This window comes from Physeter macrocephalus, chromosome 20, assembly GCF_002837175.3.
Source record: "Physeter macrocephalus isolate SW-GA chromosome 20, ASM283717v5, whole genome shotgun sequence".
NCBI classification, from domain to species: Eukaryota; Metazoa; Chordata; class Mammalia; order Artiodactyla; family Physeteridae; genus Physeter; species Physeter macrocephalus.
The window spans coordinates 114,686,600-114,746,335 of NC_041233.1; the positions used below are offsets into that span (position 1 = coordinate 114,686,600).

Genomic DNA, 59,736 nt, shown 5'->3' on the forward strand with positions numbered 1-59,736 from the left:
AGGGTTAGGGTTAGGGGTTAGGGTTAGGCTTAGGCTTAGGTTTAGAGTTAGGGTTAGGGTTAAGGGTTAGGGTTAGCCTTAGGGTTAGCCTTAGGGTTTGCCTCAGGGAGAGCTCGAGGATGGGGGCAGCCTCAGGGGCTGAGCTGGACTTGGAGACGCAGCAGGGAAGGGAGAAAATATGGCCCGAGGAGGCAGCAGGGCCGGGGAAGGGTTCGAAGCAATATTTCTTTGTGTGCACACTCAGGTGTGTTTCGAGTCTTAGCAGAAGAATCTAGAGCGAGAGGTGGTGAGGATAACTCATGGAGGGAGGTCGGGGGAAGCAGGAAGGGATGGAGGTGCCAGGGTGGGAGGCAGGACCTTATAAGGAGGAGGAGAGGAGATAGAAGAGAGGGTGCGTGAATCTCCCAACCCTTTTCCAGGGGCAAACACGGGAAGTTAAGCAGGCTCCCCTCGATGGGGTCCATCTTCCCAGCTCGGTTAGAGTGAAGCACAGAGGAGGGTGTCAGTGTCAGTGCCGTGGGTGACATCGCGGGGAAGAAGGGGAGGTGGATCAAGCCTTTCCGAAGAAGAAGCACAGAGAGCCCCTCTCAGAGTGAAGACGGGGATTTATAGTGAAGCTGCTTTCCTGCTTTGCGGGTTTTCTCCCAGAGCCCAGATAACGGCTATCAGTGTTGGAGGGTGAGTTCAAGTTGCCATCAAATCTCTCGAACTTCTGGGCCGCGGTCTGGCCTGTGGGGACCAGGGGAAGGTGGGGAGGGGCTCGGGTCCCTCAGCAGCTGCACATGCATCCTCTGGAGAGGGGAGCACAGGGGACCCCTCAACAGCTGCTGATGAGGGCCTTCCCTCCTCAGGCTCTGGAGATGACCCTCACTCCAGACTCACCACGCCAAAGAGGACCAGCTGGGGCCTCCTTGCTATTTCACTGCACAAGACATCGAAAAGTCATTTATTCAATAAATGCATATTGAGTACTTAAGGTATCAGACCCAGGCAGGGTCCTAAGCCCTGGGGTGCAGTGCGGAGCGAAGCCACCCCGGGCCCACGTCTGATGGGAGAGATCAGAGGCCACGGTCGCCACCTGTGCAGGGAAACAGCTCACAGGAAGGAGAACCTCCAGCGGATCTTCCTCACCATCCCCGCGCCCCGGCCCTGCACCGAGAGCTGGTTACCGTTCCGGGTGGAGCAGGTACAGATTCCAGGAGGCCAGCGGGCTCTCCCTCGCTCATCGGCTGGGCTCTGGCCAGCCTCTGCTCTCACTCCAGACGAGCGTCCCGGTGCGGCGGCTTTGACCTGCGTCCTGCTTTCAGCTCAGCCTTGTAGGTGAGGACGACAGGCGGGTGGTGGGTCACAGCTGTTGGACAGACGCGCCACCGAGGGTGTCAACACCTTCCCTTGAAGAAAGGGGACCATTGCCCAGCCCCGGTGCCTTTGCTTGGGCGGAGAGCCTTTCCAAATGTTGGGGAACTCTCTGGAGGAGGAAAGAGAGGAAGACACCAGGCACCCCCATCAATAACCGCTGACAGGGCAATTGGTTAAAAGCAGGAGACAGTGGACAGGGGCTCACCTTCCCGCCCAGACCGGAGCAGGGCCTTGGGGACCGGCCGCAGCGAGGGCACCAGCGGGAGCCGGTTGGGAGTCTCAGCTGTGATGCCCGAGACCCCTTTGTCCACGCAGGTGCGTCGCCATCCAAGCGGGGGGCGGGGACATGGGGTAGGCTGGGGCCCCGGCCTGGCCGCTTGGGCTTATCATGTTTTCCTCTAAGCCCGCTGTGGTCCCCACCCCCGGAAGCCTCTAATCTGGAGGCTGTGCTCTCTGGAGCAGCTCCCAGGAGACCGAGCTTTCTCCCAGGGCTGGAAGACTTTCCTCTGTGTGTGACGCTGGTAACATCCCAACTGAGGCGGGAGGAGTCCCCCCCAGGGCCCGTTTGTCCTTCCTTGCAGACCCGTGGAGAGTGTGGTCCCTCGATACCTGCCACCCGGACCCTCAGGCCTCCGAGGAAGGAGGGAGGAGAGACCATCTGCAGTGCTGGCTGAGAACAAAGCGTTTCCTGTGCGCTTTGCTGGGCATGTTCTGTGAGACTGGTTTGTATTCAGTGGGTATTTTCCTTGGCTCGTCTCCAAAACACAGCTTGCCTGGAGGTGGAAGAAACCAATTTGTTAACAATTCTCAGAAAAAAAGAGGCCAGGGCAGATAGCGGAGGAATCTAGAGGCAAAATCCCAGGGCAAAGACCACAGCCAGACGAGTGAGAGGCCCTGGTCCAGGCCCGGCTTTTGCCTCCTATCCAGCCATGGGCCCTCGTGCCCTGCAAGGCCTCCTCCACCAGGAAGGCTTCCTGCCAGTCTCCATCTTGTGACCAACACTCTTTGCCCTGCAGGATGCGTCCTCCACAGCAACGAGCCGATTACTCATTTCGATTTGCTTTTACGCTTGTTAAGATGGTGCAACCCCGCTTCAAGGTGCCTGCTCTCGGGCCACTGGGGTCGACGTTCCCTGAGTCCAGGGCACCTTTGATCATTTGTTTTGTTTTTCTTAATAGTCTTTATTTTTTGAGAGCAGTTTTAAGTTCACAGCAAAATTGAGTGGAAGGTGCAGAGATTCCCCATAGATCCCCTGTCCCCTCCACACACAGCCTTTCTCACCAGCCATATCCTAAACCAGGTGCTACACTTGTTTCAATCAATGAACCTCCACTGACAGATAGACGACCATCACCCAGAGTCCTCAGTTTACATTAGGCTTCACTCTCGGGGCTGTACATCCTATAGGTTTGGACAAATAGATAACGATGCGTATCCACCGCTATAGCATCCTACAGAGTATTTTTTTCATTACCCTAAAAACCCTCTATGTTTCACTCCTTCATCCTTTCCAACCCCCAACCTGTGAGGACCACTGATCTTTACCATCTCTATAGTTTGGCCTTTTCCAGAATGTCATAGAGGTGGAATCATACAGTATCAACCCTTTTCAGATTGGCTGCTTTCACTTTGTCCTATGCATTTAAGGTTCCCCATGCCTTTTCATGGCTTGACAGCTCATTTCTTTTTATCACTAAATAATATCCCATTGTCTGGATGGACCACGGCTTATTTATCCATTCACATACTGAGAGACACCTTGGTTGCTTCCAAGTTTTGGCAACTATGAATAAAGCTGATACAAACATCTACGTGCAGATTTTTGGGTGGATGTAAGTTTTCAGCTCCTTTGGGTAGATACCAAGGAGTGTGATTGCTGGATCACGTGGTAAGGGTGTGTTTAGTTTGTAAGAAAGTGCCAGAGTGGCTGCACCATTTTGCACACCCACCAGCAATGAATGAGAGTTCCTGTTGCTTCACATCCCCATCAGCATTTGGTGATGTCAGTTCTGGATCTGGCCATTTTCACAGGTGTGTGGGGTAGCTCACTGCTGTTTTAATTTGCACTTCCCATATGATGTGCAGAGCATCTTCTTTCATGTGCTTATTTGCCATCAGAGCATCGTTTCTCCCACACAATGACAGCATCGTACTGGGCAGTCATTGGGATCTGAGCACTGGCCTCGGTCTCATGTTCCTTATTCCTGAAATTAGGAAGAGAGCTTACTGAGGGCAGAGTCTACGTCTCCTAGGTCGGAGCTCGGTCCCGAAGAGTCTGGGCACCTCAGGGCGAGTAAGAGCATGTCTGCTTGTGTGATCACGGAGAAGCTACTTCACCCACCTGAGCCTGGGAGAAGCCTAGGACCTTCTTTTCTTTCCTTTTTTTTTTTTTGCCGCGTTGGGTCTTTGTTGCTGCGTGTGGGCTTTCTCTAGTTGCGGCGAGCGGGGGCTACTCTTCGTTGCGGTGGGCGGGCTCCTCGTTGCGGTGGCTTCTCTTGTTGCGGAGCACGGGCTCTAGGCACACGGGCTTCAGTAGTTGTGGCACACGGGCTTCAGTAGTTGCGGCTCGCGGGCTCTAGAGCGCAGGCTCAGTAGTTGTGGCGCACGGGTTTAGCTGCTCCGCGGCATGTGGGATCTTCCCGGACCAGGGCTCGAACCTGTGGCCCCTGCATTGGCAGGCGGATTCTTAACCACTGCGCCACCAGGGAAACCCCTAGGACCTTCTTTAGAGGGTTGTTTTCAGTGGTAAACCTGCTGACGTACATAGCGTAGCTCAGAGCCTGTCACATGGGCGACCCTAGGGAAGATTAGCGGATGGTGATGAGGATTGTTCAGTTTGCATTTGGGAGGAATGACCAGATTCCATTAGTCCAAACAATAGCTGAGCTGCAATAAGCGAGCTGAAATCATTTTCCAGGAAATCTGAAGCCAGCAGCCAGGGTGCCTTCTTGTGTTGTTTCATGATGAATATTTTGTTCTAAAATGGGTGCCTAGGAGTTTGGGGGTCATGAGCAGACAGAAAAGGTTAAGACAAAGCAACTATGCCATGGCCACAGCTCAGTAAACTCCAACTCCTGAAGCACATATTTGGATGGAAAAACACAGTTATGACTTGAGAGTTAAATCTAGAGATTAAGAGAAATTACCTATCGGGGACTTCACCAGGATACAAGCTCAGATATCAGCAAAGGGGCTAAGAGAAGGGGTTAATAGCTGGTTAATAGAAGACTAGTTCCCGCATCCCTCGCTCACTTTCTCGACTCCAGCCAAGGCCAGTCCTGGCCTGGCGTCTTTCCTCACACCATCAACACACAATTAATGAAATGCTGGAACAGGCCCAGACAAAAACTTGTTTAGAACACTTCCTCCCCACTTCACCAGTACAAACATCTATTCTGGGTTTGGGCTATTTTCCAAGTTAGGTTACATGATAATAAACAAGTTTTTTTTTTTTTTTTTTGGTGAGTGAAACTTTAACTGGGTACTTTGCAAAACACAATTTAAAACATTATTTGGAGAAACTATTAAGTGGAAAAGTTTGAGACGTAAAGAATTGCGTGCAGTTATAAAAATGTTTTTCTCTAAGCTCTGTTTATTCCTTGGCATTTGGAAAGACCTGCTTGGACGTATTTCTGACCAGAAATATGTGTTTCCCCATAGATGCTGGGACTTTCTTATATAGGCCATCAATAATTACCTATCTTATTTTAAGGATGAAAATGGGAATTGGAAAGTTCAAGAAATCAACGAGCTGGCTTAAAGTTGCTGAAAAGTTCAGAATTCATGACTGAAGTTTACAAAGTAAATCAACACACTGTAAAGAAGTAAATTAACCCAGAATGACAAAATGAAAGGATGGTTCCCATGTAACCTCATAAATTTCCTGCTTGATGCATTTCAAGTCTCTGATTTCTAATAAAATTCTCATGAGAACATAGTATTGCTCCATAAAAACTCCTGAACTCTCCCCATGAGAACCGGCTGGTTTATAAGGGCACATGGGTTCAAGCCTGTGGTTTATTTATTAAAAATTTCTCAGTAAATATATCATGGTCCACTGGAGAGCACACCACGGTTATGGGGCGGCCGTGTGTCATTTCTGCTGTCCCCAAGTATGAAGAAAAACAAGAAGAAGCACGTCAAAAACTCTGAACCATGAAAAAATTGTAATCTTTCTTTTCCCCCTAAAGAAAGTTCTACCCCTGGCCTTTATCTTTGGCCCAAAAGACCTTGTAGGAGTTTCACCTTTGCCTTATGAGAGTCTGCATGGTTGACAGCGAGCCCGCAAGGCACAGGGTGGAGTCTTGGTGTCCTTTCCCTACCATGGGGCATCCCTCGTGGGCCACCCCTCCGGGGCACCCCTCCTGGAAGCACGCGGCAGACAAAGTCTGCCAAGTGGGTATATTGCACATTTCTAGGGATTTCAAACGTCTCAGAGAAAAGATGTAGTTTTAAATGTAGGCAAGAAAATAATGAGTTCATGGCTTACTCAGCTCTCCCCACATGCCTACCACCTGGGAAAGTAATCTTTAATAACCTTGTGTATTTCATCTGTGCCAAATACTTGGCCAGAAGCTTTATGGGTCTTACCCCACTCGATTCTACACACGATCCTTTAACACGGGCTGTTACCATCACCCGTGTTTCAGAGCGAGGGAAACTTCACACAGAAAGGTTAAGTTGCAGGGATCACACGCTCTCTGGGATGGAGCAGAGACTAGAACCCAGCTAGGCTGACTGCAACGCTGACCGCTAACCACCAGACTGGACTTGGAGGGTATGCCCACCAAGGAGATGCCATATGACTCCTGAGAGACTTGCCAGGTTTTATCCTACTCGCCCCAAGATCCTCTTTAAACAAACGGGCAGGTTTTCAGATCTAACATTTGCAAAGCATCCGGAATCGGTTAAAAACTTTGCTGACCTATCCATGGGTGGGCTGCGTCTGACGCTCCCAGCCAGCAAAGGAGACAAGCCATCTGCCTTTTCTGTGACCCTCTTCGCCTGACTCCAGTACTCGAGCACTGGACCTCGTGTTTCCAGCACTTGGTGGAGGGCCTGGCGCATACAGGTACTTGACAAAACGTTTGGAGAGATAAAAATAGGCTCTGCTTCATGGCTGAGAAGAGAGAATAATTAAGAATGTTTAAAATATAGACTTCGAGAGATGGACTGGGAGGTTGGGGTCCGCAGATGTAAGCTTTTATATATGGAAGGGATAAACAACAAGGTCCTACTGTAGAGCACAGGGCACTGTATTCAATATCCTATGATAAACCATCATGGAAAAGAATGTAAAGAAAGAATGTCTATGTATGTATAACTGAATCACTTTGCTGTACAGTAGAAATTAATGCAACATTGTAAATCAACTTTTGTAGATAAAAAATATTAAAACTGAAAAAGATAGACTTCTTTTAAAGAGCAGGTTTAGATTCACTACAAAATTGAGGAGAAGGTGTAGAGAGTTCCAGTTTAACTGCGGCCCCCGCCCAGGTACAGCCCCCCCTGTTATCCACATCCCCACCAGATGGTACGTTTGTTACAACTGATGAACCTACATGGGCACATCATAATCAGCCAAAGTCGATAGTTTCCACTAGGGTTCACTCTTGGTCTTGTATATTCTATGGGTTTGGACCAATGTATAGAGATGTGTATCCATCATTATGACGTCATGCAGAATAGTTTCACTGCCCTAAAAATCCTCTGTGCTCCACCTATTTATCCTGCCCTCTGTCCCCATCCGCTGGCAACCGCTGATCTCCATAGTTTTACTGTCTCCATAGTTTTGCCTTTTCGAGAATGTCACGTAGTTGGAATCACACAGTATGTACTCTTCTCAGGTTGGCTTCTTTCACTTAGTCATACGCATTTAAGGTTCCTCCACGTCTTTTCATGGCCTGATAGCTCATTTCTTTTTAGTGCTGAATAGTATTCCTTTGCCTGAGAAAAGCATACTTTTCACTGCATAGAAATGAAAAGCCCTTTCTAGGTCCGTGGGATTTAGCCTGAACCTGGGAGCTGGGGACACCACAGAACCGATGGCACATCACAGAAGTCACTGTCCCTGAAGAGACACAGAAATGACTCTTTTTCCTTAATGACCGTAGCAATGGGAGCTTGACTCGTGGGTCCCCATGATAAAAAAAATCACCCCTTGGACCCTGTTATATGAAATGCGGGTGAGGAATTGGGTACGTCTGTCCCGTGAATGAACTCCATGAATAAGTCATTTCATAAGTGCTGACTTCTAAGTTAAGGGCACTTGCTATTGACAATGGACATTTACTGTACTCCTTCTATGGGAAATGGCTCTGCTCTTAACACTTAATTATCTCAATAAACCCTCAAGCCTACAACTTACAAGGGCAGGGGCTCAGCCGGCTGGGAAATGCAAAGGTCCTGCATAGCCTTTTAGAGCTGCTGGTACCATCCACGCGGGGCGTTTGTGTGCCTGACTGAAAGCAATGGATTAAAAAATCAACCAACTAAACTTAGACTTAAGGGATGAAAGATGGAGCATTAAGCAGAACAGGGTCTCCGGGCCAGGATGCGGGCTGATGGAGGGGCAAGGGCGCCACCTACTGAGCCCACGCTGCCCTGCAGGTGCGGGGAGCCAGCCTGCAGCTGCAGTTAACGAGTCCTATGTCCGCTGCCCCTTCTACCCAGGGTTGAGGATCATGCGAGATTTCAAGAGCGTTCACTCTTAAAACAGAACGTGGATGTACAGTATGCTGAAATCCATAACATACACCTATTGAAACAGCCCGGCACAGCACGTGCTCCTTGCAAAAGTCAGTAAGATCTATGGCCGCTTAATGCATTAACATGTCATGGGAGGTTGATCTCTGCATAGAAAGGGCTTTTTGCAACTTAGAATTATGGCTAAGCCTTGTCATGAATTAAGTGAGAGAAGAAGGCGGTTGGCCATTTATTTCAAACCCAAGTCAAAACTAAGCCAAATTAAGCTTTTTAGCTGATAGTTATTTAAAATAAATGACCCAAATCCTGAAAGTTTTTATAACCTTACAAAAGGCAACTTGGACCTCTGTCCACCTAACTCCGTTACTCAGATTAATCACATTGCTTCCTGACTGCTGGGGAAAAAAAATATTGACCTCCAAATTCTTCAGACGTTTGAGAAAGGAAGGTAGGGTCTGAATATCTAAGGAAAACTTTATCATTCACTTTGCAATGGCTGTGATTTAAAGCAAACACAGGATTGGCAGCCAGAATCAATCTCTTTCCCTCCAGTATTCCTAGAAGTTCTGAGGTTATAAGAGGGGAAGGCTGGGACCTAACATTTTGGGAATTCCTGTTTTGTTTGTTAGTCGTTTCCTAAGGGCCATTTTATCATTGGTCCTGACGATAACCTTATGAGCCTACAAGGCCTGAGAAGGGTCTCGGCCCCCGCCCAGCAGGACTCTGTGGGGGAAATTTTTGCCCTTCGTGCCTTGCAAGGTCACAAAACTGTGGCAAGATGCCCTGAGAAGAGTTTATGGCTTTGGAGCAAGTACTGCAAACCTTTTTAGTAAAAACAAGCTTAAGTCTCCATCAGGATCCAGGATGCATTGGCTCTGGGGTAACTCAGTATCCCAGGGGTGGTGGTGTCTCCCTCCTTCCATGGTCTGAGGGACAGAGGACCTCCACCCACACAGGGTGACTCAGGCTCCACTCTCTCTGCAGGGTGGCTGGGACACTCGGCTTGGGAAATGGGACAAGCAAACAGAAGGACCCTGTCCCTTGGGTAAGAGAGTTCGTCTCCCATTGGCTTTGAGGCCATACACAAGAGCTCTGTAAGTTAGCCAGACCAACAGACAGTGTTCCCGATTTACAGAAAAGGAACCTGAGCCTCAGAACGATGAACTGATTTCCGTACAGTCAGAGAGTTAGCTGGAAAGAGAGCCGGAAGAGGACCCAGGTCTCATGCCCCACACCATCTCCCCAGCTCAATGCTTCCCTCAAAGGCACAGGTGGTCAAAGCTCGTCTCTTGGGCGACTGACCAAACTTCAGGTATAAGAAAAAAAAAAAGCAAATCTCTATTCTCTTATCGAGTGCTCCATCTTTTAAAGTGAATTAAAGACAAAATGTCACCTTGAAATCCAGAATTTTCAGATCTGGATGACATCCTCAGTTGACACTGGTTGGTTATTTTCTGGTTGGTCTCTGTTCTCCTAGTTTCAGCTTAAAGGACACACCAAGAACAAAAATCCATATTCCTTATTCTGTTCCACTCTCTCCCTTCCCCCATCCCCAGCCAATTTGTAAACAAATCAGAAAAATCCCCAATGGGCTGGAAACCTGTCCACGGTTTGCTCCAGCTAGAATGAATTGCTTTCCACCAAGATTTAGACCCCATTTATGATGGAAACTCTGATGGGCAGTGTTGTAATTATAGTCTTGCCATAATGAAGTGGTCAAAGTCATGGATTTTTCCATAGTATTTTTCCACTGGAGATTTCCTTCCTGAGAGATGTTAAATTAAAATCTGGATTATAGCTTTGACTTCAGAGCAGGACCTCTCCTGGCATTGGTAGAGATTAAAGTTGACCATTATGTTGGCTTTGGTAATCATGATTAGCAAGGGGGACAGCAGTCAAATTGATTTTTGCAAGATTGATGGGGGTGTGGGTTTGGGGTTTGGTGCTGGAGGACCTTATTTCGGGAAACTTGCATTGTCGCCCACATTTTTAACCAGGGAATGTTTTCTCTGCTCTCTGGGTGGCTACATAAAATAGAAAAAGTGACTAGGGTGAACAGGTATCAGGGTGACCAGCTGTCCTGATCAGCCTGGGACTATTGGGTTGTAGCCCTAAAATCTCAGATCCCAGGAAACCCCCAGTCTTAGGGAAACCAAGGATGGTTGCTCATCTTAAAAAGTATGGAAAATTGAATCAAACTCTGGAGGACACAAAAGTTAACAGTCTATTTTATTTTTTAACTTTTTTATTTTTTAACCGCGCCGCGCAGCATGTGGGACCTTAGTCCTCCAACCCAGGAACGAACCCTCACCCCCTGCAGTGGAAGGGTGGAGTTTTAACCACTGGACAGTCAGGGAAGTCCCTATAGTCTATTTTAAAGAGAAGAACCAGACTGAGTTTTAAAGTAAAATCCTTTCTTGGTGCTTAAAAGAACTTAACCACCTAGAGGGCTGGGATAGGGAGGGCGGGAGGGAGACACAAAAGGGAGGGGATATGGGGATATATGTATACGTATAGCTGATTCACTTTGTTATACAGCAGAAACGAACACACCATTGTAAAGCAATTATACTCCAATAAAGATGATTAAAAAAACAAAAGTATAAACCATTAAAAAAAAAACAAACTTCAGTGTCATCAGCCTTTAGCTTGAGAACTGATTCAGGGCAGGTCTCAGAAAGAATGTAGAAGTCTCACGCTTGGCATAGCAGGGTGTAATATGAAAAACCAAAGACACTGCTGCTCTGCCTAGCAATTTCTTATGCTAGTCTATCCTCGGGTCTCTGGAGGCATGAACAGAACAAGGCAGTTCTTGGTGTGCAGACCTTCCCAGGAGCTGCTGCCAGGGCCCCTCTCCTCCAAGCCTGTCCTGCAGGCCCTCGACTGCTTGGCAAACACCCTTCTCTCTGCTGGAAGACAAAAAGGATGCAGGAGAGAAGGAGCGCAGGGGCCAAGATGTGAGCTGGGGTGACACTGCCCTGCCCCAGAGGGTGGCTTTCTAGGTCTTCTCTTAGGTCACTCTGATGGCCACCAGAGCGGAAACCTCTGACTGGTAGGAACTGGTAGGCTGACTGCGGTAGGAAGAAAGGAAGGAGTATGGAATCAAAACGAAGGCAAAAATGGCCAACACAAAACCCCCAAACATTAGACACTTCTGCACAGGGGCGAGAGGAAATGTGCGCCAGAGCTCTTTTTGGACCTGTGAAAACAGCTGTCTCAGGGCACGAATATTAAATCCATCTTTGGAGTTATAAATGCCGAGACTTCTATGAATAGAAGCTGTTTCTGGATTTATAATTTCAGAGCCTTTGGTAGGTGTGTGTTAACTCTTTCTGCTGTTACAGCTTCTGTAGCTATGAGGTCCAGGATCGTGAGATGGAGAAACGGGACAGGAGATTAGGGAGGATTCTGACTACTGGGGAGATGGCTACTCAACCCTCACCCCACAGAACCTGGGCTTGGCCGTGTGGCCTGTTGAGGTCCTGCCCCTCTGGGAGGTCCTGGCTGGTGTGCCCACTGCCTCCAAAGCCCAGGGTGTGGAGCACACGTGACCTTGACCTGCAGCCTGAAGAGGGGACCCATAGATGACCCACACACCTGAGTGAAAGATAAGTGCTTGTTGTTTTATGCCACTGAGATGTTATGCTGTTTGCTTAGCATCCAAAGCTGACGAATACACCTGCTTTTAAAGAAGCTGTTGCCTCATTACGTCACGTCTGATCCTCTTCCCCTTGGACCAGTCCATGTGTGTCAGGTCTTCAAAGGTGTCTTCATTCTAGGGTCTCTTCTAACGTCAGAGGTGGCAGGAGACATAAAGCTTCCATTCTCATTTTTCTGCTTCTGTTTTTTTTATTGAGGTATAATTGACATATAACATTACATTAGTTTCAGGTGTACAACGTAATGATTCGCTGTTTGTACATATTGCAAGATGATCGCTGCAATGACACCACCCATCACCGTACACAGTTCCACATCTTTCTCTTCCTTTTTCTACTTATTAACAGAAGAACTTGCAATGAACTTTGTCACTGTGCCTGCAAAGGCCAAAGAAAGATATTAACCAGCAACCCAGAATCTAAGTAAACTAGGCATATAAAAATAAATTGTTTTATTTTCCTTTTGCATGAGGAGTGAGGAAAAGAGCGAAAAGCAGACGCACGTTTAAAACGGCCACGTCACAGCTCGGGGGTGCTGGGTTTAGAGGCAGGTGCTCTACAGCTTGTGAAAGAAGCTGAGGGCATTGCCGTGGGCAATCGGGCGGTTATGGTCGGTCCCCCGCAAGGCTGGCCTCCCTCGCTGCCGGGCTAGGGGCGCCCACTTTTAGAGACTGCACGGAGAGTCCGAGTCCTCTGCCTGCCCGGTGGGTCCGGCTCTGGCAGTGCCAGTGGAGAGTGCGGACGGGGCCTTTGTCCCTTTGGCCTCCTCCTGCCCGGTCACTGTGGGTTGGCATTGGTCCTCACCCACAGCACGGCAGACCCAGGACCCCGCTGCGGCTACAGGTCCCCCCTGGATCTGGTGGCAGCCCCCCCTTGCCCGAGGGGCAGCCACAACCAGCTGGGGCGCCCTGCAACCCCTCCTTGGTTCCTGGAACTCCACCCACAAGGCTGACAACAGTCCCCTTGTCAGACTGTCAATCACCCTGTGAGCGGGACACAGAGGCACTCAGGTTCTGAGATCTCAGAGACCTCTGCTAAAAAGGCAGGCACGTGCAATTGTTTCACAAAGACCCACTCCCCAAATGGTTATTCAGATGCTTTGCTTATGAGAGGTAAAATCCCTAGTCATTCAGAAAAATCTAGAATTGCAATTCCACTTACGCGTGTTTACTGAGCGTTTGCTGTGAGCTGTCCGTCAGCCAGGCCTCACCAGGCAAACAGCTGAAGAAAATAGGCTGCCGCAACGGCGAAAAATCATTATAGAAACATTCATGGAAACCAACCCTAATTTCCTGCAGGTTCTGGCTAGCCGGCTTTCCCTCTTTTGTGTCAACGGCCGGGAGGGGACGTGCGGACAGTCTGTATCTGTAGCACTGAAGGATATTAGGAGTCCTTTCGTTGCTTCCTATGTAGCCTCATGGGAGAAGAAGGGAGTGAGGTAGCCGTAAAAAAAAATTAAGAAAAGCAGGTGTGACAGCAAATATAAGCTAAACGCCCGTAGAGTAAGTACCATGGGGGTAGCAGACACTTTTGAAGTTCTGGGTGAAGGCCACTTACTGAAGCATCAATCCTAACATCAATAGGATAGATCTGACATAATGACACCTAGCCTAACAAACAGCTATTCAGCTACTACTAATATTCTGAGGGAGAAAAGAGCAGCCCCTGACCTCTGGGAACTCATCTGATGCTCCCAGCCAGGCCATGTGCTCTGCCGGACACAGAGGCTCTCGCAGAATATCAGCCTCAGAAGAGGCCACGTGGAATCGGTGATAGAGACAAAAGCAAGGTCACCTCGCATCCCACACCCGCTTCCACCCAAGGGGGCAATGGCTGCTGCTGTTACCAAACAGGGCTTCCTTCCCACTCTGGCCCGCCCTCTCTGCAGGTGAGGATGATTGTAACGCTGAGTCACAGAATTGCACCCAATCCAGAGCGAGCCCCGGCTTCCCGAGGTCCTCTCCAGATTCACCCCCCGCTGTCCCCATCCTCGGTCCTTCCTCGCAGCCTCGTCCTGAGACGCCCCGCGGGGGCATTCTCCCTCGCTGTGATGTCATAAACCCAACTGGTTCAAGTTCAGCGGGCTCCCGGTGGTCACCGGCTCTGCCATCTCCAAAGGTCACAATTGTGCTCCGAGGGTCCCGGCCATGGAGATTCAGACAAGGGGGAGTAATGTAAATACTTCACCCGATAACCATTTTCCCAAGGTTGCAGTGAGCATGCAGCTCCTGGTGAGCCTTTGGCGTCGGGGGGAAAGGCCAGACGTCCTGGTCAGACAAGGCTCTTCTCCTGCCCTGGTCAGAGCCACCGATGCTGTTCGCCACGTCCTCCTGACAGATCCTCTCCTTGACCGAACCCTGCTCAGGCTCTCTTGAACTTTTCAACCAAGTCTACTTCCACATTCCTCCCTGCATTGTCCAATCATTTTAACCAGAAGCCCTCACCCTCGATATCTGACCAGGTTCCTCACCCCTTTCCACCCCGCAGGTGATGTCTGACCTCCCCGGCGCGCCTTCAGCAAGAATCTGTTAGGTCAGTTTAGCCAGAATCCCCCTTGACCCCGAGCCTTCCTCTTAGTAATCTCCATCCACTGAGCTCCACCTGCTTCTTGGCTATAAACGCCCACTTGTCCACAATGAGTTCAGAGTTGTGCTGGTTTTATACTGAGGTCTCTTTCTCTATTGCGATAGCTCCTGAATAAAATCTGTTTTCACCACTTTAACTCTGTCCAGCTCTGGTTTTTCTCTGACTCTCCTTCCACTGGGCAGAGGCCTGAGATGTCCTGAAGTTTACCAAGAAATTTCATAAAATAATGCAGTTAAAATACATTTAAAAAAACTTGATTAATAACCAGTGTCAGGGGCTAGCTGCATCATGAAAACCCAGAACAAAATAGGACTCTGGGTTTTACCTTTGAGTTTCCTAGGAACCACAGTGGGGGACAAAAAAGGATCATAGAGTTTGTAAATGGAAGCAGTCCATTTTGATTGGAAGCCTTATCTCTACCACCTTCTACACTGTGTTAGAGAATGACTCCTACGTCTATGTGTGGCATGTGGTGTTTGCAGGGGATCTTATCTAATCTCATCCGGTTCTCTCATTCTCTAGCTGTGTGGACAGAGGTCCAGAGGGGATGTGATGTACGCAAGGGTGTAGGTGTCAGAAGTGGAATGCCTCCTATCCCGACACCAATGGCCAGCTTGATTCGCTGGCCTGTTGCTTTATCTCACAGTGACTGTGGTCAGATGAAGAAACTGGTCTCGGTCTTCAGCCTTTCCCTCCAGCTGCCGTCCGTGGGGGTGGACTCAGACTTGGGGGTGGACGTGAGGCAGGGCGCAGCAGCGGGCCTTGGGCTCACCTTCGGCCATGACATCTGTGTGCCAGCGGTGGCCGGAGGGTTCCGGTCCCTCGCGGATTCCTGCTGTTCCCCGTGCCCTGAGCCACCCAGGGCTCTGCCACTAGGGTGGAAGCTTCTACCTGGGCCGGGGCCTAAGATCGGGCTGATGTTGGCCATGGTGGCGGGAAAGGGCTTGGTGGCCGGCAGAGGTGAGGCAGGCCGGGCAGGGCTGCCCTCCCCCGATCTCCTCCCAGAGAGGGACATCGTCAGAGTTGCCCTCCCACCTTCTTGGTGTGAGGACATGGCCCCTTCAGTGGTGGCACTGAAGTAGAGTGTGGAGCTCTCCCGTCCTTCCCCTCCACCCAGCCACCCACCTGCGCCCCTCCCCTGCACCCCAGAAGCAGCCCCGTCTCCCTCCTTTGGGCTGCCCTCCTGCTGCATAGCTGACGGTTTCTGGGCAGGAGTTTTGTCATGATCATCGCTGGCAAAAGAGACGTAACTTGAAGTTTCGTCAGCCTCTGCTCTGGGGACACCTCGAAGCTCAGAGCCTTCCTCTGAGGTTAGGGGGCTGTGGGGTGACGGTGGGGGCTCTTGCTGGGAGGATGGGGGCTGCCTCTCCTGCTTGCAGTGCTGGCTCAGCCCCCATGGAGGGGAACAAAAGAAGCCAGGATTGTCTTCTCCAAAGAGTGCGTTGATCTTTGACACATTTCCCGTTTTCAGGGCAAGCTTCACCAATAGCCAGTGGTGATGGCTGAGGAAAGAGGCCTCCCCAGCCATCTGGCTTTCCATCCCAGCCTGTGGGGGACCCCACTGTGGGCTGGGGGGCTTCCCCAAGCTTGTTAGCACATCACTTTCCTCTTGGCAGGTCCCCAGGCTCTCCGGCCCCTCCCCAGCTGGACCCGAGGCCCAGGGAGGAGAGTCTCCCTCTGCTTTGTCACCCTCTGCAACGCCACAGGACTTCCTTACAAAGCCCTGCCAGATGTCTGTGGATTTAGGATGTAGCAGGCTGTAATAAATGACCAGCGAGACACTGCCTGAAAAAGAAGAAGAAAAAGAGCACAAGGTTATCTTCTTTGAAGTCCTGCGTCTTCACTGTGGTTTGCAGAATTCCAGGTTCTGGAATTTTGAGTGGAGCAATACAATTTGGGATCCAAAACAGGGCTCATTGGAGCATCAGAACTGGATATTTGGGGGGAATTTAAGTCCTCTCCAGCTCCCATAAGCTGCAAATTGTGTCTACACTTGAAAATCTAAGAACAAAGTTTAAGTCCTGTGGATTCTATGACTTCTTCCTTGAGGGACGTGCTCCAACTGAGTCCTCTAGTCGTGTGTGTGTACGTGTGAGAGAGAGACAGAGAGAGGTGTGGTAGAAATGATCATTTTACTTTCAGAAAACTGGGTCAGATACTCAGAATTCAACCGTCTACTCACCGGTTGATGGATTCCAAAGCGAGGGGAGGGGGAGGTAAGGAATCATTTCAAAAACAAGGCCCAAGCAGAGGTTAAACATACGCATCAAAAACCTCGTATCAAGGAGTTTCCACGAGCAGCAACTTCCTTTGTGCATAAACATCTTAATCACATTGTTGTCAGGTTCGTTTATTTTGATCAGAAGTGTTGGCTACGGCAATAATTCATTTAACAGAGCTTTCCAGTAATCCTCCCACGTTATTTCCAGCTTCCTGTTGTACTGGACCAAGCGCCTGGTTTCAGGGCGCTCTGCATAAACAGCATGAAACCCGACATAGGCGGGGGAGGAGGGGGGAGAGCATCGGAGGAGCCGGGAAATCGCAGCAGGGGTGCAGCTAGAAGGAACCTGACAGAAGCCCCCTTGCACGAGGGCCCAGAAGAATTGCCAGGGAACCGTGCTCAGTGAATCAAACCAGAGTATCTTGGGGGGAATGGAGACAGAATTCCCACGGGATGCGACCCGGTGTTGTTTCTGCAGGGGGCACGGCTCCGGCCGTTTCTATACATTGTTCCGAGTTCTCACGGTCAGCGTGAGGGAGGTACTGTCACCCTCCTTCTACAGTGAGCCACCGAGGCCAAGAAATGGGAGCTGACCCCCTTCCCCTCCATCCTGCAAGTCCCAGGTACATGTGTTCAGCGAAGGCAGACTGTCCTTGAGGCTGCGTGTTTCACCGGGCTCTTGGTGGCGGCCCCAGGCTGGCATGCAGTAGGTACTCAATAAGCCCTTATCAAGGGAGCTCAGGATGGCAGCCAGAGCCGCTGCTTTAAAGCCTGTGCTCCATGTCCCCACTGAGGACTCCCTCCAGCACCACAGGGGAATCAGGAGCTCAGGCTGCCCCAGGAAGCCGGGGAGAAGGGCCGGCAGGTCTGGCTCTGTCTGAGCCCCTCAGGCCTTCTGAGCCCCGGGTGTCGAGCCTCGGACCTGGCTCCCGCTCCCGTGCCCTGGGTCAACACCCAGAGAATGCAAACATCTTCTCCTTGGAGCAACACCGGGTGGGTACCCAGCATGGCAGCTCCCAGGAGCCCCACACGTTTTAGGAATGGTGTCAGACGCCTCTCTTCCAACTGGAGCGCAAAGCAGATTGGGCGGGGGGACCTTTGTACTTCCGACCCCGCTGTGCTCACAGGACTCGGTGAGAGCCGGGAAGTCCGAATGAGTGGTTGGCTTCACCGTCCCTTCATCCCAAATGTCACGGAGCCCACGGCCCCAGGAAGGATTGCTTGAGCGGTGCCGCGAGCGCCAGACCCAGTGCCATGTGAGAGAGCCCGGCCGCTTCAGGCCTGGGCACCCTGGGCGCCTACCTGCACCCTAGCGCCTGGCATATATATTGTTATTTTAAAAAGGACCAACCAGCCGTCCTACAATAGGCCAAAGGCAGGCGCACTGAGCTTTATCCACACCACGGAGCAGCCCTCAGCAGCAGAGGAAGGGATACTGACACACACGAGGGCCCCGAAGAATTGCCAGGGAACCGTGCTCAGTGCACCAAGCCAAGGCCCAGAGCCACACATCGTACAATTCCAGTTGCATAACGTCGTGGCAGTGACCAAATTATAGAAATGGAGGACAGGTTAGCGGTCGCCGGGGGTTACAGTGGAGGTAGAGATAAGAGGAAGTGGATATGGGTTGTGTTTGTTTTTTTTTTTTTTAATAAATTAATTTATTTATTTTTGGCTGTGTCGGGTCCTCGTTTCTGTGCGAGGGCTTTCTCCAGTTGCGGCGAGTGGGGGGGCCCCTCTTCATCGCGGTGCGCGGGTCTCTCACTGTCGCGGCCTCTCCCGTTGCGGAGCACAGGCTCCGGACGCGCAGGAAGATATTTTTACATAACTGGTATAACTTGTTGCTTTAATTAAATATTACCTCACCTCATTTTATTTTATTTATTTTTTTTTTGGCTGTGTCGGGTCCTCGTTTCTGTGCGAGGTCTTTCTCCAGTTGCGGCGAGTGGGGGGGCCCCTCTTCATCGCGGTGCGCGGGCCTCTCACTGTCGCGGCCTCTCCCGTTGCGGGGCACAGGCTCCGGACGCGCAGGCTCAGCGGCCAAGGCTCACGGGCCCAGCCGCTCCGCGGCACGTGGGATCCTCCCGGACCGGGGCGCGAACCCGCGTCCCCCGCATCGGCAGGCGGACTCGCAACCACTGCGCCACCAGGGAAGCCCGTGGATGTGGTTTTAAAAGAGTAACAGAAGGGTCCTTATGGCCACGGAAAAGTTCTCTCTGCATCCTGTGTCACGTCAACGGTCTGATGTTCTGCTTGTAGTTTTGCGGGAAGCCACCGCTGGGGGGACGGGGGACGGATGCAGGGGTCCCTCTGCGTTCCTTCTTTCCCCTCCCTCCCTCCCTGCTACCCCTCCTTTCTTCCTTCTTTCCTTCTACTCTTTACTCTCTCTTTCAAACTCTCTCTTTCATGCACAATTTTGAAAATTTTCCCTGTTCTTTACCATAATACCTTCCATGCATCCTCCCAGATCCGACTCTCAAGTTATCTTCTCGGTGAACTATTTTCACGCACCTCCAGTCACATTAGCCATCCTTGCGTCATTTCTCACTTTACACTCTTTAAAATGTTTTTAAAAAAACATTTATTGATGTGGAGATCTCTGTATTATTTCTGAAAACTTCAATCATCTCAAAGGTAAAAGTTTAATTTGAAAAAGAAGGGCTGACTTGGCCACGGGCATCTCTAACGAGCCTTGGTTCCTGACAACGGAGGGGGTCGAGCTTAAAGGCCACCGCTGGTCCGCGGCCCTCGAATACTTGTTTTATGGCCACGTTTATGAATCTGCTCCGTCCCTGGAAGAGTCTCTTCATGTCTCCAAACGCTGGAAGCTCCGGGGCGTTTCCTCTCCCTGGTCAGCGCTACCCCGACGGGCCAGTCCAAGCCCCGGCTGCTGGCCAGTAAAGGACCCCACTCCCCGCCCCCCGTCCTGCTGCGTCAGGGCTCGGGGCTGCCCAGGGCTGCCTCGGCTCCCACGCACCCCCCCCCACGCGGGACGTGGGTGGCCGGAGGCAAGGCCTTGGGGCGCGCGCGGGAGCTCGGGCCCCGAGATGTTGCAAACAGCAGGAGGAGCCTCTGCCCTGGACCGTGTTTCAGAAGCGCAAGGACCCGCGTGGAACATTCGGCTGCCGTCCTGGAGGCTCTGGCAAAGGCTGCAGAATGAGGGCGCCGCCATCGCCGGGCCAGCGGCTGCTGGGGGAGGATTGAGGGGAGGAGGCCGACAGCAGGGGTGCGTCTTCTGTTATTTGCCAAGCGCAGGAGAGGAGCTCACAGCCGATCTGCTAAGCCGGGTCAGCGTGGTGGGCACAGCGTGGACCTTGGAGCCGTTCCCTCATCACCGGACGTAACCGATCATCTTAAACCGCCAGGCCCTGTGGCTCTGCCACTCCCGGACCGCCTGACCCCCGGGCCGGGGGCAGCTCAGCCCCCCTCCTGGGGTTCTAGTCGAGAGACCGCACGTGTGTGGGGTCAGGAGGGTTCCTGCTCTGCGCCCTCCGCACCCAGGGCCTCGATGCTGGGCAAAGAGCTTACGTCCTTGACCCCTGCCGGCGGGCCGGAGACGGTCCCACCCCGAGGCAGCCCCTGCCTCACCAGCAGTGCTTCTGAGCACAGCCAGGCAAGGCAGACGGAGGCCGATCCGGTTTCGCAGCCCCGACGGGAGCGGGAGCGGCCTTGCCGCCCGCAGGGCAGGGAGCTTCCCTGGCCTCCGCCCAGCCGCTTCTGAGCACCTTTCCTACCCCTGGAGGGAGCTTTTACTGCAAACAAGCAAGCCGGGGTAGGGAGGGAGGGGCTAGGACGGAGACGTGGGCCCTTACCGATCAGAAATGCAGACAAGACTCCGGCTACAGTCCACAGGCTGGTCCAGGACGCTCCCTGGAGAAAATCCGTGGCCAGCAACACGAGGATGATGTTCTCGAGCAGCATGACCTAGGGCACCAGAAGGAGAGTCGGACGCTGGGTCGGGCGCAGGCGGCCTCGGGACGCTCCCGTCCCGCGATCTGCTGCGGCTCCCTTCGGGGGGGGTGGGGGGCTCTGTCCTCGTGCCCACGGGGGGCTCCCTGCCGACCGGGCCCTCCTGGAAGCAGGGTCAGGGCCCAGCGAGCCTCTCTGGCAACGGGGGGTTCTCCCTGTGCTCAGTGCAGCGCATTAAAATGCCTGCCGAATCATACACGCACAGGAGATGTCAGGGCACAGCTCACAAGGCTGGGGGGTTCCCTCTGGTGAGTCAGGTGGGGCTGACAGAGACTTTTATTTCCTACTTCGTATGTTCCATATTCTCATGTTAACTGTATGCGCCTGTTGGCTTTACCATGGCAATAATTAAAAGTATCTGCAGAGCTCACAGTGACGCTGAATTCCAGTAAGCCAGTCAACACACTTTCGTAACAACTTCAGAATTGTGTTTTCGAATATCTACCTCTTTAAAGGTAAGTCTGGCCCCTGGCCACCAGGTGGCAGCAGGGGAGGTACTCTTGCTGGCTGAACAGGGAGCCTTCCTCGCTGGCCTGAAATAAGGGCGGCTCTTACAGGAGGCTCTCTGTACCTCCCGTCCAGGCGGGCTTATTAGCTAAGGTTTCCAAAGCTGATAATTTTAAATATAAATATAAATTAATATAAAAATATTTTAATATAAAATATATCAATATACTACAAAATATATTTCTGAAAATAAATAGTAAATAAATGGAAAGTAATTCAAAGATGATGTGTTTAAACACTGTGTAGGAGACATTTTTTAAAAACCCTGAATTGTAATACTATTATGCTAAAAGTCTTCCAAGGTTTGCCATAGCCATTCACTGGCATCATTTTAACTCTAGAAAGGTCAAATAAGGAGAGAATAAAAAATGATATTAGGGGCTGCTTAAAAATCCTAAGAACACCCACCTCCCCATGCCTTAGGCTCTGGGCAGCTGTGTTTCAAGGGTCCAGCAGGTGTTATTTCGGTTCTAAACGGCACTGCCCGGCAGCCCAGCCTGCAAATCTCGGAGGTGCTCTCTCTCTACTCCTTAAACCCACCACATCTCATCAGCTGTCTGGCCCTCCGGACATATACAAACTCTTAAGTTTGTATATGTCAAAACAAGACAAAACAAAAAAACTGCTAGTGCAGGCTGTGAAAAAAAAAAAATCCACCTCCTTTTTCCTGTCCTTCCTGCCATTTCACAGTTCTGAACTTGCTACTTCCTGTGAGGGTTCTACTGCAATCTCTCCTCCCCATCATTGTCGGGGAGACCCGTTCCACCTGCAGATCAGGCCTCGTCATCCTCCCTAACACACCCGGAAACAGCCCCACCTCCACCCAGGGTCGAGGGTCCACTCCTTGACAACGCAGCGGTCCTCCTGACAGTGTGTCCTGACTCTCCGGTCCAGGGTCGTCTTCCTACAGGCTGCCCCGAAAAGGACTGTGACTGCTGATGTTATGTGTCTACTTGACTGGGTCAAGGGATGCTCAGATGCTGGTAACACGTTACTTCTGGGTGTATCCCGCGAGGGTGTTTCGGGAAGAGATTAGCATTTGAATCAGTAGTCTGAGTAAAGATCGCCTTCACCCATGCAGGTGGGCTCTGTCCGATCTGTTGAGGGTCCGAATAGAACAAAAAACAGGAAGAGGGAGTTCTCCTTCTCTTCTTGAGCTGAGACCTCCGTCTTCTCCTGTCCTCGGACACCGACGTCCTGGTTCTTGGTCTTCTGGACTTGGACTAAAATACCACGGGCTTCCCTGGTTCTCCTGCTTGCGGATGGCAGACCGTGGGACTTCTCAGCTTCATAATTGCATGAGCGAATTCCTACAATAAATCTGCTCTTACGCATCCATACATACCCCATTGGTTCTGTCTGTCTGTTTGAGAACGCTGACAAATGCAACGACTCTCCACCGACAAAGACCCTCTTCTTGACCAAACGACTCAGACAGGCTCCCCTAAGCCCTCTTCTGGACGAGGCCTCGGCCTTGGCCTATAAAAACTGCAGACTCGTAGCGGAAACGATTTTGCCCACCTCTGCACATTAAGAGACCTGAACCAACACTACCATAGTTTCTAACAGCTCAAGGCTGCACCCCTAGCAAGATGACCCCAGCCGCAATTAAGTCCCTGCCTAAGAAAGCAGGAGAATCCACCGTTCACTCCAGCCAAAATCTGGTAACAGGCAGATAGGCCCTGAACCTCCTCTTAGGGGGCGCTACCTTAGAAAGTCTGCGATCATAAATCCTTTCTCTGTCCCTTTGAAATGTACATCTCTTGCCACCCAGAGCTGTCTTCTCCAGGACCTGAGGACCATCTCTCTGAAATGCACACATCCCAGGAGGCGACTGTCCCAGCCCGTGAGCTCCTTGCTCTAAGGTGTGTGAACACTGCCTCCTGTCGCGAGGAGACGGGAAGTGCAGCTAACAGCCCAGATGGTGAGGTCACACTGACCACGCCCCTTCCCTCCCCGCCTCTGCGCGAGCCCACGCTGTCCCACGCCATTCTCCCTTTAAAATACGCAGTCGCCTCTGCACAAATTGAGGTCGGGGTCAGTCCACGCTGGACCCCTTTCCTTGCTGCAACCGACTTAATGGAATCTGTGTTCATCGCTGTCAACTGGCGTCCGGGTGTGTTTACCTCGGAACCGTCCACACCGGCTTTCGCATGGCCTCCCCCGCACCCCGTGGCCTTCACCGTGCTTCTGCATCTTTGCTCCTCCACCCTCGAAGCTTCCGTAGCGTCTAAGTTCTGTCTTTTCCTATTCAATCACTCTGAACTCAGTGGTCCGGTGACTAAGACAGCTGCAAAGAATTAAGCCTTTGTTTCCCTTCCTCATGGAACAGCCCCTAGAACTCCTGGGACAAGGGTGTGAACGTGACCAAAACAAAGACAGAAAAGCAGCAACTGTGAAACGTCTCCTCACGTAGCCCTGCTTCTCAGGGCGCCCGTGGGCATCGGCACGTGAACACGCTGCTCCGGCAAACGGACGATGGAAAAGTGACCCTCAGTTTTCTTCACGGTGCGTGCGGGCGGGGCCCTGCCACACGCTCAGCCCTCACCCCCCGCAGTGAGATGGGCCTTGTTACTCCCGGTTTCCAGATGCGGAAACTGAGGCTTGGTGGGGCTCTGTGACTCGTTCAACATCACAGGTCCTCTTTGGTCTGTGGGCCCCGTGGCCTAGGGGGTCACCAAGCTCTGCGGCGCTCTCCTAAAGCCAGGAGGCGACCAACGCCGCCCACCTGCTGCTGGACAGGAGCTGCACCTCCGGGCTCTTCTCTTCGTTCCCCCCTCCATCCTGGAGCGCCTGCACCCCTGAAAGTCTCTTCAGCTTTTTGTATTAGTAACGGCCACTATCTGTTGGTTATTTCAGCCCAAGTTGTTTATTATTTAATCTTCCCAGGGACCCGGAAAAGCAGGTAGGTCTTACAACACTGTCACAGGGACACCGAGAGGTGGGTGGCTGTGTCCTGAGGTGCTGATGAAAAAATAGGTCCAGAGAGTTTAAATTCTTGGCCACGTCATTCGGGGACGGTTAATGGCACAGCCAGGGTCCCACGTGAGCCCGTCTGGTTCCAAAGCCTGTGCTCTGAAGCGCGGCTGGTCCTCTCTCCTTTGCCGTTTGCAACGCGGTTCAACTTCCCCCCTTCTCATCGGAAGTGTCCCTGGTCATCCCAGTGGGAAGTGACGCTCCTGTGAGATTCAGACGCTGCTTTCCCTGCCAGCATCGGTCCACATTCTGCCTCTTTTGAAAAATTGTTTGGGTAGAAGCTTATCTCCTCCACGGGACCAGAAGCAGCCTGCAGACAGGCCTTACCTCATCTCTGTGTTTTTCACACTGTCTAGGAGCACAGCTGTAACTCGGTGATGGAGCCGATTAACAAGGGCATCGCGTGTATGACACAGAACAGAACTGTGATTGTATTTATCAGATGGGCTGACGCAGAGAGTGGCTGAGAAACATCGCCAGAGGCGCCACAATCCTTGCCACGGTAGCCACGTGGAAACGACTGGACGTCAGGTTGCTATTTTCAGAGCCCATCATCTCTGTTCGAGACTATAATCCCTTTTAGAATCTGTCCTAAAATTAAGCTATTCCTTCTTAATAGACGTGTGTGTACAAGCGCACACACGCACACACGCACACACACGCACGCACACGTTCTGCGTATACAGTCAAAGCTGCGATTAAACAAAACCGTCATCACCACTTGCCGTGTAGAACGTGGCCATCCGGCTTCGGGAGGGGCCGTCCCAGAAGTTGAGGTAGCAGAGGATGTACATGGCGCCCATGAGCAGGTTGAACAGCCTCCAGTGGCAGGTGCTGTCCACGATGTCACTCTGCCAAGCCGCGAGCCAGAACGTCATCACCAGCCAGTGGGCCCCTGCGGAGAGCAGCCTCAGAAGTCAGGGTCCGGGGGTGGGGGGCGCTGAGGGAGGAGACGGGGAGGGCGCAGGGCAGGAACTCGGACACCAGGGCCTGTGGCGCTCCTCTCTGTTCTGGCTGCATCTGACTCGGCACCCAAGAAAACAAATGAAAACCCAGAAGAGATTCAAGGGGCACAGAAAACCCACCCTTTTTATTTTTGCAAGTATTATCTCACTTGACCCTCATAAAGGGTAGCTGACCTAACGTGGGGAAGGGCAAACAAACACGAGCTGCAGTGAACACTCACTAAATACCGCGTACTTAGGCCTTTTCCGTGCCAGAAAGTGTTTAAAGAGCCAGTGACAAAACGGCTCACTGTTTTTTAATCCCGGCTTGAAGGGCTAGAAACCCGCACATCCAAAGGAAAGATCTGCACGCAGTCCAGCTGTGATGTTTGTTCCTACGGTTTAGGAGGAATAATGTCATACTGGAGCTTGAACTGAAATTTTTTGAAAAAACGAATTAAAAAAAGCTAATGTCCCTTCAGGAACACAATTTCTTTCAGAGATTTCTGCTTTCTGCCAATAAACGTATCCGTGCTCGTTCTAGGCTCAAGTCTAAATATCTCTCAGTGCTTCTTGTTCCTTCTTGTAGAGGGCGTTCCCTGGTGACGGGAAGAGACTCCTCTCTGGGCAGGGACACACAGGCCCCCTGCAGGCATCCTGCATCTCAGGCAGACTCCCTGTCGTCACTGGTCAAATCAGGTGCGGCTAGACTGAGGGCTGAGGGGGGCTTTGGATTCAGTGGAGCTGTCCTGTTTGAAACAGAGAAGATGGCTGAAACTCAGCATCTGAATAAGGCGGAGGGCTTTTGGAGGCTGTGACCAACGGCACAGCATGTACTGCACATTTCTGTGTTGTGTCAGCGCACGTGGGACCCTGTGCCTCCCTCCTGCGTAAGTGTCAGTTTTACTGAGGATTTTCAGCCCACGGCACAGAATGTGGAGCCCTCGCAGCAGCGGAAGGCGCGCTCTGGGGCTGGCTGGTCCTCTGAGGGCTGGGCTCTCTGAGCTGTGGGCGCGTTCCTCCAAGGAGACCCCCCATGCGTGCCTCCTCTCCCTGGACACTCGTGGGCTGAATCTACTCCTCCACGTTCTTTTTGGTTTTTTTTGCGGTCCGCGGGCCTCTCACCGTTGCGGCCTCTCCCGCTGCGGGGCGCAGGCTCCGGACGCGCAGGCCCGGCGGCCACGGCGCACGGGCCCGGCCGCGGATGGGATCCTCCCGGACCGGGGCGCGAACCCGCGTCCCCCGCATCGGCAGGCGGACTCCCAGCCACCGCGCCACCGGGGAAGCCCCCTCCGCATTCTTGAACTTGGGCTGGCCGAGGCCGCTGTGCCAGGCAGAGCACGGCCGCAGCCCCGCTCGCGACCCCGCGCCCCCCGCATCGGCAGGCGGACTCCCAGCCACCGCGCCACCGGGGAAGCCCCCTCCGCATTCTTGAACTTGGGCTGGCCGAGGCCGCTGTGCCAGGCAGAGCACGGCCGCAGCCCCGCTGACCCAGCTCCGGGCCAGTCTGAAGAGCAGCGGCAGTTTGCACCCCGTTTCTCCTGGAATGCTCAGCTGGCATGTCCGAATCCAGACGACTCTGCCGAAGCGAAGGGGTGGAGGAGCCCCGGGTGCCTGGCGTCTGTACAGCCGGCCCGGGGGAGCCTCCCTATGAATCCAGACACCCGCTAACCTACCGCGATGGTGTGAGGACGCCCTGCCCCGGGCAAGAACCCCCAGCGGAGCCCAGCCGGCCCTCAGAACCGGGGCTGTCGATCGGGCATGGTTCTTTTAAGGCACCAAGCTCGGGGTGGCTTGTCAGGCAGCAGCGGGAACGTACGCTCAACTCACCTGCAACAGCCAGAACCCAGACGCGGTGAACTTGGAAGAAGAGAACGAGGCTCAGGACGCGGGCCCCCACCATGCCCATCCTCCAGAGCAGCTGGCAGCCGAGGGCCGTCCACGGCATGGAGAGGTGACCCGGCTTCACGGAGCCCATGGCCCGAGCGTAGCACACCAGGGCCCAGGACAGCACGGACCAGGAGCACAGAGCGCTCATCCCTGGAAGCGAAGCGGACAGGACAACGTAGCATTTACGGGCCGTCTGACCCCTTAACAAAATCTGCCTCCTCAGGGGGCATCCCCGTGCCAACACGCACGGCCTTCTCCGCTCTCAGGAAATGAGCGCCTGCAGGGGCGCGTTCCTCTGCTTGACGCGTGGGTGCCCGTCCCCTCGGGCGGGCCGGGCTCTCCGCGCGCTAACCTTTAAGAAAAGCATCCTAGTCTCGCGTCCTCAGGCACCTGGGGTTTATGACGAAGCCGATGCTAATGGCCCTGAACGTGGTAGTTCATCCCCAAGTGCACGGTGCCGTTCAATCCATATAAAGGAGGTTTCATCAGAGAGATGAGACCGGGACATCAAACGGTTCCAGGCCCATAGGAGAGGGCCCGCGCCCTGGAGTGAGAGCCAGCAGGACATGCACGCTCGCGGGGGCCTGAGCCGCTCCGTCTCCGCGGCTCTCAAGGCGCGAGGCTCAGGCTGCGGTTAGTCCCGTGAGAGACAGACACCCTGATTCCACGAGAGGCAGCACGTGGCACCCTCCCGAGGTGCCCTCAGGGTCGTCTGGCTCGCTGCAATTCCTGTCCCGTGGGCTGAGCCCCACGCAGGAAGCCGACCCCCGGGAACTCATCGCCCCCAGCAAAAGCCAGTATCAACCATTCCCTTGGGCTGCCCTAATTCCCCCAAACAGGAACTCTTAGGTTGCCGGGTTTTGCTAAATAAGGCGTTTCCTTCTGTCCCCCTTGAGAAGTCGGACGGTCCGAGGTCAGTGGCAGGAGACACTCACCCGGCACGACACCAGTGAAGTCCGAGGCGAGAAAGACGTATGTTTGAAGCAGCAGGTGGGGCCCGACCTGCAGCAGGGCTTCCAGGAGGCGCAGGGCCGACAGGTCGGCCTCCTGCATCCGCAGCTGGCCCCAGGGGCAGGGCCCCCCTTCCTTCCGGAGAGCAGGGGCCACGGCGTCCCAGTGCCTGAGGAGGAGGAGAGCCCAGGACTCAGAACCACACCGTGATAGCTTAAGCAGGAGCCCCCTTCTCTGGCTTATCCTGTAGAGGCCGATAGCTTTCCAGCGGCTGAGCGATCGCATCTCCACCCCAAGTCCCTGAGCTCTGACTCCAGAGTGAAGGTGGCACGTCTGACCCACGTGCTGCAGCAGGTGACCTTGCCCAGCGAGGCCCGGCCAGCAGAACACGCTCTGCCCACACGTGGAAGGGGTGCTAGGCCGGGAGCCTGGACCACACAGCTTTGCTGCGGGCTCTCTCTGAGCCCTGCAAAGTTTAGAGGTAACCCTGAACTACCTCCCCGGCCCCAGGGCCCCTGGGGATGGGAGTTAATCCACTTCCGCTGGACAGCAGGAAGGGCAGGGCGCCATCGTGGGGTGTGCAAGGACGGGCTGCCCTGGCTGCAGGGACACACGTCCAGGAAAGGGAGTCAGCGCAACAGAAGAAAAAGGAGGAAACGCGCCTGTTTCACTCTACTTCCCCCACAACCCGCCCTAGAAACCTTTCTGGCGCTTCCATCTTATGAAAGCCGTCTGGGGGTGCCATGGGTCGCTGTCCCGCGCCCCCAGGAGGGTCGTGCCGCGTAAAAACGACACCGTTCCCCGGGCTCTGGGGACTTCGCGTTTTCACAGCAGTTTCCCACGCACGTGCCCTGAAGCCGGGACGCTGATCCCTTCACCTGCCTGCAGCAGGGGCAGGCGTGCCCGCCAAGTCCGCGTGCAATCGCGAACTTCTGTCCTGTCCAAGTTCAGAAAGACTGGGAATCATTTTAATTTACCGACTCCTGAAAGAGAGCCCCGGTGCGCCTTTCAAGCTACCCCGAACGCCCCCTCTCTCCGATCTCCGGCCAGCATTTCTACGGCCAGAGCAGAAGAGGGTCCCCTTTGAAATGGCTTTATTCAGGATACACAGGGCCCGGGAAGGACACTTAAGAAAGACAGCTTTCCTCTTTCATGATCTGGATCCTGGAGTGAACTGATTTCTTACTGAGTCTCTGAAGCCTTGATCTCTGACCCAAATATAATGTTAAGAAAAAGCCTATGGGGCTTCCCTGGTGGCGCAGTGGTTAAGAGTCCGCCTGCCAAGGCAGGGGACACGGGTTCGAGCCCTGGTCCGGGAGGATCCCACGTGCCGCGGAGCAGCTAAGCCCGTGCGCCACAACGACTGACCCTGAGCTCTAGAGCCCGTGAGCCACAACTACTGAGCCCGCACGCCACAACCGCCGAAGCCCGTGCGCCTAGAGCCCGTGCTCCGCAACAAGAGAAGCCACCGCAAGGAGAAGCCCGCGCGCGGCAACGAAGAGTAGCCCCCGCTCGCCGCAACTAGAGAAAGCCCGCGCGCAGCAACGAAGACCCGACGCAGCCAAAAATAAATAAATTTATTTTTTTAAAAAAAAGCATATGAAGCTGACTACGGTAGCTTCCCTTTCAGTCCCGAATCCTCCACTCTGGGGACGTGCCTGTCTCCCTTCCTACCCCCCCCCAGCCGCCTCCATCCACTCCATGTGCATCCGTGCTGGCCTGCTCCCACCTGCTGGAGACTGCAGAGGGTGCAGACGAAACTGAAGACCTTCTCCGGAAGCCCAAGATTCAGTTGTGGAAAGAAAGCCACACACACGCGAAAAGTTTTAAGCAGGAAGAAAGACGTGTGGAGATGAGAGGGACGGAAGGGGTCCCGGGGAGAGAGGAAGACGTGTTCAGGGAAAGGAGGGACGGCCATACTCAGGACAGGGCAAAGCCTGGGGGAGCACGGTGGCGTCGGGGGGGCGGGAGAAGGGCCACCGAAACGGCGGTCCATCCTGGGGCCGGACAGCGGAGGCCTCTTCTGGCCCGGCTGAGGGGCTGGCTGTCCCTTCTGGACCAGTGGGAATGCGATTCACCTGGTTTTCTGAGTCGCGTTTCTGGAACCTGCTGCAGGGGGAGGGACTCAGGCTGAGATCACTGGTTCGGGGGGGTCGGGGTCCCAGGTGAAAGCGGAGGTACGGGGCGGGGAGGCGGGGGAGGAGGGCGGAGGTGGGAATGGATGCTCCCCTTCCAGGTCCTCACCCGCTCCTGCCCGGATTTCTGGCCGCCTGCCTGGCCCTTGGACTCCCCCTTGTCAGTTCCTTTCCTGTGCTGTCTCTAAGGGCCTTATCTGACCGGGTTATTCCTTTCCTTCAACCTTTCCGGTGGCTCTCAAACCCCTTACCTGGTGGACAAGTTCCTCCATGGCGCAGCCCAATCTGTCTCCGTCCACATTGCTCTTGTCCAGAAAACCCTTACCCTGCACTCACAGCGCAACGGACTTCTAGTTTTCCAAAACCACCACTTCCAGCACTTCTCTCTGCATCAGCTTGGCTGTCGCCTGGGTCAGAAGCGCCACCCCCTCCCATGTGCACCAAGGTCCACGTCATCCTGCAGCCCTCACACGACGGCTCCTGCGGCCGGACGGCGGTTCCAGACGCCAGCAGCGTCAGAGTCACCAGGCGGGCTGTTTAAACGCGGGTTGCCCGGCCCCAGGCCTAGAGTTTCTGATTAAACAGACGCGTTGGGAGAATTATGAGGAGTTTGCCGTGATGCCTGTGGGCCCCGGTGAAGCTCGAGAATTTGCATTTTCAACGAGTTTCGGGTGACGAGGACGTCGCTGGTCCAGGATGCACCGTGGGAAACCTCGGGGCTCCCAGCATCCTGCGAACATCTCTCTCTTCTTCTAATTCACTGTTCCAGCTTTGTTCCCAATTTGGCCTCAGACTGTGTCTTAATCACGTGTCTCCAGTCCCTTTGGTCACACAAGGTTGGTAAACGTGAACGAGTAAATACCGAGCATATTGAGCTGTGTCGATGGTGGTCTAAGATTTCTAGTTGCACTAAGAACAACATACACTAAAAACTGACGTCTGTTAACACGTTTAATTAAACTAACTTGGTCTTTGGCATGTTTCTCAGCAAGCTCCATTGAACAGCTTAAATAAAAAACCAAACTTATCCGCTTCACCCGGAAGAGTCTATCGTAGCCCCACAAGGTGAAGAATTAGTGATACTTCTCTCCATCTTAACACTTTATGGTGACGGGAAAGCTGAGACAGTGAACAGGTTGAGGTTTCCGCTGGGACTGTACATTTTTTTCAGCTTTTTAAAATTGCGGTAAAATGCACATAACATAAAACGTACCATCTTTACCATTTTATGAGTACAGTTCAGGGACAATAATTTAAATTTCATAATTTAATAGATTATTGACAATTTGCAAAATTCATAATGGTGTGCAACCACCATCCTCCTCTGTAACTCTTCTCATCTTGTAAAACTGACACTCTGTCCCCATTAAACAACAACTTCCCGTTCCCTCCTCCTCCGGCCCCTGGCACCCCGCATCTTACTTTCTGTCTCTACGAACTTGACTCTATGAACTTGCCTACTCTAGGTGCCGCGTGTAAGTGGAGTTATATATTTGTCTCATTGCATGGCTTACCGCATCATGTCCTCCAGATTCATCCACGTTGTAGCACATTACAGAATTTCATTCTTTTTTTCCATTGTATGGACAGACCACGTTTTGCTTATCCATTCATCTGTTAATAGACACTTGGGTTGCTTCGTGTTTTGGCTACTGTGAGTAATGCTGCTAGGAACACGGGTGTACAAAGATCTCTTCCAGACCCTGCTTTCAACTTGTCTGGATATATACCCGGAAGTGGAATTGCTGGATTATATGGTACTTCTATGTTTAATTTTTTGAGGAACTACCATTCTGTTTTCCACAGTGGCTGCACCATTTTATATTTCCACCGACGGTGTGCACGGGTTCCAATTTCTCCACATCCTTTGCCAACACTTGTTCCCTGGGTTTTTTTTTTTTTTAATTTATTTATTTGTGGCTGCGTTGGGTCTCCGTTGCTGCGCGCGGGCTTTCTCTAGTTGCGGCGAGCGGGGACTGCTGTTCGTTGCGGTGCGCGGGCTTCTCATTGCAGTGGCTTCTCTTGTTGTGGAGCACGGGCTCTAGGCGCGCGGGCTCAGTAGTCGTGGCGCACGGGCTTAGTTGCACCACAGCATGTGGGATCCTCCCGGACCGGGGCACGAACCCGTGTCCCCTGCATTGGCAGGCGGATTCTCAACCACTGCGCCACCAGGGAAGCCCTAGGTTTATGTTTTAAGTCCTTGCATTTTTTACAAGCCACTTCATGAGGTTTGTGTTTAATCGGTTTTTTGTTGTTAGTAGATTCTTCTGCATTACGTTATGACCCCTTTTTAAATGCTATTTGTATAGGGTTGTGCAAACAGAACTGTTTTGCCTCCTCCTACAGGTGCTTTTGCTGAACTGCAGTTTTGTGAGCGGCTTCTTTGCTGGCCCTGACTGGGAATCAGTCTTGCAAAGTTCCGTGTGGATGTGCTGAAAGACACTCCATTACCCAGTGTCTTCTTTGTGAAAGCCCAATAAGCTGGTTGCAGGATAAGGAATAGATTTCTTGTTTTCTACTTTAACTTGCAAAGTTTTCTTCTAAGGAAGTAGATTTCCATTTGTTTGGTTTATTTTCTATCACAGAAGCATTGCAAACCATGTAGCTTCTTATGCTTGTTACAAAACGGAGAGACATGGGGCTTCCCTGGTGGCGCAGTGGTTGAGGGTCCGCCTGCCGATGCAGGGGACGCGGGTTCGTGCCCCGGTCCGGGAAGATCCCACGTGCCGCCGAGCGGCTGGGCCCGTGAGCCGTGGCCGCTGCGCCTGCGCGTCCGGAGGCTGTGCTCCGCAACGGGAGAGGCCACAACAGTCAGAGGCCCGCGTACCGAAACAAAACAAAACAAAACTGAGAGACAAATTTGTGGTTCACTGTGAGCGAGAGTAATTGTGCATTCTGGCATTATCTTCTTCTCCGACATTCCCTTCCGTTTCCTGACTTCTCTCACTTGTTTTCTTTTTTCTTGCCTTTTTTTTTTTTGGTCCTCTTAAATTACACATATATAGTTTTAGTCACCTTAACTTTTTTTTTTTTTTTGGCCACACTGAGCAGCATGCGGAATCTTAGTTCCCTGACCAGGGATCGAACCTGTGTCCCCTGCGGTGGGAGCGTGGTCTTAAACACTGGACTGCCAGGGAAGTCCCACTAACTTCTTTTTTTTAAATAAGAAGAGATATAGATGACTAGTTGTTTTTCCTAATTTCTACTTCTCCTGTCTCTCTTCATTTACACATTTTAGTTAGTTTTAAAAAAATATATTTAGTATTCATGGCATCATCTGAGACACTTGGGGAAGATGAGCGGGGGTCAGTGTTGGACACCAGCATGGAAGTGGGTACATGCGAGCCTGACGCTGCCCCATCTCTGAAGAAGGCACTGGATCAAATGGGACCAAGGGTCCCCACGGAGCCCCAGAAGACAGATTTATCTGACGTTATTCAGGAGGCTTCTCTCAAGTGACTGGCACTGACTTCAATCTTCTTTTGAGCTCTGACATGTTTGCTTAGGGGAGAGTGGATTCATTTTTTTTTCAATAGGTGCTCTGTCCTTGAGGTCGCATACTTGATGACTATAACGTACCACGTGGTCCCTGGAAGGACCTGAGCCCTTAATGGTTTTCATACCAAGTTGGGCAGACAGAAGGGTCAGCACATGTGGGCAGCGCCCAGTACAGGCTCCGATCCTCCCTGAGCCCAACGGGAAAGCCGCCTCTGCTCTCTTCTCACTGGTCAGGGTCCTGTCGTTTCAGAGGAACCACGTGGCTTGAACACAAAGGCTCAGCTTTAGGCAAAATTGCTGTAGCTGAAAATGCTTCTGGTGCCTTTAGAGATGTAGGGTTCCAGCTCTGAGGGGCCCAGAGAAATTCGGGTGGTTGGGTGATGTCTTTATCAGAAGTACCCTCTGCCTCCAAGCTGAGATTCACTCCCTCCTCAGACGCAGCTGGGAAATCAGAAAACTCACTTTTCAGCACTTCCAGAGAAAGCCTTGGGCATGGCTTGAAGGCATAAACCACCCAGAACGGCCAGCGGCACAGCCCGAGATCTGAGACTTGGCCGTGACTCCCGGATAGCCTTCCTATCCTCAGCGTCTACAAGTTCATATGCTCTTGAGCCGGAGGGCTTCACCGATCTGATCTCCCAATATTCTCCCTTTTAAAATTCCTGGCAACTCTATGGGATTATGAGGCAGCTGAGAGCTGAAATTTGCCCCAGTGCAAGCTCACTGCCGCATGTCCCCTGACCCTCCAGGAATCCAGGTATCCCAGGGAAAATAATAACACCTTACCTGCACTGGTGGACCAAAGGTGAGCCAGCTGAGTACTAGGCCTGTCCAGGATGCCTTTTTATGGAAAAATTTGGCCCTGGCACCCAAATGGCTTCTTCTTGCAATAAAAGCTCAATGCAAATGTTACCAGGCCGACCCCACTGCTGAGTCTGCTTAAGTCTGTGTCACCCTCCTGGAGTGAGGGAGTAGGTGTTTACATGGACCAGCCCTAACTGAGTCACTTTCCGTGGCTCTAAAGGCGAGACCAACTGAGTGAAACAAGAGCACATAGGATTTGGCCCAAGTCAAGAAAAAGCTTTTGAAGGGTCACGGCTCCTTCTGGTAGGAGCCCCTTGAGGATGCTCAGGAAGTTCAGGCTCGGGGAGGTGACCAGTATCAGAGCAAATGTTCAAAGAGGTGGCTTCGAACATTCTCCCAAGCCTGCACTTTTGTGACCGTAAGGATGGAACACGTATGCACAGAAGAACCCTCCTATCGCGCGTGTGAGATCACGCTTCGGGGTTGAAAGGGGCTGCCTTACCGCTTCCACACGCCAAGGTGGAGGAGGTGCAGCACCACCAACGAGCAGTGACCTTGATGTCCATCTTCTCGGAACCAAAGGTAGCTCAGGCCCTGGACCAAGAAGCCAGGCAGTAGCACAGAGAGGGCCAGCCACCCCCAGAGGAGCCGGCCTGTGGTGAAGTAGTAAACCACGGTGTAGAGGCCTGGGGACCAGAGGAAGGACCAGAGGGTTAGTGGAAGGCAGGAGGGAGGGACCAGCCAATGCTGTGTCCCTACAGCCAGCAGTGCTGCCTGCTACACCTAGCCTGGAGTGGGCAGAGCCCGCGGGCAGTCTAGGCCGGAATGAGGTCGAATGAAAGCGCCAGAGCTTCCCAAAGGCCCAGACACCATGGCTGTATAAAGGGACAGTTGAGGGCTTCCCTGGTGGCGCAGTGGTTGAGAGTCCGCCTGCCGATGCAGGGGACGCGGGTTCGTGCCCCGGTCCGGGAGGATCCCACGTGCCGCGGAGCGGCTGGGCCCGTGAGCCGTGGCCGCTGGGCCTGCGCGTCCGGAGCCTGTGCTCCGCAACAGGAGAGGCCACGGCAGTGAGAGGCCCGCGTACCGCAAAACAAAACAAACAAACAAAAAAAAATGGGACTGTTGGATAGCATAGGACAGCATGCAAAAAAATCCACCTGGCACTTAGTATGGGCTCAAAAATGTAAAACCTCCTCTCTGGGGACGGCTTCATGTATTTTATTTTTGAGGGTTGTAGGATAGGGTCAGGGAGTGGAAAGAGCTTGATAAATCTAGGTTAGGATCTGCCCTCCCTGATGAATGACAATAGAGCTGGGTTCTTACCTCTGTCCAGCACTAGAAGGTGCGCGGGACTCACAGTAATTGTTTACAGGACTATTGCTTGCGTTTCCCAGTGTTAGTTTAACACGGATTTGTGGGCACTTAAAGCTGTGAACTAACTACAGCGGTAAGAGAGCGCTGCCCCAGGTACAGACGGGACCCCTGCAGGTTCCCAGAGAAGCCAGGGCTTGGGCAGCCATTCCTTGGTGCCCAGGCTCGGTCTCTTGCTCTAATCACCCGGCACACAGGCAAACCAGGAGCCCCAGGCGCCAGAAGCCTCTGGGGGAGTCACCGCCCTGCCCAGCGTGAGGACCGCTGAGGCCCAGGCGTTCCTAGCTGGGAGGGAAGGAGGAACCCACGTCCGCGGGGCCACCTGGGGTGACTGCTGAGACCCGGGGTCCTGTCTCATCTTAGCCCTGCTCAGTGGCGGCGCTGGACCCCGGAGCTTTGGAGCCGATCTCAACCTGGGACCTCCTCTGGGCGCCTCTGAAACCTCATGGCGGGGACGACCCCGGGGTGCCTTCGTGGACCGCGGATCCAACAAGGGACCCGCCGACGCGGCGCGGGGGCAACTCCCTCCCAGGATAAAGTGCAGAGCCAGCGCCCGCCGGGGTCCCCAAGTGCCTGCGAGCTGGGGAGTGGCGAGGAACGCTGCGGGGTCTGGATGCTGAAGCCCCGTTAATTCCACTCCCCCACCCCTCCCCCCATCCGCGGGGGCCCCGCGAGGAAGAAGCAGCCGCAGGGAGCCGGGCGGCAGCGGGCGGAGGCCTGCGCTCCGGCACCGAAGGAGTTACAAGTTCAAACTGGAGAGGCGCTGAGCCGCCCCGCCCTCTGGCCCCGCCGCGGCCCGCGGAGCGCGCTGCCTACGCGACCAGGGCGTCCCGCGCCGGCCGCCCCGGCCCAGCTGTAGACGGTCCTCCCTCCAGAGCTCCGCGGAAGCCGAGCCCAGTCCCACCACAACCTGGCCCCGAGCGGCTTCCCCCGCCGCCCAGACCCCCAGGCCGGCCGGGTAGTGGGGAGAGCAGGGCGCCCCCAGGCCCGCGTGCAGCGCCTCGGGCACCTGCAGCACTTTGCCGAGTCCTGGAGGCCTTTCTGGAGCGAAGGGGGGGGGGGCACGTGTGCCTCGACTCCTGCAGAGGATCACGCACCCGCTGGAGGGGGAGGGGGGGGATCGCGCACCCGCCGCGGAGGGGCCTCAGATACAGGGGGACCATGCATGCAAGGGGGAGGGGGGGGATCGTGCACCCGCCGCGGAGGGGCCTCAGATACACGGGGACCATGCCTGCAAGGGGGAGGGGGGGGATCGCGCACCCGCCGCGGAGGGGCCTCAGGTACACGCGGACCATGCCTGCAAGGGGGAGGGGGAGGATCGTGCATCCGCCGCGGAGGGGCCTCAGGTGCACGCGCACCCGCCGCGGAGGGGCCTCAGATACAGGGGGACCATGCCTGCAAGGGGGAGGGGGGGGATCGCGCACCCGCCGCGGAGGGGCCTCAGATACAGGGGGACCATGCCTGCAAGGGGGAGGGGGGGGATCGCGCACCCGCCGCGGAGGGGCCTCAGATACAGGGGGACCATGCCTGCAAGGGGGAGGGGGGGGATCGCGCACCCGCCGCGGAGGGGCCTCAGATACAGGGGGACCATGCCTGCAAGGGGGAGGGGGGGGATCGCGCACCCGCCGCGGAGGGGCCTCAGATACAGGGGGACCATGCCTGCAAGGGGGAGGGGGGGGATCGCGCACCCGCCGCGGAGGGGCCTCAGATACAGGGGGACCATGCCTGCAAGGGGGAGGGGGGGGATCGCGCACCCGCCGCGGAGGGGCCTCAGATACAGGGGGACCATGCCTGCAAGGGGGAGGGGGGGGATCGCGCACCCGCCGCGGAGGGGCCTCAGATACAGGGGGACCATGCCTGCAAGGGGGAGGGGGGGGATCGCGCACCCGCCGCGGAGGGGCCTCAGATACACGGGGGCCATGCATGCGGGGCCGGAGGGGGCGCGGTATTCATCCTCGGGGCAATCACGCATCCCCGGGAGGGTCGGGCGTTCGCGGGGATCTACCAGGGACTGGGCGGGTGGGGCGCCACCGTGCGCGCACTGGCGCGCAGTGCTGGGCGCAGGCGGGGAGAGGCCGCCGCCGTGGCCGGGGTGGCGTGTGGGTCCCCGGGAGTCAGGGTGGGTCGGAGGGGTGAGCACGGCCCGCCCCGCACTCACGCGCGCTCTGCTCGGCCGCCAGCAGCAGGGCGGAGAGGCCCAGGACCCCCGCGTGCATCCTCCGCGCCCGCCGCGCCGCTGGCCTGCCTGCCGGGCCCCCGCCCCTTCCCCTCCGGCCGCCCCGAGTCGGGGAGGGTTCCGGCCGGAGACCCGACTGCAGGATGCATTTCGGCTGAGCCTTTAGGCGCGGAGTGTCTCGTCCCGGGTTTTCCCGAGTAACTACGGGTCGGAGGGAGGCAGGGAGGCGGGCAGAGCTGAGTTGTCGGCTTCCCAGGCGGGGAAAGTACCGATTACACCGGCCTCTAGATGTGCGCAGCAGCAGGTCCTCCGCTGTCCCCCAACCTTATAACGGGCCCTGGAAAAGTACTACGTGAACCTTAGGACCGCAGGCCGGTGGTCAGCAAGAGGTTAAACTGGCCACCGCCCCCGGAGCCGCTGAAAGGCAGGCTGGTCAACCACTAGGCACAGAGCGCATGTAGGTCTACCGAGGGAGTTGAGTTAGAACCGTTCATTAGACTTTTCAAAATCTTAGAGGGCCTGTAAACTGGTATCTTCTCCTGTATCTCACTCTCAACTCCACCCCGATCTCTGTCCTCGCAAAAGGTTTTTTTCCACATGGGCTTGAGGGTTAATCAAGATTCCCATGCGCAAGAAGTAAAACCGCCCACTGGAAAACCTTCTTCCAGGACATCTATCTATCTATCTATCTATCATCTATCTATCTATCTATCTATCTATCTATCATCTATCTATCTATCTATCATCTATCTATCTATCTATCTATCTATCTATCTATCTAACTATGGTGTAAAGGAGAAGTGGTATTTAGTCATGGTGATGCTGAAATGAAGTTGGGGTCTTTAACCTTTAAAGCAGGCAATTATCCAAACTACTCCTCCTTTTTATTCGGGGGGAGTTTTCCACCTCCATCAAGGATTTGCCACGTCCAATCTTGCTGCGCTGATCCCACTGGTTTAATGAGATGGAGTACCCCCTCCTTCCCTACAAAAGCCCTGCAGTAGAAAGAGCCACAGTTGAAGAACTTACAACTTGAAGGAAAAATAGAGAGTGGGGTGACCCTATAAATCAAGTGAAGCTACAAAACTCATGATTATTTTCCATTTACCAGAGTAAAACCTCAAAGTCAGACATCTTTGGCTCTTCCCTGCATTTTCGATGTGATTCGTACAAAATGCTTTATTTCTTTGAAGGTAATGTTTATTTATCCTAAGAGGCTTCCTTCCCTCCCTTCCCCACCACCAATTTTCCGCTCACTTTTCAATGCATTTCTGGTTTTCTGGTCAGAACTTTGAATTCTGATCTTCTATGTCTCTCCCCATTTCAGAGTCTCAGTTCTGTGATACAGATGATCAACCCCCTGTAAACCTCTTGAGTCTCTTCCCTCTAAATCAATACAAGGGAGCAGGTTTAAGGTCTGGGTTTCCATACCTTCAGCTTCATACCTCATTGTTAAGAGGCCCACTCCCTCTGGTGTACTACAGCCTCCATTTTTATTGACTTCCAGTCCCCAGATCCTCTTTTACTGGTTGTCCTGCAAAGGGAGTATGTCATAATGTGGACCCACTGGGAGAAGGACCCTCCTCCACTAGCAAAGGAATAGAAAAGTGAAGTCACGTACAGAAATTGCGATTGAGAGTGAGGGGGAATCGTTGTGGTATTCCATACTTTGCTCAAAGTTTCAAGTTTTAGAAAAAAATGTTTCCTGAATTCCTAGGTATTTTTGAAGAATAAACATGTATCCCATTTTCATATGTTAAAAAAGAACCCAGTGGGCTTCCCCGGTGGCGCAGTGGTTGAGAGTCCGCCTGCCGATGCAGGGGACGTGGGTTCGTGCCCCGGTCCGGGAGGATCCCACGTGTCGCGGAGCGGCTGGGCCCGTGAGCCGTGGCCGCTGTGCCTGCGCGTCCGGAGCCTGTGCTCTGGGCCCGTGAGCCGTGGCCGCTGAGCCTGCGCGTCCGGAGCCTGTGCTCCGCAACGGGAGAGGCCACGGCAGTGAGAGGCCCGCGAACCGCAAAAAAAAAAAAAAAAAGAACCCAGTGACTTAAAGGTTAGGAGGAGGGTCTTTCTCCTGGGACAGCAGCAGTTTGAATAGGAGCTACAGTCAATGTCTTCTGCCTCGAAGCTATGGGAGGGTTTTTGGAAGGAAAGGTAGAAAATAGAAAACTTCATGGAGAAAGGGGTTTATACTGTCCCAGGAGAGTAGCCTCAGCTCAGAAAATAGTGGTTCCCACTCTACATCACAGCCATGGGATGAAAGAGATCGTGATGAGGTGTGAGGGGGTGAGGGGGAGGATTCTGCAGAAATCTTGGAAGCTAGAGAATCATGCCTGACTAAAGTGTAAACACCTGACCCCATATCTGAGCCCTTTGAGTTAGACTGGAACAAATCCCCACGGATTCCTTCCACCTTCTCGGGCCCACGGCTCTGCTGTGTGACTTTGCCGCTTCTCGCATTAAGGGCCGGACCTTTCTCTTCAGCCCCAGAATTTGGCCAGCCTGCGATTTGCTCTGAGCAACAGAATGTAGGAGAAGTTATGTGGTAGGAGTTCTAAGGCGAGCCCAGAGGCCCTGCAACTGCTTCTCTGTCTCTGTCTCTCTGCGAGTTTCTCTCTTTGTTTCTCTGACTCTGCCTCTCACTTTGTCTCTGTGACCCTGTCACTCTCAGCACCCGAGCCTGTGAAGAAGCCCGGGTCAGCCCGACCAAGAGAGCCCTGAGTTCCCCCCGGTGACTAAGCTTCAGAGAGGTTTCTTCCCAACTCCAGGCCCCTCCGCCACTCAGACAAGCTGCCAAGGTGCCCCCCCAACACACCTCCTTGTGAGATGCTGCCCCCGTGTGGTCACCACTGTAGGGGAAACGGCTCTGAAATCCCTTGTCTAGCTAGGAATGTCCAGCACAGGCACATGCATAGGTCAGTGTAGATTAATCCCAGGGGGACGTGCACTCCTCTGGGAATGGAGTGTGAACGTCACCATTCCTGGGGGTCCCAGCACCTGCACAGGCCTCACCCCCAGCAGCACCAGGCCCTTCCCTCCTGGAGACACACTGGGGCAGAAGAAGGCATTCCTGGCTAAGCCACCATGTAGGTCTCAGATAAGGTGGTTGCTCATAATTACAGCTAAATTCGAATACCGCTTGTGGGAAACACACGTTTTTTCTTAGGCCGACAATAGAATTGGTTGCTCATCCTCTTCACACAGGATGTGTTTTTCCACCCTGACGGTCCCCCAGAATCCCTTGTGGAGAATTTCAAAAGTAATGATGGATCAGTATCATCCTTGTATGTGTTCCTGTAAGGGGCCTCAGGCCTGTGGTTTGGGAATTGTGCTACTTTGTGCTACAAGAACACAAGTCGTCCCAGCGGATATCCTGGAAGAATTTCCCTCGAGATTTAGGTTCAACATTGATGTGTGTCAAAGGATAACACTCTAAGTCCTGCAGACAAAGTAGGGAGATCCGCTTTGTGAGAACATTCATTTTTCTTGGCGAAAAGTATCTTGCACTAATTATTTTAAAAACTGGAATGTGTTATCACTGATAGTTTCATTCCTGGAGATTTATTCCATGAGCTTATGCAGGGGTATGTGTTCCTCTTTAGTTAGACTGCTGGGTGCATATTTCAGGAATCAGCTGAATAATATAGTACGATTATGGAAGGAACTCTTCATCCACTTAGCTCAATTCAGAGGTTTTGGGACAAAATAACAAGAAATTTCTGAGGTCTGGGAGGGCATAGATGCCTGTCTCTTTAGCCCCCGGTGGTTTCCATCTGCAGAAATATGTTGAGGGGCCTCAAAAAGTGTAGGACTAGATGTCTTTGAGACTTTCCCATAACCTTGCCTGACCAGGGTCGTGACATTCTGGGAAACATGACCAGTGGAGCTGAAGATCAGAGCTGTGTCACCACCAGGGCCTGAAAGGGTAGATGGGGTTAAGGGACGTTGGAATAAGTGGAGCTGAGTTGTGTGGAAAGAGCTGTAGAGAAAGGGGACACTCAGAGAGTGGGGCTGAGTCTCTGCCCACTTTCCAGGAGTGCAGACCTGAATCCCTGTGTTTACAGGGGCACAAAGAAAACCAGACACCAATACTTAGCTCCTTTAGCCACAGACTTTATTGTTTGAATATTTGCAACTATTATTTTATACACAAATTTTAATTTCTTCCAAACTCTACATTCTATATTGCTAGATCACTTCACTCTCCATTTTATGCCACATTTTCATGAAGAGGTACTTCCGCAAATCACAATTTGCCTGAATGTGTATTAAAGGATTCTTTTAGAGGCTCCCCCTCCCACACAGAGGGTCAGATTTTTCTGAAATGAAATCTAGCTGTAGCTCCACTTTGATTTTTAGGATTGCTACATCCTCAGTGTGAGAATTTATGTTGACTAAGAAATAAGTGATCACTGAGGACTTCTCTTCCTTCACAACACTGAGGGCGTGTTGTACAGTCTGAGCACACGTGTTCCAGAGAGGTTGCTCTATGAAGAAAGAATTTCTCGTGACTTTACATTGATTCACTTCTCCAGGATGAATTATTTATAAGTATGCTTTGGTGTTGCTCAACACACTTGGGTATTTCTCAAGAGTTTACATCTTTGTTTCTGTTTTAGTGTTTATTTTTTTCACTGAGTTTCTCGTGCGCATCAAGCCTGGTGATCAGCTGAATGTTTGTTAACAGTCATTACAGTCTTAGTGGTTCTCCACCTGGAGTTGGCTCGTGTTGAACAATAATTATCAAAGAAAAACTAGGGGTTGGTTATCCTCTGCTCAAGTCCTCTAGGGTCTTTAGAGTTGGGAGCAGTTGCTAAATATACCCATATTGTATTTACAGAGTGAGTTCTGCTAAGTTACCTAAAATTAGGCCAATGATTAAAGGCTTTGCCACAGAGACACGGCACGTATGGATCCACATCCACAGGTGATGCCTTTCTGGACTGAAGAGTGTGATGCCTGAAGAAGCATCCATATTGATTACAGACAGAGTTGCTTTAGTGGGTGTGAACCTTGGTGTGGTTAAATGCTAAAGCTATGGTTGGTGTTCCATCAACATTCCTCACATGTATGACGCCATGTCATCTCAGGTCAGAACGTCTACCGAGGGCCCTCCTGACTTTCTCTCCAGTGCTGAGTTGCCTCATGTCGTCTAAGGGAAGAGCCTCGACTGAAGCATTTCCCACACTGCTGACATTCATAGGGCCTCTCTCCAGTGTGGGTTTTCTCATGTTCTCTCAGTTTAGCATGTTCACTGAAGGCCTTCCCACACAGAAGGCATACATGTGGTTTCTCTCCAGTGTGGATTCTCTTGTGTGAACTAAGCCCTGAACTGTGACTGAAGGCCTTCCCACACTCAAGACATATGTGTGGTTTCTCTCCAGTGTGGATTTTCTTGTGCGAACTAAGGCCAGAGCTTTGAAGAAAGGCTTTCCCACACTGATGACATTCATAGCACTTCTCTCCTGTGTGAGTTTTCTCATGTTGTTTCAAGGAGGAACTTTGATTGAAGACTTTCCCACACAGACTGCATTTGAATGGTTTCTCTCCAGTGTGAATCCTCTTGTGTCTGCTGACTGTAGAGCGTCTACTAAAGACTTTCCCACATAGAGGACATTCATACGATTTAGCTCTAGTGTGAATGTGATCCTGTACGTCAAGGAGTGACCCTTGACTAAGTGGTTTTCCACGCTGTTTGCTGACATTACTTTTCCTTCTTAAGGGAATTGGTGAATGTTGAGGTGAAGATCTAGGAGTAAATTCATCGCTCAAATCAGTCCATCCAACAGGATCCCTTTGTGTGTGAGAAACCTGCTTTGGGAAAGAGATAGGAGGCTGTTCCTGGTTTGCCCATGTCTATGCAGACACTCATTTCTCTACATTTACACCCTAGAGGATCAGTCAGTTATAGTCTCCTGTTAAAATGTTTCCAGTGTCAGTTGCATACACATGTTGTGTTACTCCGCTACAGGCACAAACGTTCTCTTTTATAGTTTCCCAACCCAGATATCAGATTAATTTTGAAGACTTCAGTTTGTTCTGAAGACTAGGAGATGAGCAAAGTTTGTGCAACTGCCTTTTTTTCTTAGGTCTCATGTTGTGGTTTTGAGCTCATATTAATTTCTTAACTGATTTCAGCCTATCCAAAAATATTCCCAGAAAGAGCTCAATCTCCGCTTAATTACATACCAGCAATTGTGCTCAATTGCCAACTTATCTCACTGCCAGGTCTTTCGTTTGGATGACTGGTGTTCCACCCATGAAACTTACCATTGGCATGGTGGCAGATATGTGCTTCCCGTAGACACTTTGTGTGAATATCATTTCTTGTTGTCTAAGTGGACTTTCACTGCCTAAAGAAATGGAAAAAATATAGATTTTAGAATGAAATTAGGGAAATAAAAATGTAAACAAACACCAAGATCCATGTGAGTATCTTTCAAAAATTGGCACTCTGATGGAGAGACTGTGTATAATAAAGAAATACTCAGGTAGTAGAAATACTTTAAAAGTCATTGTCTATTAGAAAAAAACAGGATTAAAATATAAAAATGTAATGTGGTGGAGAGACATTGGGTCAGCAAATGATGGAAAACACATTAAATGGGACGATCAGGACAAGAACCACTATGTGAAAGTTTAACTGCAGTAAGTCCACGAGCACCCTTTTCCTTAAAGAATAGAAAATGGCAGGAAGTAATATGAATTTTCATTTCTAGATGCAAAGAATGATAACAACATGAAGAATTTCAGCCCAATGTCCTCACTTCCAGTTTAGAATATATCGCTCACTTCATAAAACTTTCATTTGCTGTTTCCAAGGACTTAACACACTGACTGAAACTTTCTTGCAGTGAAGCCCAGGCCCCTGATTCTTACCTGGACTCTGGCCTTGGAGGCATCCTGTTACTTCACTCCACAGCTCCCCTCCTTGTTCGAGTTGGGAAATCACCTCTGATTTGCTGATCTGATACCCTGTTTGATTTGAAAAAAAAGTGTTGGATTTTGAGTCTGGGCTAATTACCCTTTGCTGTGCTCAAGTCCAGGGTAAGGGAAAGAGGAAAATAAAGAGATAACTGAAGGTCAGTGCAGGCAACAACATCTTCCACAGACAAAACAGTGCAGGTCCTTCAGCAGACCAGGAGGAAATCCAGAGCAGCAGCAAACGCAGTGAGGCCCTCTAGCGGCTGATGCCTGTGCACAAGTTCAAAGAGAGATTACAGAATCCTCAGTGTTTTCCAACTGGGAAAGATTAAGAGACTCTACAGTGGGCTGAATATTACTTTCAAACAGGAGCCAGTAAGGCTACGCCTTACAGGAATCATCAAAATTATGTCGTATACACGACTCTGGTCTCAAGCCTTCATGGAATGACTAGAACAGAAGAATCAGTTTTAAAATATTTGATCCATTTACTTATTCATTAAAATATCCATTGAATCCCCAGTTCTGTTCTGAGTGTAAACACTGAGTAGCCACCGAGATATGAAATGTGGCCAAGATTACCTTCCAGTGTGGTAATGAAAAGTGCCATGAAAAGAAACGTCTTCCTCTTAAGTAGTTATGAGGACTATCAAAGAATCAGGAAGGACTTGGAGTGGGACACAGGGAAGCTGATCTAAATGCCTGTTCAGTGAGTGAATGGGATTGGATACAGGTGCACGTACATCCATGTAGACAGACTCACCTACGGAGACCAGGTGGGTGATGTTTTCCAACATCACGTTTCTGAACAGGGTTTTCTGGGATGTGTCCAGCAGGGCCCACTCTTCCTGGGTGAAGTTGATCGCTACATCTTCAAACGTCACTGATTCCTAAAACATCAGGGATGTTCTGGTTTAGACAGAGCAGTCCCTACCACTGTCCAGGGTGGGAGGGTTGAGATGAGGAAGTGATGGGGTCTGGGTGGATAAAGGATCACGCTCTGTGTGGGGTTCCTCTCGGTTCTCTGCCAGCGCTGAGCTGGTGTCTGCCTTTCGGGTACCTTCACAGACACCTACACACTCTGTCGTCATGAAGTTTTATTTCACAGAAATATCACTTGAAGTGTGTTATAATACAACAGGGAAGTTTTTCAATAACCTGGAAATTAGGACTTCCAGACAGTTGATAGTAAAATATTCACTTGCATATTCATAACTCAATCTCTCTTCCCTATTAATTTCAAGGAATTCTACAGATTCATGACAAGACAAACAATAACCATGATGGGCTACTTTGAAAACATGACTATTGGTTTAAATTATGTCCCTAGAGGAATCTTTGATTCTCCAAAAAGAAACTGCTTTCATTACTTGTTATGTGTGTTGAAATCATCAAATATATAATTGTATGAAGTGTTTCCGTTCTAGCAAACCTAGGCTAAATACAAAACACTATTCTACTAATCATGCAATTGTCAGAGGATCATGAAGAAATACGTAGCATTCCTCAGAACTGAGCAACTTTCGTACCGAACTTGGTATCAGGAGGTGTTCTCTCTCTTAACACTACAGGACTCAGGTGTTCATAACAAACTCTGAGGTCAGATGGTTCAGCAGAATAAGCGGGGCACCCGGGTGGCTGGAGTGAAGGACAGACCTAGCCTGACCATCGCTGTGGTGTGAGGACTCCCATTCTTGACCTTTTCAGGGACCTTGACCTTAGTTATCACTGTTTCTCTTGTAATCTAATCTCATCTCCATGCTGAGGGGTGAAAGAAGCCTAGTGATTGGTTTTGTTTTCTCCAATTTTTCAAAAATCTATGAGAGAACCTAATTTTATTCTACCTACTGTACTGTTTCTCCTTTCTGTGCAGCACAGTTAAGAAAATACTCCTCCCTACACATTCCTTCCAGTTATCGAATATGAATAAAAGCTTAATTACTAAGAGGTGGAATGTGTGAATGAGGGAACGATTGCTAATGGCACTCGGGGTGTAGCTTCAGGAGAAGGAGGCGTCGCTACTCACCAGAGGCTCCATTGTCAACAACTCAGTCGCCAGGAGTCTTTCTCGGGATTTCACTCACAGCCAATCCAAGCACTGAGCAGGCAAATCTGAGGATGGAGAAGAAGCCATGAGACTCCAGTCCTGTGCACAACTTCCAGACCCATCTGAAATGGAGCCCCCCACCTCCACCTGGGTGCGACCCCAGCCCAGCAAACGGAAACCAGTGGTGCATCCTAAGAACACGGTGCAGTCTCTCCTCTCCCAGATCCCATGTAAGAAGCTAGAGCTGTGGTTGCTAATACAGAAAGTCAAAGTTCAGAGAGTTTGCAAATAAGAATGTGTTAAGCATTGACTTTGTGTGTTCAGCAGCCTAGGGCATCCAGAAGCTTTCAATGTCCTCCTTGATTCAAACCCTCCGGAACCCTGACTCATGCCAGAGTAGAGTTTGGTTTCCTCCTGTAGGAAACACGGGAAATCCCCAGATCATTCTCTTCCCTTATGCACCCACAGTGGTCCTCCAACACCCCTGGCAGCCCTCTGGAACCTCACTGCCTTCCAGCTCTCCCTCAACCCTGACTTTTAGTTCTGTCCCCCATCTACATGGATATTAATCAGCCAAGGACCTATTTCAGGATGCAATTAAACCAAGGACGTATTCCACTTGGAGGAACCGTGGCACCCACCCTGCCAGCCTAGTCCTTAACATCCGCTGCTCCAGAAAGTAGCAGGGGTACACGAGTCACAGTGTTACAGTCATGGACTGTCTCAACCCTCTGTGTCAAGGGTGCTCAGCCATATGGAATGGCTAGGGTTTAGCAGGAAATTGGTTTATTTACCGATGACACGCAGAGGTTCCCAAAACTTTAATACATGACAGAGTTACACATCTAGAAGAAGGATCAGCTGTCATTTAATTTTGTTCAGTCTGTGTCCTGTGTTCAAATTCCTTTAGGGTAACAAAGATCACCTAGGTTTTACCTGTAATACGACCTCTAACATTAGTAATCAGAAGAAGCTCCCTGTTATTTATGTCTTCATTTTTATCGCCCAGTTTTGGGGGAAACCTCTACGTATTATGATGCACAATCGATCCCCTCATTATATCCTGTCTATCTTGAAACAGAAATATCTTCTAAAGGTATTTGCTCTCAAGTTCCTTCTCTCCTGAACTCCCTCCACAATCAAAGTGAAAGTGCAGTGATCATTTTCTATCAGAAATAAAGAGAAGCCTTGGGTTAATGCCAGCATCTGCTTATTGTGGTTAGGAATCAAGTATCCAGGACAATTCACAATGCCCAAAACACACTCAAGAAAACGGTTAGTGTTTGGATTATCCAGAGCACCTGGGAAAATCCAAGGTGGGAGAGACTACCTAGGAAAACCAATCAAGAGGTGGCCCTGGATTACCTTTGGTTTTGCCTTCAAGGCAAATTCGAAGGTGAAATGAAATGTCTTTTTTTACATTTAGAATTTTTCTTCTATTGATAATAGGAATATGTAAATCCCTATGATATCCAGGGAAACCCCAGGCATATGCAAAAGAGAAGCCTTACAAGTAGAAAGAAGATGGAAACTAGGCAACCCTGCCTATGTCCAGATTACAAGTCAGAGGAATCAAATGGGGTTAATATATATTAATTTGGGGGAAGAATTAAAATAAATATCTCAAGAGATTTATTTTACCTTGAGATAATTATTTCAACATAAAAATCTATCTCAAGACACGTAAGAAATGAAGAAAATCACTTGATGAAACCCATATAAGAAAAATAATTCAGAGAGGCAGAAAATGAAGTATTTAGAAACAAGTTAGTAAAAACATCAGATGTAGATCAACAGCCAATAGAACTTTCCAAGACAAAGAACATGCTCTACATATGCAATGTATGATACAGAAACTGCCACACACATGTGGTGACAGAATACTTGAAGTCTGGCTGGCACTACCAAGGATGTGAAGTTTAGCTGTTTAATTGCATTAATTTAAATGTTCTAGCCCCATGCAGCTGGTCGTCACTGTATTGGGAGAGCACAAGTTTAGGATCTTAGGTTAGGCAGATAAAATAACGAAATAGATTCAAGACAACAGTGTTGGAGTTGAAAAAAGGGACATGTACAGTCAAGAGTAGGAAATGATGGTGGCAAAGTAAATGTTGACACAATATGATTCAGAGACCATAAGAGGCTGCTTTGATAGGGCAAAAGTGTAAAGACAGATTGGACTTACAACATTTGCATGGAATGAAGCCAAGGCACATCTCACAGTTTGGAGGACTCACCAAAACCCCAAATTGGAGGAGCTGGTGAAGCCAAATGGATTCTGAGGCAAGTTCCACAGCAAGCAGCCAATTTCTCTTCCTCCAGAGCCCCAAACTGTCCAGCTTCTTCTTCTCTGGACAAATGCATCCCTTCGCCTGTCTGACTTTCCTTTATGCCTGGATAAGTTTATAGCCCAATCTGGGCTACATTCCAGGATCCACCCTCTCCGAAGGTTACTGACCTTAATAGGGTTTCAGTCCTTGAGCCACACCCTGTTCAATTTGATTGGATTTTCCAGACTAATAGGAAATTGTAACCCTCACACAGTGTTGGAGAGCAAAGATGTAAGGTCATTGTCCAGGGATAGTGAGAAGATCCATTAATTCCCTTCTTCATCCGTAAACACTGTTGAGTGCATTCTCTATACTGGGAACCATTCTGTGTCTTCAGAATAACAGGGTATCAGACACATGGGGATTCTGTGGAAATGAAGGGGGGATTTCCTGGGAGAAATCCGGAATTAAAAATAAAATGCAAGGGCTTCCCTGGTGGCGCAGTGGTTGAGAGTCCGCCTGCCGATGCAGGGGACACGGGTTCGTGCCCCGGTCCGGGAAGATCCCACGTGCCGCTGAGCGGCTGGGCCCGTGAGCCATGGCCGCTGAGCCTGCGCGTCCGGAGCCTGTGCTCCGCAACGGGAGAGGCCACAGCAGAGAGGCCCGTGTACCGCAAAAAAAAATAATAATAAAAAAATTAAAAAATTAAAAAATAAAATGCAAGATGAGGAACTATGAAAACGTGAAATATAAATAATGAGGTGACAAAATAAGATATATTGCTGGGATGCAGAATATGACTCTTAAAGCACTGGCCACGTAGTACTTTCAAGAACATATTAAGAATCTATTAACTATGCAAAGAAAATGGGAAGACAATTTTATACTTTATTTCTTGGTTAGTGGGGAAATCCATACAAATGTTCCTACATAGTAAACTATTGTAGATAATTTTTCTTCCATGTCATTCACAATTGATTTATACATTTGAGTGGCAATCTTATGGGTGTGGAGATGGCTGTTTAAGTTTAAAATTCCTGATTCCCAAATGGAAAAACTTAAACCAGGGGACATGGTGAGTATTTCATTGTATCTAAGGGCATTTTGCTTGTACCTCATACACTGCCTGGCAATCCTATTATCTCGTGCATTTCAATTCCGTCTCCCATACGCATTAAAGAATATTTCACCTGAAGCTAGTATATTAAAGTAAATCAACTATACTTCATTTTTTTTTAAAAGAGTAATTCAAACTTTCTCCATTACCCCTCAGTCTCCAAGGACTCATCATTTTCTCCTACATCCCTCAGATTATATATAACCTATTTCCCAAATGAAATAGATATTTTTGGATGTAGGTACTTTCCACCATAAGATTTAAAGAACTCTGTACTGTCGTTCATTACTCATGCCATCTCCTGTATAAAAGGAAAGAAATAAAGATGTTAAAAAAATAAAATAATAGTAAATACATTTTTTTAAAAAAGGAAAGGAATTGCCTTTCCTCTCAGCTCAGGAATTTATTTCTAGATATTTGCTCTTTCCTATTCTTTCCTGCCACGTCAGAATGTATGTTATAATTGAAATCAAATACACTTTATTTTATTTTCATTTAACTTTTAAAGTATAGTTGATGTACAATATCATATTTGTTTCAGATATACAACATAGTGATACAGTATTTTTTATAGATTGTACTCCACTTAAAGTTATTATAAAATATAATTTGGATTCCCTGTGTTGTACCATATATCCTTGTAGCTTATTTACTTATTTTATACATGGCAGTTTGTATCAATACCTCTTTTTAAAAAAACTTATTTATTTTTGGCTGCGTTGGGTCTTCGTTGCAGTGCGCGGGCTTCTCATTGCGGTGGCTTCTCTTGTTGCGGAGCACGGGCTCTAGGCGCGTGGGCTTCAGTAGTTGGGGCAAGAGGGCTCAGTAGTTGTGGTTTGTGGGCTTGAGAACGCAGGCTCAGTAGTTGTGGCGCACGGGCTTAGTTGCTCCGCGGCATGTGGGATCTTCCCGGACCAGGGCTCAAACCCGTGTCCCCTGCGTTGGCAGGCGGATTCTTAACGACTGTGCCACCAGGGAAGCCCCTGTATCAATACCTCTTAATCCCCAACCCCTATCTTGCCCCTCCCGCTTCCCCTTCCCCAATGGTAACCAGTAGTTGTATTCTGTATCTGTGAGTCTGTATCTGTTCTGGGTTTTTTTTAGATTATACATATAAGTGATATCATACGGTATTTGTCTTTCTCTGTCTGACTTATCTCACTAAGCTTAATACCCTCCAGGTCCATCCATGTTGTTGCAAACAGCAAGATTTCATTCATTCTTCTGGCTGAGTAGTTGCATTGTGTATAGGTATCACATCTTCTTTATATCTTTATATCCGGATGGACATTATGGTTGCTTCCATATCTTGGCTCTTGTAATAATACTTCTGTGAATATGGGACGTGCATGTATCTTTTGCAATTAGTGTCTTCCCTTTCTTGAGATATATACCCAGGAGTGGAATTATCGTTTTTCCTTGAGACAGTTGACAGATGATTTTTCATCTGAAAATATTACACAGTTTAACGAGTTTTCCCTTTCTTTTTCTGAATATTTTCTGTCAAGTATGTATAATGAACTTTGTGCTCCCGCCCAAGTGCACATGTTGAAGCTCAAACATTTAGTACATCAGAATGTGACTTTACACGGGGAGCTAGCAGTTAGAGCTGTGATTACCTTAACCTGGTGGCCTTATGGTGAGGCCCTAATTCAACCTGACCTGTGCCCTTAGAAGTAGAAGAGACCAGGGGTCTGAACAAGAGGAAAGGTCATGTGAGGACAGCAAGTCAGCTCCCCTCGGCCCGACATGGACGGAGGCCTTGGGGAGAAACAAACCCGTCTATCCCTGGATCTGGGAAATTCTGGCTCCAGGACTGTGCTACTTCCAGCAACTAGAAACCTTTGTTTAGATGGAAACTAATGGGAAACTCCTTCTTGGCCTGGAAGGAATGCACTGTTTCACACTAAAGACTTCAGAACGTATTTTCCATGTCTTTTGTCCATTCCCTCAGGAGGCACAGACTCCACACAGGGCTCAGCTCCGGGGACCTCACGGGGCCAGGATGTGGTCAGTGAGGATGGAGGGCTTAGGAATTCCTTGAAAAGAGCACGTGCTACTGTATATATCTAATATCTGTACAATATCACCTGTATACATTCTTTCTCATTCTTTATTTGTCTCGTGTTCTATTTCACACATCTTGAGATGAGTTATAAATTCAAATACCGTTTAAAAAATCTGGATGGTATCTCATACTTTTTCACTTTTTCTAAATATATTGTCATTTCACATTTTTCATTACCTTTCTTCCCTGGACTATTTGAAAGATTATTTTTATTTTGAAACTAGGAGACGGTTGAACCTCTTTTTGCTTACTCTGTCTGAATATTTTAGGTCGAGTATGGATAATGAGCTGTGTGCCATCACCTGTGTAGATGGAAGGTACACCATCACCTGGGTAGACGGAAGGTACGCCATCACCTGGGTAGACGGAAGGTACACCATCACCTGGGTAGACGGAAGGTACGCCATCACCTGGGTAGATGGAAGGTACGCCATCACCTGGGTAGATGGAAGGTACGCCACCGTCTCAAAAGTGACAGCACATGTTTTGATTGAGCCCCAGATCAATGCTGTCTCACTAAAACCATCCTGTGTCCTGAAACCCTGTCCCCTGTATGTGCAGGTCCAAGAATACCGAGCCCATCCCTAACAATTCCAATCCCAGATGGCTACTATGACAGACTCCTTTAATCCTGTGATGTTCAGAGGATTCCATAAAATAGAACATTTGTCAGGGCCTATTCAGACCCTTTGAAATGCCAGAAGTAAGGATCAATGGTGTTTTGTTTTCTGAGAATCTGTAAGAAAGTACTGGGACAGGATTGAGGTCATGAGATAAGGGAGTATAAGGAATAGGCTCAGACCCAGGTCACAAAGAGAAAGGTCGTTTCAGAAGTTCCGGTAGGTCTGGGCATGGCCCCGAGTGTGCCAGCTCTGTTTTCCCGATATTTTAACAAGCTTGTTCCTTCAACCAGCAGCTTGCTGCCCTTGAGGTACAGGCTTCTACAGAATGAAGATGCTCTCCCCAAACAGTTGTTCCGTGTGGAGGTAGGAACGTGGTTTGCTCTTCCCGGAAAGCCCTCTCTACACAGCTCGGTGAATTTTCTTGGACCTGCTCAGGTCTCTTCCTGATAGAGAACAGAGGCAGCATGTGCCGTAGGTGATATCACTGCCACCACCTCCAGTGGTTCTCAAACCAGATGATATAATCATCTCCAGAGCAGCTACAACCCCAGTGCCCGGGTCTCAAAACACACAACATAAACTCGTACCTTTTGAAGTAGGATTCAGGCTTATGCTCCTCTTAAGATTCACCAAGTGAGTCCAGTGGGGCCCAGTGTGAGAAGAAGGCAGCCTACACGTCATCACACCGTCGGTGCAGGGGACTGACACGGCGCATTGTTAATGTGCATATGTTGACCCGTGGCTCTCGGAGGGCCGGAGAGTCTGTAGTTTTAAGCCTTAGGTCCTCCCCAGCCCCCCCTTCCCCTCAGTTACAAAATCCATCTCCCTTTTTCTTTTTTGTTGTTGTTTTTTGGCCGCACGGCATGTGGGATCTTACTTCCCTGACCAGGGCTCGAACCCGCGCCCCCTGCATTGGAAGCAGGGAGTCTTAACCACGGGCCTACCAGGGAAGTCTCCACAAAATCTGAGTAAAAATAGACGTTAAGATGATCTTCAAGGCTTAGAGATAAAAACCACGTAAAACATGTCTTATACAGTAGAACTTTATTAAAATTGAAAGAAATTTTGAAAACAAAGCTTTATACTAACATTTAATGAAACATAAGAGGCAGAGCCGTGGGAGTGTCCCCACCATGATTTACAGCGAAAGACTCCACAGAATCCCTCATCTCAGCACAGGGCACTGCTGACCTTCTGCAAAGCACAGCGTTGGGCCCTTTAGCCAGGTTCCAAAAGTTCAGACATTTGCACCAAATACAGATTACTACCATAGCTTCCTATTTACACAGTAGTTAAAAGTTACTCCTAGAATTTGCCTCAATTCCTTAAAATAGATTCAGACAAACAACTTGACATTCCAGTGTGATAAGCACCATTTGATGGACGACTCTAGTTCCATCAGGAGAAAGTGCAGTGCGGGCACGTGTGTGTCCCCGGGGCTTGTCTGCGTTTCCACCGCTGTCCGCCCACCTGGGGTGGGGAATCGCTGCTTCTCCAGGAACAGCTGCTCCTGTGACGCCCTCCCAGGTTCACAGTCACCCCGGGCGCCTGGGGCTGGAGGACAAGAGTCTCGGCTGCCGTTGGCGTGTCCCTCCTAGTCGCTGTCTTCAGAGGAGGAAGACACCTGAAGGTCATCGTAGAGGACACTCCGGGGGCCAGAGGCCCAGTGTCCCTCCGGCTTCTGGCCAGTGGGCGGGTTCTGAGCAGGAGGGGCTGACTGCTCAGGACGAGGCAAGGAGGGAGGCGCCACGTACCTGCAGCTCCAGCGGCCTTTGTCTGCTCTCACAAAGAGCATCCTGAGAGGCTGGCCTGGAACATGGCTGATGCGTGGAGGACGGTCTCTGGTGCAGGCTTGGACACTGTTGGGGCGAGATCTGTCCAGTGGAGGTTGGAGGGCAAGGCTTTGCCCCTGGGCAGGTGTCTTCCTGCTGACTTGGGGGGTCCCTGTGGGTCCATGTCCAGTTGTACTGGGTGGAGGAGGGAGATTCTGGCAAGCCCCCAGATCTGCTGTCAGAGTGCTCTTCTGGGGAGTCTGGATGGGGCTGAGTCTAGGTTTCCTTGGGGGGTTCAGACATGTCTGGATGGGGATCTGGGCAGATCTCTTGCCTGGGGCCTTGATGCTGCTTTTGGAGTCCTGGACCAAACTTCTGCTGATGAGAGACACTGCAGGGTGGGTGGGTTTCCTGTCGTCTTTCCTGACAGGTGACCTACTTGGGAGATCTGGATCCTGGAGGGGTTTCCTCTTGGATGCCTGGATGAGCGTGGGCATGTTTGGATGCTGTAGGAGAAGACCAAACAGAAAGGCCAGACGTGAGAATCTTCTCTCCATCCAGGAAAAATTAAAATTCACCAAAACCATCTCAGAGGAGTTAATTGTATGTGATGAGATACTCAACCTCAGTGGTGCTCATGAAAAAGAAAGTTACAGTATCGCCTTGAGACATTTATACATCAAATAGGCAAATAGAAAGAGCTTAACAACGTCTCTTGTTAATAAGTAAGGGGAAACAAGCTTTTTGTGTACCCCCTTCCGAGGGCCGCACACAACTTGGTGTTTTGCAGGCACTTTGATGGCAAAATAAGTTTTGACGGCCAGTTTTGGAGGATGAATCACAATATACAGATTCGTGTTCTCACTTAAAGGATTCTGCTTACGGAATGCTGCTGATAAAGTCACTTCCATCTACCAAACAGCATATTCTTGCCAGCCATGCAAGTAAGAATGCAAAATCAAAGAAACCGAGGAAAATGGCATCTGAGAAGTACTCTAAGTAATCCCATTGGTTGGAAAATTAGGTGACCCGCTCCCTCCCACCGAAGGGGACTGAGGCCAATTGGGTTACCGCAGAAGGGGAAAGAGCGCGATCCAGGAGACTGACCCTCAGGTGGTGGCAGGATTCTGTCCCCTCCTTCCAGCACTGCCACCGGCGCCCTTGGGGTTTCCTGGGAAACCTCTGGAGTAGCGTCCTCTGCTGCTCTTCTTTCCTGCAAAACAAACCACGTTAAGGGCAGAAACCCAATTTCCTTGTCACAATTGGGACCAACGGTGCTGTGGCCCAGCCCCTTTCCAAGTCTGGGGGAGACACCGGACCTGAATCCCTGTGCTTTGGGCAGACTCCTCCCCGGCTCATATCCTTCCCCCGACTCCAGGGTTCCCTCCTGGGTTTCCCAGGAAGTCCTGTCTATTTGTCCCTATGGCTTTGGGGCCTATCAGGTGCAAAATTGCATGTGTCCTCCACACCCCTCGGTGACTTCAAGGCATATTCTGAGCTCCTGAGTGTGGCCCCCTCGGGACATGGCTCCTGTTTCCCCATGTTCCCTGTCATTTCTAGAGATGGCTCGGCATCCAGCGTAGAGAAGGAGAGGAACGTCTCCAGCGATTTCAGCCCGAAGCTTGGGTACCACCCACCCCACTGCTCACCTTTGCCTTTCACCCTTCTCTGTCTCAGCCGTGTTAGGGTTCCCGGGGGTCTGCAGGTCCTGCGGCTTCCGTGGTTCCAGGTTCTCCTTGCCGAGTTTGGAGCCCAAGGGCTGGGGGGCGAGGGCCCCATGCCAGCGCTTCATGGGGCACCTGAGGCTCCTCGCTTTGTGCCCGAAGGCTCCGCAGTCCCTACACTTCACCTGTGGGTGGAGGAGAACAAGGTGAGTGAGTCAGCAGAACTCAGGCGCATGTCCAAAGTGAACACAAGGACAGGTGGAGAGGGCTGAACACTGGTGCTGGAGAAAGGACAGGAGCACACGGCGCTTAGGCGCCAGGATATTTATGACAGTGGGCTGCTTCCCAAAGCCTTTGCCAGGGAGCATCAAAGGAGGAAGGGCTGGCGCTCTGAGTGTGCACAACAGGACCCAGATTGAAGGATTTGGATAGAAGCAGGCCAGACACCACACTAAGGAGGGGTCAGGTGGCCCCCGTCTCTGAACGGCCCGGTCTCCCTGGGGATGAGGTCCCAAGGCAGCTGTCTTTGGATGGGGCTGGGCAAGGGAGTTATGGACCCAGATATTCCAGGCCCAAACCCTGTTTCCGGAGTCCCTGCCTCCACTTACGCTGGGGTCTTCGTCCTTTGGCGGCGGAGCCACCTGCCTCTCTGCGCCCGGGTTTTGCTTCCTCACTTGCTGGGCTTGAGAGAGTTTGCAGGGACCCAGCTGTCTGCATCGACCCGCCATGTTCCCCTCCTCCGCGGTGCTTCTCGCCAATCTTACTGTTTGGATTTCCTCTGTAAAAAGAAAGAGAAAACTGTCATATTCATACAAGTCACCCCCGCCCCCTCACACAAATGGGGCCCTGAAAGCTCACGACCGCTAAGGAAATCCAGGTTTCTGATACTTTGACTTCTCTGCCCAGACATTTCTCCATTCTCTCCAGACACCTGCCCACAGGTGAGGACCCTGACTTGGTTCGAGGTTTTAGGCAGGACTGTGAATTTGCATTTGCATCCTTGAAAGACTAAAGTTAGAGACTTTGGTTACGTGTGTCACAATCTGATAGAGAAGAGTGAGAAAAGATTGCCCCACACGCACAGAAATACTTATGCTATGGAAAGGCCACACTTAATATTGACGCCCAGGCATTTGAAAAGCAAACGTAAGTTTGATAACTCCTTGAGAATTGGGCTCTCCCATCTGACATCAGAGAAGGCAATTCTCAAATACAAATTCACGTACACAATTATTTTCTCCTCTGCTAGCTTAGACGGGGCACAGCGCGGGGTCTGAACCGTTTTCTGAATCCTTCACCCTCAGTGTCTCACTTTTACCTAGTTAATAAAATGTGAAATACGTGTTTCAACTGAGGATGAATGAAGAACTTTTTAGGCTTTCAATGCCTACAGACAATCCCACCAAGTTTTCATAACTGCTCATCCAGTGCCCCACATCAATCAGAATGCTAGGATGCTAAATTCCTTAGAATTTGAATCTTCACGTAAGAAGAGCATTCAGAAGGATATATTTTTCCAGCCTCTGTTCTCAAAACTGCTACTGAAGTTAAATAATCTAGATCATTATCTGGCACCATACTTAAAACTCAACTCAAAATCGATGAATGATTTGAAGATAAGACCTGAAATTGTAAAACTCCTAGAAGAAAACAAAAGATATATGCTCCTTGACGTAGTTCCCAATCAACGGAAAAAGGGATAAGGAAACAATAGTATGTATATTCTATGGAAATCTATTCAGCCGTAAAAAAAAGTTGAAATCTTGTTATTTTCCAGAACATGGATAGAGCTTGTTGTTATGACGCTGAAGGAGAAAGTCAGAGGCTGAAGGTGAATACCAAAGGACTTCACTCATGTGTAGGAGAGTAAGAACAAACAAAAAGGAAATAAACCAACAAATCGGTGAACAAACCAAATGACAAAAACAAACATATAGATTCACAGAACAGAGTAGTGGATACCAGGGAGGAAACATCAGGGGCCAAGGCACAATGGTAAAGGTGGTCAAATGTGTAATGACAGTGGGAGAGGAAAATGTTGGTGGTGAGCCTGTATTAAGGTTTACAAAATTTGAAATGTAATACTGTACAAATGAAACATCTAATATTGACACCCACTGTTAACGCAATTTAAAAAATAAAATTATAAAAATAAAGACACCTTAGGACTTCCCTGGTGGCGTAGTGGTTAAGAATCCACCTGCCAGCGCAGGGGGACATGGGTTCAAGCCCTGGTCTGGGAAGACCCCACATGCTGCAGAGCAAGTAAACCCGTGAGCCACAACTACTGAGCCTGCACTCTAGAGCCCACGAGCCACAACTACTGAAGCCCATGTGCCACAACTACTGAAGCCCGCGCACCTAGAGCCGGTGCTCCGCAACATGAGAAGCCACCGCAGTGAGAAGCCCGCACACCGCAACGAAGAGTAGCCCCCGCTCGCCACAGCTAGAGAAAAGCCCGCACGCAGCAACAAAGACCCAACACAGCCAAAAATAAATAAACTAATTAAAAAAAATAAAAGACACCTTACCCTACTGCCAGGCCAAATCACTACATATCTTCACTATGGACTTCTTGTTCTGAAGGATATGCTGAACACAAGTTTAAAGCAAACTATCCTAAAGTCCAGCTGTTCTCTCCTCCTCTCTGTCAGGAGAGTATCAGGGAGGTGGGTGGAGGAATGCAGCTTTGAAGGGGGCTGAAGACGGTTCAAGGGGGAATTTCCTTTCCTAGCTGACCTGATACTGCTCCAAGGTCACATGACCTTGTTAAGGGTTGCTTAACCAATCCACATCATCTGTCACCTTTGGTCTAACCACGTCTGAAGACATGTTAAGAGCAAGAAATAATTCGTGATTTCACTCATGTGTGGAACACAAAAAACTAACAAACAAAAAGAAAATAAGTAAAAACTTTAAGGAAGAAGAAAATTGACATGATAACAAATACAAAGATACACAGACCCGAGTAGTGGAAATCAGAGGAGAAGCCACGGGCAGAGGCAAAATGGACAAAATGGGGGAGCTAGATGGTGACAGAGGAAAACTGCATTTTTGGTGCTGAGGTGTATGGTACACAGAAACTGAAATGTATTGCCATGCACATAAAACTTATTAATATTATAATGCAATGATACCTAAGTTTAAAAATTTTTTTAATTAAATTAAAAAGAAATTAAAGAATTGATACTCAACTGCCTAAAGCCACATCACTATGTAATTTTATTCTTGTCCTGTTTCCTTGAGGGACTAGCTGAACACCATATTTAAATCACACAACATGAAATTCAGCTGGATACCTCTTCTCTGTCAGTAGATGCTCAGAATGGTGGGTGCTGGTCACTCTCCACCTGAGAAGATGCAGCTTTGTGGGTGGCTGAGGAAGGAATTTCCCTTCCATGCTGGCTTTATACTACTCTAAGGTCACATGACCTTGACGAGGTGTTTTTTAATCAATCAACATTATGTATCACCTTGTATTTATCAATGTCTTGAAGACACAT

General features: G+C 50.7%; 2 protein-coding genes across 2 annotated transcripts; both read right to left on the minus strand.

The window, feature by feature from the left end:
* Positions 1 to 14,639: 14,639 nt before the first annotated feature.
* Positions 14,640 to 37,791, minus strand: XKR5 (XK related 5). The gene is made up of 7 exons (XM_024115757.2): positions 37,734 to 37,791; positions 34,707 to 34,890; positions 27,752 to 27,936; positions 26,757 to 26,966; positions 24,708 to 24,877; positions 20,343 to 20,454; positions 14,640 to 16,094 (listed from the first exon to the last, which is right to left on the minus strand). Exons 1-7 carry the CDS (start codon positions 37,789 to 37,791, stop codon positions 14,965 to 14,967), a joined length of 2,049 nt encoding a protein of 682 aa, XP_023971525.1. The 3' UTR covers positions 14,640 to 14,964.
* A 16,600-nt stretch (positions 37,792 to 54,391) lies between these two features.
* Positions 54,392 to 56,961, minus strand: LOC102982874 (putative protein FAM90A8). The gene is made up of 4 exons (XM_007127586.2): positions 56,842 to 56,961; positions 56,219 to 56,418; positions 55,677 to 55,782; positions 54,392 to 55,075 (listed from the first exon to the last, which is right to left on the minus strand). The coding sequence occupies exons 1-4, from the start codon at positions 56,959 to 56,961 to the stop codon at positions 54,392 to 54,394; spliced, it is 1,110 nt and encodes a 369-aa protein (XP_007127648.2).
* Positions 56,962 to 59,736: the final 2,775 nt, after the last annotated feature.

Excerpts from the sequence above, each read along its gene's own strand:
- LOC102982874 (XM_007127586.2), bottom strand. The coding sequence starts at position 56,961 with ATGGCGGGTCGATGCAGACAGCTGGGTCCCTGCAAACTCTCTCAAGCC. Across the intron at positions 55,783-56,218 it reads GAGAAGGGTGAAAGGCAAAG|GAAAGAAGAGCAGCAGAGGA; the intron begins GTGAGCAGTGGG and ends TTTGTTTTGCAG. Across the intron at positions 55,076-55,676 it reads AATCCTGCCACCACCTGAGG|CATCCAAACATGCCCACGCT; the intron begins GTCAGTCTCCTG and ends CTTCTCCTACAG.
- XKR5 (XM_024115757.2), bottom strand. The coding sequence starts at position 37,791 with ATGCACGCGGGGGTCCTGGGCCTCTCCGCCCTGCTGCTGGCGGCCGAG. Across the intron at positions 20,455-24,707 it reads GGATGGCCACGTTCTACACG|GTCATGCTGCTCGAGAACAT; the intron begins GCAAGTGGTGAT and ends CTGGTGCCCTAG. Across the intron at positions 16,095-20,342 it reads CTTGTCTGCATTTCTGATCG|GCAGTGTCTCGCTGGTCATT; the intron begins GTAAGGGCCCAC and ends CTTCTTTTTCAG.